General features: G+C 36.3%; 1 protein-coding gene and 1 pseudogene across 1 annotated transcript; both read left to right on the top strand.

Moving 5' to 3' along the window:
- The first annotated feature begins 973 nt into the window (after positions 1-973).
- LOC132550595 (uncharacterized) lies at positions 974-26,878 on the top strand (annotated as a pseudogene).
- A 10,023-nt stretch (positions 26,879-36,901) lies between these two features.
- On the top strand, positions 36,902-59,475 carry LOC132550596 (uncharacterized). The gene is made up of 3 exons (XM_060214686.1): positions 36,902-36,968; positions 41,335-41,425; positions 59,177-59,475. Exons 1-3 carry the CDS (start codon positions 36,936-36,938, stop codon positions 59,473-59,475), a joined length of 423 nt encoding a protein of 140 aa, XP_060070669.1. The 5' UTR covers positions 36,902-36,935.
- The last annotated feature ends 12,614 nt before the right edge of the window (positions 59,476-72,089 follow it).

The raw sequence follows: 72,089 nt of genomic DNA on the forward strand, positions 1-72,089 counted from the left end.
TTATAAATCTATACGGTTTAAAACAGCTCATAAAAGAAGCGACAAGAATAACCGAAAACACCAAATCATTAATTGATCATATTTTGAGTAATGTTCCAGAAAAAGTCTGTCAATCTGGAGTGATCCCTATTGGTTTAAGTGATCACTTCCTCACCTTTTGCACAAGAAAAATTAGAAAGTCTACTTTTAACGAACATAATAACATAAAACAAAGATCTACTAAATGCTATGATAAAGATGCTTTCAAGCAATTACTAATTAATGCAAATTGGGAACATTTCTTTCACGCAAAAGATGTTAACGAATGTTGGAAAGAGTTTCATTCTATCTTCTCCAACATATTAAACAAAGTAGCACCATTCAAAGAAGTTCGTTTGAAAAAAAAACGAAACCTTGGATAACAAATAAAATCTTAGAAAACATTAAATTGCGAGATAAGATAAGAAAATCTTTTTAAAAGTTTGGCAAAGAAGAAGATTTAAACATGTACAAAAAACTCCGAAATCGTGTTCAAACATTATGTAAAATAGCTAGATCCGAATTTTTCAACAAGAAAGTTTAAGAGAATAAAAATAATTCAAAAGAACTATGGAGACAATTCAAACTAATGGGCTATCAACAAAATGCCAAATCAAACTCTAATATAGTTCTGAAAGTAAACGGTGAAATGTGCCATGATAATAATCAAACAGCAAATCATTTTAATCAGTTTTTCTCAAATGTAGCTGCCTCTTTAGTTGAAAGGTTGCCCCCGGGAACGGGAAGGTTCGTTGCTTCATCAGACACGGTGAAATCATTTTACAGAAAGAGAAGCGGTAACAAATTTCATTTAAAACATGTTGATGAAAATTTTGTATTAAAAGAATTATTTAAATCAAACACATCCAAGAGCACAGGACTGGATGGATTACCAGCTAGGTTTCTTAAAGATGCTGCCTCAATCAATAAAATCCATCTCACCTTTCTGATCAACATGTCTATTTCGGAGGGTGTTGTTCCCGATGAATTAAAAACAGCTAAGGTTAAACCACTTTATAAGAAGAAAGATAGACTAAATGCTGAAAACTATCGTCCTGTTAGTATTCTAAGTATTGTATCTAAAATTCTAGAACGTGCTGTATATAGCCAGTTAGAGACATTCCTAGTCAGAAATAACTTACTGTATGAATTCCAGTCAGGTCAGGATTCAGAAGCAAATACTCAACAGATACGTGTTTAATACATCTGATTGATCATATTAAGTCTCAGAATGCTAAAGGTCTTTTTACACGTATGATTTTACTTGATTTGCAGAAAGCATTTGATACGGTAGACCATAAAATTTTATGTGACAAACTCTCTGTTCTTGGTGTAAAATCGCTAGACTGGTTTCAGTCTTATCTCACTGGAAGGAAACAAATTGTGAATGTAAACTTAACAGTTTCAGAGTCTTGTAACATAGGTTGCGGTGTACCCCAAGGCAGTTTGCTAGGGCCTTTACTATTTCTGATATATGTAATGTGTGTATTAATCCAAGCTGCAAGATAATATTGTACGCTGACGACTCTGCAATATTATTCTCCCATAGAGACCCAGCAGTTATTTCTCAAACTTTGTCTTTGATGTTGAAGTCCTGTCAAGATTGGTTAGTAGATAACAAACTTTCATTGCATTTAGGTAAAACAGAAAGCATTATATTTGGTCCAAAAAGGAAATTAGATCCAGTGGCAAAAAATTCGAATTTTAAAATTGTGTGTAATAATCATGTAATTGAAGTCAAAAGATGTGTGAAATATCTTGGCATAGACATCAACGATTCATTATCGGGTGGAAAAATTGTAGATTCAATTGTCAAAAAGGTCAACCAACGTCTCAATTTTTTGTATAGAAATGAACAGTGTTTATCTTTTAGGTCAAGAAAAACTCTATGTTCTTCTTTGATTTTATGTCACTTTGACTACGCATGTACTAGTTGGTACGAAGGTTTATCGAAAAAACTTAAAAAGGAATTTACAAGTAGCACAAAACAAAGTAATTAGATTTATTTTGAATGTTCACAATAGGTACAGTCTGACACATAATGATTTTCTTCGGGTAAACATGCTTGATGTTGTTTCAAGAGTAAGTCAGCTCAGAATGAATCATATGTTTAATATTTTCCATGAAAAAGCTCCGAATTATATGTTTGCATCTTTTGAAAAAAATCCACGACTGCAAAATACTCGTTCAACATATAATTTTACTCTGCCAATGATTCATGGAGCTGAATATACATCATTTTGTTTTGTCGGAGCTAAAGAATGGAATCTACTTCCAGAAAATACAAAAACAATACCCAAAAAAGATTCAAATCTCAAGTAAAACGTCACTTTCAAGACAAAATGAAAGAGAAACATAACAGTGATTATATTTACTATTGAGACAGATAATGTTTTTTATCTACATTTTGAAGGACCCCAACGGAAATAAGCGTATATTATTACGCTTTTTGGGTTATCCTTGGATAGATTTGTTTAACATATCAGCTGTCTTTATTGTGATTTAATGTTCCGGTGTTGCATGTTTTATTCATGTCAATTTTTCACCTTATGTACTATGTAACATGTATTTTATTTATCATACTTTGCATACATTTTGTGCAAATCTTTCCTGAATAAATTTATTATTATTATTATATTATAAGATTGGTGACGTCATAAGATTGGTGACGTCATAAGATTGGTGATATTATAAGATTTGGCATACAACACTGAAATAGATTCCGATATAGAATGTAAATCATTTATTGAATCCTTACACTGCTATGACCAGATTTTCATTCTTTTTGGTTTTTTCGACTATGTCACAAGTCTTTCCGTGGTGCGACACTTTGTGGACAAGATCAAGATATTAGTATGATCCTTTGACGTACATTTAACTAATCTCGAGGTCGCATAAAGGCATATTGAAAAGGTTTTGAGGATTATATGTCGCTCCTTTGTAATCTTCAAAAGGAGCGTATCAGCTGTAATTGGCGTTTTTTCCATTCATTTTGTCACGACATGTGTCAGGGGCGCAGAAAGTGACTGAGCCTATTGTTATACCGACTAAGCCATAACATTTCTGACTGAGACCATCGCTCTATTGAATGAGCCTATCGCTCTAATGAATGAGCACAACGCTCTTCTGTTTGAAAGTATCGCTGTACTGAGTGAATTTATCATTCTGTTGATCGAGCCAAATCGCTCTACTGATTGAGACTGTCGCTATGCTGACTGAGCCTATCACTCGACTGACTGAGCCAAGCGCTCTACTGATTGAGCATATCGTTCTGCTAACTAAGCCTTTTGCTATACTGAATGAGTCCATCGTTCTACTGACTGAGCCTATCGCTGTACTAACTTAGCCATCGCTTCACTGTCTGAGCCAATCGTTCTTCTGACTGAACCTATCGCTGTGCTGACTGACCATATCGCTCTTCTGATTTAGTCCATCGCTTCACTTTCTGAGCCAATCGTTCTTCTGACTGAACCTATCGCTGTGCTGACTGAACCTATCGCTGTGCTGACTGACCATATCGATGTACTGACTGAGCCTATAGCTGTGCTGACTGAACCTATCGCTGTGCTGACTGAACCTATCGCTGTACTGACTGAGCATATCGCTCTTCTGATTTAGTCCATCACTTCACTTTCTGAGCCAATCGTTCTTCTGAGGCTATCATTGTACTGACTGAGCATATCGCTATACTGACTGAGCCTATCGCTCTTCTGACTTAGTCCATCGCTTCACTGTCTTAGCCTATCGCTGTACTGGCAGAGCCTATCGCTCTACGGATTCAGTATATCGCTCTGCTAAATGTGCATGTTACTATACTGAATGAGCATGTCGCTCTACTTACTTTGTCTTATCACTATGTTGAAATAGCCTATCGCATGATTAGTGTTGATGATGATAAGTGGCGAAACACGCAAAATACACACTATGTATCAAGAGTTTCTATCAACACTGGGCCATATTGCTCATGTGCGCAAAAAACCAACTCATCTTTCATCACAAGCTATAGTATTCGTGTTCCTCACGTTTTTATTCACATCATCTCATAGGGAAAGACATTAACCCTAACGTTGAACCTCGCACTGATGAAAGAGAAATGTTGACTTTCCAGCTGCCATCAGGATCAAATGAAATCATCAACGATCGTTTGGAGACATTACATATGCTATGACAGTAGGAGTCTTCTGTTACTCTGCGTTTCTCCTTTCTGGATGATGCAGATTGTAAAGCCTGAACTTGTAGAAAATGAACACAATTATCTTTCTAATTGTCCATCCTCTATTGGCACTGGTATTTACACTCCAAACCACGAGGATCCACTGCTGTTATTCTGGGTAAAAATGAAGACTGATATATCATGGAAACAGTGTTCAATCGTTTTTAAAGATAGCAATTTCCAGTACATCGAAAACATTTCATTTTATAGTAAAACATTAGAAAAAGTAATTGTTCCTTTCTTCCTTTGTTCCTTGGACGTAAACATCTTACAAGAGAAAATATTTTGGAACACAGCACTGTTTTCTCAGAATCATTTCTCTGCTAGGTTATAAGAGGTGTCCCCAGCACCCAGGCATCCACTCTCCTATTTAGATACTGCGTATCAATGTCTACCCCTACTACATGAACTTGCGTTTTTGATCCATCAGCTGACGAGCAAAACTGTTAACAGTCCGCTATCCTAGCTTGATTTACTAAATCCCTGCTCACCACAACACTGCTAAAGCCGCTGTTCCTAAGTACCGTGCCAAACTGTTTACCAACACAGCCTCTCGCTATCGGCACCACGTTACATGATTCACTTAGATAAGGAGGTCGTTTGTCCGCAGATAATGAATCCAATACCCTGCTGCTGCGATCCTTCCCTCTTCTTTTGCTACTTCCTATAGGAAGTCATCTAGTTCTACCTCTAGTCTTCATTTACACTACTCCTCTGGATCAGCCTCGTCCACAGCAGCAGCAATTCCTGATGCCTTCTTACCACGACACCCATACGACAAATGTCCTGGTTGAGGCATAACATTTCCTACCCTTGGATTGCACGGCTGGTTTTCCATGACTGCGGGTTAACGTTCTGATGTGGTTTGATGTCTCCTTGTTAAGGGTTTCTAGAGGTCATCAAGTTGCCGCTTCTACTACTTCTGGCATCGGCAAATTGGTCCGCTAGCTTGAAGAGTGAAGGGATTATTTCTTTCAAGACTTTGAGTGCCTGTCATAACCATATATAACCTAATCCCTGAAAATAAGGTCCTTCAAACCATCATATGTCTTGTCGGTCTTGGTCATCTCATTCCATCATTCGAAATAGTTGTCTAGCCTTAAAGAGAACCGCACAAATGCCTCCAATCTCTGGTCTTGATGAACGGAATGCCTGCCTAAATCCTTCCTCTGTTTTCTCAAAGTAGAATCTTCTTCAGTTCATTAAAGTCATTGGCCTGTTCCGCTAGAAGCAGCGTGTCTCTCCCTGAAGTACCGCACTTCAGTTCGCTCCCCAATTAGTCAGGTTGCAGTTCTGAACTGTAGCATATTTCTCAAATCACTGCAAATACGAATCCATATTGTCCTTTCTCTTCTTAAACTGAGGAAGTTAAGGACCATGATGACGTGTTCGATCTCGGACGGGTGGCGTTACCTCTGAATGCTAAAATTCATTATAAATTAGTTGCTCTCTTCGTACTTCCTTCTTCTTTCTCCAAGAACAAGCTGACTTGTTCTTACAGCATTTCTTTCTGAAAATGCCTATCCTTCTCCCTCTTCTATCCCTCCTGACACTCCTGGCATGTTCTCATTCATTCCTAGCCTTGTACTTCGCTCACAAAACTGTGTAACTCTGATCCCTGCAAGCCCATTTCTTTTCCCATCGACATGAACTCCTCCCGTGTCGCCATGCTGCTAGATGAATTAAGGCAATACAAAAATAAACAAGAAAGACAGTAAGCATAAAAAAGGAAGCTTTCATAGCCCTACATAAAATATGCACCCTTTCAAAATATATCAAGATATGTATAATATTTACAGTCTATAATTGTTTTCTTCCAGTGGGATTGACATGCAGTCAGTGTACATCAAACACAAAATGTAAAGTAACTTCCACCACCTGTAAGGTGGTACTTTTGAACTACTGGATAATGAGGCTATATATCTGACCCCGTTAGATCTGGTGTGTATTGACAGGTCTGTAATCTTTTCCTCAAACCCACGGTCGAAACTGATGAAAGACAGAAAATGATCTCAGATGTCCGAAAAATTGACGAAACCTTATTATACCGATCACACTTACATTTCCCCCATGCGTTTCCATACTTTCATAGTTTGAACAATCTTAGATTTGGTATGACAGTCTGTGATTTACTCCACATGGAACTTGGTCGAACTCGTTTGTTTGTGTACTGACTGAGTTCTACATGTGTCGCATTATGAGTTGTTTAGACAGTTCTTGTACGGGATTGAGCTGTCTCTCACGATAAGAAATGAGATAGGTAGAAAGGAAACATATTTGAACAGCAGCCTAAAGTTCTACATGTGTCGCCTTATTTTTAGTGAGTTCTCGTACGGGATTGAGCCGTCCCTCACGGTTAGGAACGAGACTAGTGGAATACAATCCTATTTGAACAATAGCCAAAAGTTCTACATGTGTCGCCTTATATTTAGTGAGTTCTCGTACGGGATTGAGCCGTCTCTCACGATTAGGAACGAGAAAGGTGGAATACAATCTTATTTGAACAGTAGCCTAAAGCTCTACATGTGTCGCCTTATGTTCAGTGAGATCTCGTACGGGATTGAGCCGTCCCTCACGGTTAGGAACGAGACTAGTGGAATACAATCCTATTTGAACAATAGCCAAAAGTTCTACATGTGTCGCCTTATATTTAGTGAGTTCTCGTACGGAATTGAGCTGTCTCTCACGATTAGGAACGAGACAGGTGGAATACAATCTTATTTGAACAGCAGTCTAAGTTCTATATGTGTCGCCTTATGTTTAGTGAGTTCTCGTACGGAATTTAGCCGTCTCTCACGATTAGGAACGAGATAGGTGGAATGCAATATTATTGAACAGTAGTCTGAAGTTCTACATGTGTCGCCTTATGTTAAGTGAGTTCTCGTACGCGATTGAGCCGTCTCTCACGATTACGAACGAGACAGGTTTAATACAATTCTATTTGAACAGTAGTCTGAAGCTCTATATGTGTCGCCTTATGTTAAGTGAGTTCTCGTACGCGATTGAGCCGTCTCTCACGATTAGGAACGAGACAGGTTTAATACAATCTTATTTGAACGGTAATCTAAAGTTCTACATGTGCTGCTTCATGAGTTGTTAAATGAGTTCTCGTACGGGATTTAACCGTCTCTCATGATTAGGAACGAGACAAGTGGAAAACAATCTTATTTGAACTGTAGCCTGAAGCTTATTTGAACAGTAGTCTAAAGTTCTATATGTGTCGTCTTATGAGTTGTTAAGTGAGTTTTCCCAAACAAATTGCATTAACATTTTGTTCAAAATATACACAGCATTGTGAAAGAAATCTAGAGTGTAAGATTTGGAACAGTTATTTCATGCTCAATCAATTTTTAATTTTGCCAAAAAGTAGAGGAGTATATCTGACAAACATGAACTCTGAAAAACTGAAAAACCGCAGATTCACGCATGGCATATATCATCATGAACTTCATTACAATTTCTTGAAATACAGTAACTCTTCTCGAGCCTTTAAATGGCAGCTTTACCGGTTCTCAACTTTTTCTGAAATTTTCACTGTATGCACTTCAGCTAATGAGCCAAATTATCTGATGAAAATATTCGGTGTACTAAGTACGGATATAGCTATTTTTATTTCAAGAAAACTTTTTTATCATTTTTTCAAGTTCGAGATTGTCAATTTTTATTAATTAACAATATTTATATTTATTTTTGACATGGAAACTTGCAGCAGGATCTACTTACTCAATACTGGCATGCTATGACTTTGTGAACCATTGCTTCAACTGATGTTTTGAGGAAATACTGACCCCTGTCGAACCCAAACCAAACTGACTAAAATTGAAATATTAATATTTTGGCTTAGATATGATACCTTTACCGGTTCTCGATTTTCTTGATTAGATATTCTTGATATAAAGGTCCAAATAATATATGATGATTTTTGGTGTACTCAAACTTGAAATACATGCTTCAGTTCTTTAAAATATTGTCTTAGCCGAAAAATGTGAACAAATGTGAAAAAAAGAAACTTTCTAAATTTTGTAATTGTATGTTTTTGTTATATTTTGCGATATTTTGATACCTATTCACCGCCATAATGTCTGATTGATGCATCTATCATTTGGTAATGTACACTGTGGTTTTAATATTTTCTCTGAACCTTGTCATACTCCTATGGTTACGACACTAAGTGGGTCGACGCGCAGGCCTGATGGACCTTTTGACTTTTTTAATCCTATCTCATGGGTAGTCACTCAAGGTGCTACAAGCACAGTTTTGTTAACGCACAACGCGCCAAAATCTTCGTGCGCACACACGCACGATACAGTATCGTGCGCAGAACAGTGAGATAGGATCGCACATTTTGCATGATAACAGGAACATTAAAACTGATCAGTGATTATAAAAGTCATTTTTAATTTGACCGTTTTCGAAATAAAACTGGACCTACATTGATCTTATCGGTGTCTTCTCACTAAGCCAACATTTTGATATTTTGGGTATACAGGTAAGGTATTTTGTTCGCCGGGTGAGACCAGGTGTGAAAGGTAGAACAATAGGAGATAATAACAGGTAAGGCTATAGACTGCTTCATAAAACTTCCTACTTTCAAGAGAAAAATAACTCTGGATATTTAAGAATTACATGCATTTTTATTTCACATTAAATGCATTTACAGTATTAACTTACTTATATAACCTATATATAAGAAACATAGCTATTTTTGAATTATGGAAAAACATAGGAATATAAGAAAATTCACCTATAACTACTATTTTTCAACTATTTCAATTATTTATGAATATACACTTATATAGACACATAAAGTAGCAACCCACCCAAGCCAAGACGAAATGGTAACACCCATCCAAGCGTTGATGTCTTCTTTCATCACATCCATGTTTTAATTAATATGAGTTACAATAACACTAGTATAGTATGTAAATATTAAGGTACACAATTGCCATTATTTCACGAACTGGGACTATCAAATGATAAAACAACATTTAAGCAGTTAATGTTAACTATATCTAATTATATTTAACAATTCTACCAATCCTGTAAGTGATGAACAGAAGACACAGCAACATCTAATAGGATATTATATATTTTAGAATTACTCTTAGCACGGAATAGATGTTTTTACGTTTTCATGAAGAAAACAAATTTATTAAAACACTTGTAAATATATTTCTTATTGATATCATAATTTAACCTCTTGAGATTAAGATTTTAGAATATATTACATAATGCATGTAGATTTTAGTACATATATATTAAGGAATTGCAGCAAACATTTAAGACTTAAATATAATTTCCTACATAACTTTATTTAAATCTTTATTTTATAAATCATATTCAACTTGTCGTTTTTATATTTTCTGTCAAGGAAAGTAGGAACAGACTATAGCTGAAAATTACTCAGGTGTAAAGTTTGACATGTTGGCCAGGAAGTACAGGTAAATGTTGGCAGGTCCGGATCGGTACCGACTTGGTCGCCCGTGTAACTCACACATCTCTTAAAATTTACCTGAACAGATATGTTCTGTTTACCAAATGAAAATGAGAGTAATACAGAGGTAGTGAACAGACCATTTCCTTTCTGACGGTATGAGGATTTAAATGATTCATTGCGGTGATATAAAGAGACGTTCGTTAATGTTTACATATATAATGCATATGTAATGAGGTTTTTTAATGTAAAACCAATTTTCATGATGTAATACTTACCATAACTTTAGTATGCAAATACAGTACCTACACCCATCTTTGTATCCCAACAACAAAAGATTCAAAAGAAAAACAATCCCGCCCTCCCTACGATCCATGAGCCATCACGGCAGGAACGCAGAGTGATCTCCCTTCCTCTAATAACCTTTATGGCGTAAACCCCACAGAGGGGCAGCCAGGCAGATAAGGAAGAGGGGAGGATAGGGTGGGACTCCATAAAGTTATGGTAAGTATTACATCATGAAAATTGGTTTTACATTAAAAAACCTCATTTTCATTTCAGTAATAATTACCATAACTTTAGTATGCGAATTCGTCTTACCGTAGTGGTGACTAGAAGCCAGGCAGCCCCTTCAGCACAACCAAAGTAGTAGGGAGGGAGAACAGAGTGCTAAATTGAAGGAAGGGACCTCTCTGTGAAAGAGCAGGTGTACCCACATGCCGCCGTACGGAAAGACATGGCCCGGGGCTAACGAGGAGGCCCAGCCACTGACTATGCCACCACCAAAGGTCCCAATGAATACAGGCCTTCTGAATGGGAAGCTAGGGATCACAGATAAAAATCTGTTAAGGTATCCCTGCCCTGCCAGAATACTGCAGACATGACCTCCTGAAAGGAGGACTCATTGAGAGAAGGGCCCAGGATGAAGCAAGGGCCCTGACCTCGTGAGACCGCGCTTTCGCTCTCGCCCGAGCCAGACCATCAAAAATGCTCGTAAGCATACTAAATCACCTGGCAAACCCACCTGGAAACCGACTGGGAGGAGATATCTCGTTGCCCCTGTTTAATGGGCAAAACAGACGGGATCGAGAGCCCCGCCCCCCCTGGTTTTATCAAAATAAAACCTAAGAGCCCGACAAGGACAAAGCAACCTATCTCGCTCCTCCGAGCTAGTCACAGCCAGGATCCTGATGGGATCGTGCGAGAACCCCGGAACCTGATTCTTCGCTAAAAACAACTCTATTCATAGCAAAGCCTCTGATTAGGGCAGAAAGAGAGGAGGACTAACCTATCTCCTTCCTGCCATAACAAGCAAGAACTCTGGCAATAGCTGTACGATAGCCAGCAATAGTGCCAGGTGGCAGATAGCGGTACCTAAACAGGGAGATTAGGAAGTCCGCAATCAAATGCAGAGGCTTCGAATGAATAAGCTTCCTTGCCGACACACCAATCACAGAAGATCATCCAACGTGACTGGTAGACGGCAGAAGAGGAAGCCCTGATTGATTGCTCAATGCAATCTGACACCTCTTGAGAAAAGCCTGCCTTGGCGTGGCTTCCAGAGATAGCCTCAGCGCGTGAAGGTGGAGAATCTCTGGTCAAGAGTGTGTCGTTCTGGGCCAAGGCTGGCGAAGGAGATTCGGTCTGGTGGGGAGAGCCAAGGGCTCCTCCACCAGAAACGACAAGAGCTCCTGAAACCAAGCTTGCCTCGGCCACAGAGGGGCTCTCAGAAGTAAGGAGCAGTGATGCTCACAGAACTTCTGTAGAACCCTGCCCACCAGGTTGAAGGGAGGGAATGCATATGCATACGTCCCTTCCTATTCCAGAGAAAGGGCGTCCACAGCCCACGCCTTACGGTCTGGGACCGGGGAGACGAAGGTTAGCAGCTGGTTGTTCAGGGAAGTGGCAAACAGGTCTATAATAGGTCTGTCCCACGCCTGACAATTCCCCTTGAAAATCAAGGGACACAGCTGCCATTCCGTCAACACCGGCTGGTGGCGCCTGGAGAGTGGCCACCAACACACTCAGCCTGCCAGAAAGATGCTTGACCGCTATGGTCAACTGCATGTCCTGGCAGAGAAGATGGATGTGGATGGAGAGGGCACACAGGACATGAGACCTGGTGGCCCCTGTCTCTCCAGATACGCGACAACTGTTGTCGGTAGCCACACTTTGGACTGCAGGATACCCCTAAAGGACTGCAGAGCCAAATGAACAGTCTCATCTCGAGTACACTGATGTGCTCCGAGAGTTGTTCGCCAGACCACTCCCCCAAGCGGCATTGGCCATCGAGGTAAGCTCACATTCCTGTCATAAACGCGTCCATGAACAGGATCATAGAGGGGATAGGCTTGGTCAGAGGTACCCCGTGGAAAACGTTCTCCTGAATGGTCCACCAGCAAAAGAACTCCCTGACCGACTGGGTAAGCGGGATCCAGGCCTCCTGGATGACGGAACCCAGTCAGACAGGAGGAACATCTGGAGAGGTCCGATGTGAATCCTCCCTAGGGGGACCACATATGCCAAGGAGTTGAGATACCCCAGAAAACTGAGGAACCAATGTACCTGGACAAGCGACCAAGTGATGAAAGTCAGAGCCAGAGCCCTGACCTTCTCAAACTTCTCCAGAGGTGGAAGGGCTAAGCCCCGAACCATGTCAAAATGGTTCCCCAGGAAGAAGAGGTCCTAATATGAAGGAATCTCTGACTTCTCTCTGGAAGGAATGAAGCCGACTCTGAGCAAGAGTTTCAGGACCAGACGAGTGTCCTTCACTAACGATTCCCACACCAAGAGGCATGAGGGAGTCGTCGAAATAGATGTGGACGTCTATTCTGCATGAGTGAAGGAAACACCAGCAGCAACTTGGTGAACACCAAAGGAGCTGTCGTGAGCCCCAAGGGCATCTCTGCCTTGGCAGCATGGTCCCTACTTCCTCCTGGAGCACCCGTGCCCTTTCTGAATCCCCGGGAGGAGGAAAGAAACAAAAACGGCCAGGAGGCGAGGGACGAATCCTGAAGAAGGGGAATACCTAGACCCTCCCTGACCACCGACAAAAGCCCAAGCGTCCTCTGTAATATCCTGCCACTAGGAAAGGAAAGCAGAGAGACGTCCACCCACAGGGAGTTCCGGATGGGGCAGATCGAGCCCCTGCCAGACCAGAGAATCGTCTGCCCAACCGGAGCCTGAGCCTGCAGGAGAAGGACATGAGCCCGGGAAAGGAGAACCAACGTCCACCCGGCCATACCCTTCGCCTTTCGCGGCCAAGAAGCAGAAATAGTCAGGAACCCTTCTTCTTGCCCCCAGGAGGTTTCTTACCCTTCCTACCCTTCCCCTTGTTGCCGTTGAAGTGAGGTTGGGACTTGGGCTGTGCAGAAAACTGAGCAGCCGAAGACTTCGCCTTCTTCTTAGGAGGCACTGACCCCTGCGAGGCACTGGCCTTCTCAGCCTGAAACCTCTTCACCATAAGTGCTGAGGCGACCGAGTCCTCCTTCATATCCTTCTGAACCCAAGGAAGAGCTCCCCTGAACAGGGTAGAGCCCTAGAAGGGGGCATTCAACAAGCGGAAACGGTAGGGTTACTGGACTGGGCGGAATTTCAGAACTGAAAACTGCCTAGCCAACACGGCATTGACGAGCAGAGAACCTGCAAGACTGCCGTGTCCTGTATGTCGGCTGTTCTGTCTCGGATAACCGACACTCAGGCAAATCGGATACCCTGTATAGACAAACTGTCAGGAAGTCTATGTATGACAGAACTTGGATGGAGAGGTGCAACATTCTCTCCATCCTGTGGTGCTCTTTGGGATCGAGCACCACCTGGTCCACTGATTTGCCGGGCCAGGCAGCCAGCTGTCTCAACTCCAGCTGTGCTGGTTGAGAGGCCAGCTGCCCATCATGTGTGGCATAGTCGGAAGCTGAAGCCTCTGACAATTCACCAACACTGAGCTGCAGACCGACAAACCCGGGAGCACGGGTAGAGAAGGAGTCCTTCTCTAAAACCGGAGCCCGGGCCGTGGCCAGAACCGAAGACATGATATTGCCTTCTGGCAGAGACCGATCTGAGCGAACGGAAGCCCGAGGAGCCACCAGGGAACCCAGAAGGATGGTGGATTCAGGCGCCGACGATGCTGAGGCGGTGGGCAAACCTCCGCCCTGAGAATCCGGGAGATGTTGGCCCGGAGGACCCGCATCCCAGAAAGCACATGCTGAGCCTCGGCTTCAGCAGTCTCAGGGCCATCTTCCCCTTGTAAACCCTCTTGGCCCAGGAGAAAGATGAATGACATCGTCTTCCTCTGCCGAGCCCGCACCCTCGATGTCCATCTCCTCCTCAATAGAGACCGAAGTCCCCTTGGGAGGAACAGGGGCCGCCAGAGGAGCCATCTCCGCAGAGGGGAACTCCTCTTTATGGCATTTGGACGCAGCGCGACCAACAGCTGTAGCTGTAGGCTTGGGTCGGAGACCCGAAGCCGACTCCTGGGAACAGGAGACCGACGGGTCCGCGCTGGAGGCGGAAGTCCTTAAGGTCTGGCAAACCTTTATAGGACCGGCCAACAAGGCCCCCGAAGTAGCAGAACATTGGGGGGATTCCGCACTGCTATAACATCTCCTAGAGGAGAGACCAGCCCCTATGGGTTCCACGAGTGAAGACCCATGGGGTAAAAACCCAAACCCCTGAGGGAATGGGAACGGTCCAGCGGGCCGGGAGTGACCCCAGAACTGGCCAAGATGGCCTGAATTTGGGGCTGGACATCCTGTCCAAAGGACCAGGATGAACCGCCACTCCCACCAGGTGGAAACCCAGACATGTACGGGCTAAGCCCGTAACTGCTGAGTAACTGTTGGTACCCAAAACCATCCGCAGGTTGGCCTGGGCGACCCAGGAATAAGTGCCCGCAGGCACCCCTACTCCCTGAGCCCTGGGGAAAGGGAGACCGGAAACCGGACTCCTGGCCTGAAGCCCCAAACCCTTGGAGGAAAACCCCCTGGGAAACCCTGCACTGGGAAATCTGGATTGGGACGGAAGTCCCAGAGCCAGAAGCCTGTGAGGGTGGGAAAACAGACCCCGCGCTGACACCAGGATTAGTGAACTCAAGTGTCACTAATCCCCGTAGCCACAGACAATCCTGACAAAAAGTCTGTGGCCCCTGAACCTATACCCGAAGGCACATTTCCGGAGTCAAAGCGGCCCCCACCAACGACGCCACCTGGCGTGCCGAGGTCCCTGAAGGAATCAGAGACCTCGACCGGAAGTCCCTTTCCGACGGTAACACCGCCGCCTATCGAGAGCTACCGGCCAATTCGACCCTTGACTGCGCCGAGTCAGGGTCGGGCTGCCCCCCCCCCCCTACTCCAGGACGCACCTGGACAGGGGGAGCCACCCCCTGCTGAAGGGCGGAGCTCGGTGGAACGAGAGCACCTCCAGCAGGAACGCTCTGGTTCAGAACTTCAGGAGGGAGGTCTTAAAAAGCTTACTTCCCTTACCGGAAGAAGAGGACGAATCCCTCTTCCGGCGGAAAGTTAGCTGGAAAGGCATGGGAGCCTAAGCAGCAGACTCCATGTGCAAACAAAGTTCACATAGTGAGGTCTGGCTGCAATGTCGGCAAATGGGACAGGTATCATGGGGTTCCCATTATCTATAGAAATAGGAACATCCATGCGCTGACCCTCGACGTAAACCCGGCACCTTTATCCAGCATCGAAACAATAAAAAATTGTAACAATGAAAACAAGGATAAAAAGTTTTCTAACAATCAAAAAACTACGAACGAGATCATAAAACCTACCGTACGCAGCAAGATTGTACTGCAAAAAAAAAGAAAACGGTCGTACAAAACGGCCGACAAAGCAGCAAGAAAACAAATTCCAACTTCACGAAATCCGAGCAACGAGACAAGTAGTCACGAACTCGAATACGTGGAGGAAAAAACGGCCGGAAATACGGTCAAAATAAACAAATGACAATACTTAATTTCACAATATAAGTTGGGAGATGGGTTTATAGACTACTAATAGAGTAACAATATACTCAAACGACAATGGCAGTACGAAGAGAAGGAGTAAGAAAAGCACTTAGCTCAGACACCTCCGCATTCGTCGGCAGCCATAAAGGTAAGAGGAAGGGAGATCACTCTGCGTTCCTGCCGTGATGGCTCATGGATCGTAGGGAGGGCGGGATTGTTTTTCTTTTGAATCTTTTGTTGTTGGGATGCAAAGATGGGTGTAGGTACTGTATTTGCATACTAAAGTTATGGTAATTATTACTGAAATGAAATCTGGTCACGCGTGGCTATTTGTAAACAAAACACTTAAAATTACGAGTGTATCTAACTATTCAGAGTATGTTTTTATTCTATATCTGATATATTCGCAAGTGTCCAATCTATATATTAATGGCTTAATTAGGATATATACTATATGTATTCTTAAACCCTATCCAACATTTATTTAAAAGTCAGTTCTAAATGTATATCAACCACGATAGAATAGCACATTTGTGTGAAAGAACCGCATAATGTGCACATAAATGTCGAATGGTTATTTCGTCCAATTTTCCTATCGTGCAGAAATCGTGTAGACATCGTACGCACATCGCACGCCATGTAACGTTGTGCCATCCACGAGCTGTACCACCGACTTTTACTCATTGTTCCTGAAAGAGGTCCTTTACGTTTTATGACTTTAAAGAACTGCATTAATACAATTCTTACAGCAAGAAGTGAATATGAAAGTATGCTCTCAAATTCAACAGTAGTTTCAATTCTAAAACAGCTCTTCTTTTGCTAAATCCACATGCTTTAAAAGTTTAGGTTTACATTATATTCTTACTTTGAAAATGTTCTTAGGATTAATTTAAATTAAGTTTGGGTCTAGGTATACACAGTCTTTGTCTGTTTGTTTAAATTTTTCCGATGTTTACAGGTCTATTTTTGTTATTTCACCTTACAGTGTCGACACCTTTATAAGAAATGATTGTTCTGTGCTTGCATGATTTATTTGATCGTTTAAATGCCCTTCATGGTTTATATATTTGAGGCGCCAGCGTTTTGTCATCAATAACCTTACAGTGTCGACACCTTTATAAGAAATGATTGTTCTGTGCTTGCATGATTTGATCGTTTAAATGCCCTTCATGGTTTATATATTTGAGGCGCCAGCGTTTTGTCATCAATAACCTTACAGTGTCGACACCTTTTATAAGAAATGATTGTTCTGTGCTTGCATGATTTATTTTATCGTTTAAATGCCCTTCATGGTTTTATGTTTGAGGCGCCACCGTTTTGTCATCAATAACCTTACAGTGTCGACACCTTTATAAGAAATGATTGTTCTGTGCTTGCATGATTTGATCGTTTAAATGCCCTTCATGGTTTATATATTTGAGGCGCCAGCGTTTTGTCATCAATAACCTTACAGTGTCGACACCTTTATAAGAAATGATTGTTCTGTGCTTGCATGATTTATTTGATCGTTTAAATGCCCTTCATGGTTTATATATTTGAGGCGCCAGCGTTTTGTCATCAATAACCTTACAGTGTCGACACCTTTATAAGAAATGATTGTTCTGTGCTTGCATGATTTGATCGTTTAAATGCCCCTCCTGGTTTATATATTTGAGGCGCCAGCGTTTTGTCATCAATAACCTTACAGTGTCGACACCTTTATAAGAAATGATTGTTCTGTGCTTGCATGATTTGATCGTTTAAATGCCCCTCCTGGTTTATATATTTGAGGCGCCAGCGTTTTGTCATCAATAACATATCGTTATATGTATGTCTATTATATATCTTGTGAAAAAATGGAGAATAAATGATAAAACAAATCATTTATATATATTGAATATCTGTTTAAACATATTTTTCTGTAGTAGGTTTTATTTTATTTCTACATAATAGTCTACTTATCTCTTTTTTAAGGTTTTAATTTAAGATTTATATATATATATACCGTGTAATACAGTTTTTTCCGCGAATCAAATATTTGTTGATATTCATTTTTTTACCTTAATAAGACAAAATTTTGTATGGATATTTTTTTCCGACATTTCGATAACTCTACATTAATTCATTCTTTTGATTACAGTCATAGATAAATTCCTCCCCTTCCTTATACCATAACTTATCATAGATAGCTTTGATCAACTTTCTCTATTACACTGTATCGGATTGACTTTGTATACATTTACTTGTAAGATTTGTATATTTTACCATTCCTCTAAGATTTCTCTCTTAATAACATCTTACAGTTTTGTATACATTTACTTGTAGTAAGATTTGTATATTATACCGTTCCTCTAAGATTTCTCTCTAAATTACATCTTACAGTTTTGTATACGTTTACTTGTAAGATTTGTATATTGTACCATTCCTCTAAGATTTCTCTCTTAATAACATCTAACAGTTTTGTATACGTATACTTGTAGTAAGATTTGTATATTATACAGTTCCTCTAAGATTTCTCTCTAAATTACATCTTACAGTTTTGCATACGTATACTTGTAGTAAGATTTGTATATTATACAGTTCCTCTAAGATTTCTCTCTTAATAACATCTTACAGTTTTGTATACGTTTACTTGTAAGATTTGTATATTTTACCATTCCTCTAAGATTTCTCTCTTAATAACATCTTACAGTTTTGTATACATTTACTTGTAAGATTTGTATATTTTACCATTCCTATAAGATTTCTCTCTTAATAACATCTTACAGTTTTGTATACGTTTACTTGTAAGATTTGTATATTTTACCATTCCTATAAGATTTCTCTCTTAATAACATCTTACAGTTTTGTATACGTTTACTAGTGTAAGATTTGTATATTTTACCATTCCTATAAGATTTCTCTCTTAATAACATCTTACAGTTTTGTATACATTTACGTGTAGGATTCGTATATTTTACCATTCCTCTAAGATTTCTCTCTAAATTACATCTTACAATTTTGTATACGTTTTATACTTACTTGTAAGATTTGTATATTTTACCATTCCTATAAGATTTCTCTCTTAATAACATCTTACAGTTTTGTATACGTTTACTTGTAAGATTTGTATATTTTACCATTCCTCTAAGATTTCTCTCTAAATTACATCTTACAGTTTTGTATACGTATACTTGTAGTAAGATTTGTATATTGTACCATTCCTCTAAGATTTCTCTCTAAATTACATCTTACAGTTTTGTATACGTATACTTGTAGTAAGATTTGTATATTTTACCATTCCTCTAAGATTTCTCTCTTAATAACATCTTACAGTTTTGTATACGTTTACTTGTAAGATTTGTATATTTTACCATTCCTCTAAGTTTTCACTCTAAATTACATCGGACAGTTTTTGACACTTCTTACATGTATGTAATGTTTATGTTGTGCAGTGTTCCTAATTCTGTGTCGACTCTGTATGCATTATGTGGTATATGAAAGTAAATGCAATCACGGTAAAATTGTAACATACCTGTGCAGGTAAATATTACCACGGTAAAATTGTAACATACCTGTGCAGGTAAATATTACCACGGTAAAACTGTAACATTCACATGAAGGTATATACACCCACAGTAAAACTGTAACATACCTGTGCAGGTAAATATTACTACGGTAAAATTGTAAAATACCTATGCAGGTAAATATTACCACAGTAAAACTGTAACATACCTGTGCAGGTAAATATTACCACGGTAAAACTGTAACATACCTATGCAGGTAAATATTACCACGGTAAAATTGTAACATTCACATGAAGGTATATACACCCACAGTAAAACTGTAACATACCTGTGCAGGTAAATATTACTACGGTAAAATTGTAAAATACCTATGCAGGTAAATATTACCACAGTAAAACTGTAACATTCACATGAAGGTATATACACCCACAGTAAAACTGTAACATACCTGTGCAGGTAAATATTACTACGGTAAAATTGTAAAATACCTATGCAGGTAAATATTACCACAGTAAAACTGTAACATACCTGTGCAGGTAAATATTACCACGGTAAAACTGTAACATACCTATGCAGGTAAATATTACCACGGTAAAATTGTAACATACATGTGCAAGTACATATAACCACGGTAATTGTTTTACATTCCCGTGAAGGTATTTACACCCATAGTAAAACTGTAACATACCTGTGTATAGATGCCAGACAATATGTTTCCGATTCAGTTTTTTTTTTTTTTTTTTTTAATGTTTTAATTTTATTTCATTCCGTATGAAACAGCATATATACAAATAATACCATTTAGATTTACACAAGATGGCGGAGGACATTAGCCATAACCAATAAGATTAAGACACAAAATTCATAAGTATGCATAGATATCAAGCAAATTTCAAACAGAGCGGTGTTCTGAAGCACAAGTACTCGAAAGTTTCCTTTTTTACAAATGTAAATGTATAGATAAATTAAGAAACACTCAATTGCTAAAAATATCTCGAATAGCATAAGTAAAAAAATAATTCAAGTATTTAATAATTCCTTTCCGTTCTTTTTGTCGTAGCATGAATCAAAAACCTGCCAGAATTCCTGAGAGTTTTTACATTTTAAGACCACTTATTGATGTATATATACATACTTTGTGTTAACCTGTATCTAGTACATGTATATGTTCTGTACCTGCAATATATAGATTATGCCTAAACAATGCCAAATCTTAACTTCATTTTATACGAACTTATCAGTATGTGAAGATGTGATAATACAATTTGTTTACCCAATGCTTTGGTTGTCAACACATATTCATATAGCTTCCATACCAGTACTGTTTTGTTTTTATTTTGTATCATGATTCAGGTTAACTTTTATGTACATATCCAGTGTTTAGCTCCTGTACCTAAGACATTGTTACAGAAATTTGACAGCTTACCTGCAGCAATCTGCAAATACCATGTGTACACCACCCAACTCCCAAGAATACATCAGGTGTGTTAGAACATGCTCACAATCTACAGTGATATACCTATTATAAATGAATGTCAGCTCGACATCATCATTCTTCAAAGATGTGGGGCTATTTGTATCTTGAATACCTATTATAAATGAATGTCAGCTCGACATCATCATTCTTCAAAGATGTGGGGCTATTTGTATCTTGAATACCTATTATAAATGAATGTCGGCTCGACATCATCATTCTTCAAAGATGTAGGGCTATTTGTATCTTGAATACCTATTATAAATGTATATCAGCACGACATCATCGTTCTTCAAAGATGTGGGGCTATTTGTATCTTGAATACCTATTATAAATGAATGTCGGCTCGACATCATCATTCTTCAAAGATGTAGGGTTATTTGTATCTTGAATACCTATTATAAATGAATGTCAGCTCGACATCATCATTCTTCAAAGTGATGTATCATTTTGCAAAGATACAACAATATTTATTCACATGAACGCATTGGGTGTATGTGAATACATTCTCCCTGAATGAAATCTTGTACTAAGTAAATAAAGTACATTTCTTGTTATCATAGAATAATAACAGTGTGTGCGAGAGGGCTTGTGTTGTCAGTAATTGTAATCAGCAAGTCTTTGTAGGAGATAACCTTCCATTGAAACTTCAAGTGCTGGTTTTGCTATAGGCTCAGTTTAGGTCCCCCTTCTTTGTATCACTTGAAGTAACCAGTAACATTGAAAGTCCTTCTAAATTATTTGACGACGACACCTCCTCGCACCTCACGCACTCTGGAACTTCGATTTCAACTACTAAAACAAAATTCTTTGAAAGCTAAAGACTTATTTTCCATATTACTTCATACATTTTAAGGCGTATGGGATAACATTCCCCAGTAATTTCTGTGTAATAAGATTTGGCCTTAGCACATGCGTCACAGGTATGTGGTATGCATCAACGGTAGAAATACACAGATTTGTAACTGGATTTGAATCATCATACTTTCAAACGATTGACCGATTATCTGATACATCGTAAAGAAAGATTTAGTGTAAAATATAAGGCATGCTTTTTTCGTTAATATTTTTAGACTAAACAATCGAAATGCATATTCTTTTTTTCACTATATCTGCAATTCAACTTATATTTGAAGACAGATCATGGGTAGACTATTCTTCTTTTTGATCACTTAAATGGATAAATTTATAAATAGTATATATATGTTAGACATAAAATTATGTTCATTTCGTTATGCTTTAGTTTACCGATTTTATAGCCAAGCACAATGTATTTTTCAAAGATGTCGAAAGTCCCATGTCTTCCATAATGTCTTTCATTGCGTTCAAAAACCTATGTACATACTATAACGTAATGTTCTTAATCTTCTACTTCACCACATACATTACGAAGGTTATTCCCCTATATTTCCTATTTATGGAGGTGGTATTTACTTGCAATAATGCACTGCATCTATTTCAACTTAAACACTTTGTTCTTATTTTCTTCTATCATATCAAATAGAAGGTTGAAAGTAAATTCAAACGTCTGTGAGCCATCTATGCTATATCTCCAAACAATATGATGGTATAAATGTTGACTGTACTGCCTCAAGCTTTTGTTTTGATGTATATCTAATGACATATATGTTCTGGATTTAGGATTGTATACATCTGTAGTCTTTACCTATAAACTGTGTCTATTATAACCTCGTAACTGATGTCGGTGCTCCTTTTGCTTCTTGTTCATAGACATTTTATGTCGTTTTTAATTCGTTTGCTTCTTCTGTTTCAGCTACTGAACTATTATTTCTGTTGTTTATTTCTTGAAGACATTCTTCAAGTTGTGCTACTTCCGATTTTTCTCTTTTCAAATTCTATGTACTATATCTTAGTATTCCTTTTTTTTTTTTTTTTTTGTCAACACTTTACAGTAATTCCATATTGGTCTATTGTTCTTTTTTATTTTTTTTGCAATCATTACAGTATTGTTGTACTTACTGAATGCAATTATTTATGTTTGATCTTATAATCTGTATCGTTCAACATGTTGTGATTAATTATGCAGTTTGATTCTTACTTTTTCTATCACAAATATTTAAGGCCCCATTGAAGTCTCCTCCTACTATGTTCGTTCCTGTATCGTTTTTGTGTCATCTGCTAGAGGTGACATATAGGTACATGTTGTATCGTTGTTGTGTCACCTGTTTAAGGTGACATATAGGTACATGTTGTATCGTTGTTGTGTCACCTGCTACTATACTAATATGTCGTCGTTCACACAAAGATTTTTTTCGCAGTAACTTCAGTTCACTTTGACCGATCGAGCTCAAACTTTATACAGCGTTTTCTAATTGAAAGCGCTTGCTTAGGAGTGCATTGCAGATCCAAAGATCAAAGTTCAAGGCCACTTTTGCTGTAAATAGATAACGTCAGTTCCTTTTGGTCGAGCAAGCTCAAACTTCATACAGTGCTTCCTTACCAAAAGTGCTTGCTTGGGATTGCTTTTCAGGTCCAATGGCAAAAGTTCAGGTTCGCCGTTACTTTAAATTGGAATGTTATTGATAACATTGTTTAAAAGACTCAAGAATCTATGTACAGTCTGTAAATTGTGTTAACTAGTAGTCCTCAGATGAGTCCTCACAATAACAAATGCTGAATACCTTATCATTCACGTGTAAGTTCATATCCCTGGTTTATGAATTTTCAATGGAATAACAGCAAGTCTGATGCAAAGTTTCCATTTTGCTTTAATTTGTACTATAAAAACTCGTATCAAAATACAATGCATGTTCTGCCTTTTTTCTTTCTTTTTTCTGTTTTTTCTTTTTTTTAATACCCCCTAGAATAAACAAAATCAAGACCACAAAATGTTTTTTTAACACAACATGACATGTAGTTTGATTACAGTGTTGTCTGGTTAAGACCAAAAAACGTTTTTTTAACACAACACGACCTGTAGTTTGATTACAGTGTTGTCTGGTTAAGACCACAAAATGTTTTTTTAACACAACATGACATGTAGTTTGATTACAGTGTTGTCTGGTTGAGACCACAAAATGTTTTTTAACACAACATGACATGTAGTTTGATTACAGTGTTGTCTGGTTGAGACCACAAAATGTTTTTTTAACACAACATGACATGTAGTTTGATTCCAGTGCTGTCTGGTTAAGACCACAAAATGGTTTTTTTTAACACAAAATGACATTTAGTTTGATTACAGTGTTGTCTGGTTAAGACCACAAAATGTTTTTTTAACACAACATGACATGTAGTTTGATTACAGTGTTGTCTGGTTAAGACCACAAAATGTTTTTTTAACACAACATGACATGTAGTTTGATTACAGTGTTGTCTGGTTAAGACCACAAAATGTTTTTTTAACACAACATGACATGTAGTTTGATTACAGTGTTGTCTGGTTAAGACCACAAAATGTTTTTTTAACACAACATGACATGTAGTTTGATTACAGTGTTGTTTGGTTAAGATTTGCAGATATCAATAGGAATATTGATTTTATTCATTTAAAAAGAACTTACGCTATTTCCAAACTTTTTACTCTCTATCACAGAAACTGTAAGATCAGATGATGTACTACAAATAACATTTATTTCCTTGGTTTTACATCTATTTTAACATGTATAGCAAATACTCATCTTAACATTACAAATATTGATACATATAGACTGTACATGGAAATGAGTGTAAATCAACATGTTTTATATCTTTAACTATCTTTTAAAAAGTAAGAATTACAATAAAATTATTATATTGTATTAATAAGGAAAATCTATCGGCGGTATTCAGTTCCTGTCAACACTAAACATCTTATCTGCAAGCTTACTCATCACATCCCAAACAAATGGTCAAACTATATGCATAGAAAAAATACAATAAATATCTACGGCTATTGTTCCATAAAACTCATCTCTAGAAACCTTGCTGGGCATGCGACACATCCACTTCCGTGAAATTCTTTAATATCATTTAATGAAGATTTGAAAAGAAAAAGATTTTTTGTAGCTTATTTAGAACGCAGATATTTACAACTGCTAGTGTTTTGTCTTCTACTTCGAGTACTACGAGTTTGCAATTAACTCCTGTCACGACATTTCGGTGTGTCAAAACCGATTTTCGTCGGATTTATGAGTTTGTCTAGTGTCTCTACTTGTTGAATGTCATCCTTTTCATCTTGTCGTTCCAATTTATTTGTGCGTTGTGTCGTTGACTTCTCCATTGTGTTTTCTAAAGGTTTTTTCGTCCTGCAGCTCACCTTCTGATCAGTGTAACCCGCATCCTCAGTTTTCTTTAGGTTTGAGGAGTCTTGCATTTTGTGTCCAGATTCGTTGCAATAGAAAAATATCCGTTGCGATGGGCCTTCTGTAAGTTGTTCAGTAAAATAGCCTGAAATAACTTTACAAAGCTACTTCAACAAAGATACAAAAATAGAAATTGGTTCTTTTACAGATTTTGTAAACAATATTGACAGTTTTGTTGATGAGAAAACGTTTCTATTCAAAACTACTTTTCAGCAAGCTGTTGGTGAAGAATATTCCTTAATTTCAGAAAATACGTATTGAACTATACACGTGTACGAGTTAGCTCCCTTATGTCGTTTTCCGGTAAATATGATGTTAACGTTACATGTTGTAAACAACATGGGTTTACGTATGAAATGTTTATGTGTGTGTCTTATTGGGATTTACAACAGTGTTAAAGTTGTGTATGGGCTTAAATCAGTTATTTGATTTAGTGCGCTGATGATCCTAATGATCCAGATCAACCCTCTTCTTTCTGCCACCATCCAGCTGTAATATCATTTGAAGGAGACATGCAATTCAATTCTTACATAAGATTAAACAAAGGTAACATTTGAGAATTTTGTCGTAATTTTGTTGGATAACTTTGGAAATGGACTATTTTCTTAATCTTTGAATCTTCTCTGTAACGTTTTCGTTTGTTTACACAGGGACACTTCGCTACGTGTGGATATGATGTAAGACCACTCACTAGTGTATTTGGTGCTGGGGTCAGCGGCGTTGACATTACCTCATTGAATCAAAGCTGCGCAAACGCACTGAGACAGGAAGCGTATATGTACAGGTTCCTGTTGTTCCGTGACCAGGATTTATCATGGCAAGAACAGATCAAGTTCACAAATCTGCTGGGTCCAGCTTTTCGAGAAACAAGTTCACCGAGACGGCCATCCCATTCCAAGACTCCAGATCCGCGTATAGAGTTCTTTTCCAATGACCCCATGGAAGGTATTCCTGGACAGGGAGTTGAAGGATGGCACATTGACGGAAACAGTGTTCATGCTCCACATCACTTTACTCTTATATATTGCGTCAACGCTACCAGTAATGGACCAACTCTTATAGTACCACTCCGGGAGATCGTCGATATGTTTACACCGGAAGAAAGAGCCTATCTGGAAAACATTGTATTCGTCAGTGGATATAATGAAAGTATTAACATGCCTCTTATGTACAAACACCCTGTTACCAATGACGACACAATCGTTATCGCTCTCAACCGACTATCAGGTCAATATATAGAAATGCAAGATGGCCGAAATGTTACGTTATCCAAAGAGCAGACGCAACTGATTCAAGACATATTAATGGCAAAGATACTAGGTTCAAATCTGATTTACGCTCATCAGTATAAGTCAAGGGACTTGTTGCTACTTAATAATCCGTCGGTGGCACTTGTTGCCGGACCCGGCACACAGAATCCAGTAGAAGTGGCAGGTGTTCGACTCATTCATCGGTCCACCGTCCGCAGCGATCGTCCACCCAATAAAGTGTCTAGTATCAAGTACGAATGCGCTCAGCATTAACCATTCGAGGAAGGATATTGTTTATTTTCACTCAAGGATTCCGTATTTTATCCCCGGTACGGCGTTTTTGACACTAGGGATGCTGCTATACAGAGGTGCAAGAACGTCAATAAGAATGCAGACCTTGCTGTTCTGCTTAACTAAAAATGGAACGATATTGCTGAGATAATCATACGGCGCTCTGGTGTCCCTCACTGGTTATATGGAACGAATCCTAGCGGCGAGGACGTGTTTCGGGGGAAAGCAAAAAGTGAGTTTACAAACTGGCACACTGGACAGCCTAATGACCACGATGGACCTAAAGTGTGTTTGATCATAGGGCCATTTGGAACATGGCTTGATCTGGCGTGTGCGCCAAAAACCCAGTCTGGGGCTGATCCTGGTCCTGTGATAACTTGGGAAGACGGTTTCAGACGGAAGTTCAACGTATATCCGTTATGTGGCGTCCTTCACAAATACTCTCGTTAAACCAGACGCTTATTGTCAGCACATCGCTCGCCAACAGAGACTCTATTTAAAGTCTGTGATGTGATTTAACAAAATTAAAACGATGTTTATGAGAAATCTGGTAAACAATATCGTTGGCCGGTAGTACACACACACTCTTTTCCGAAATAATATAATATTTTCCTTTCCCTTTTCATTCTTCTTAAAATGATTAAGTATATAGACACGATGGTTTGAAGCTGTTTAACAGGAAACAGGTTGAAGTTATATAGGCAACCGCTATTTCTAATTTACATGTATGACTAGTCATTGTGGTAAATAGACTGTAGACTGGAAACAATCTATAAAACGACAAGCACTTCGTTTACAAAGAGAAAATAAATAAATGGCATTACTGAAAAATGATGTGTGCATATATTTACACTATATCTACAGGTACACCTGTACCATATACACGCAGTACAGTGAGATCTATGTATACCTATACTGTGATTATTATTATCTCTGTCTAGATATATTTACACTATGTTTACATGTACACATGTAAATATACTGTGATGTAGGAGATATTTTACACTATATCTACATGTATACGTGTACCTATACTGTAATGTAGGAGATATATTTACACTATATCTACATGTACACCTGTACCTATACTGTGATGTAGATATATTTACACTATATCTACATGTACACCTGTACCTATACTGTAATGTAGGAGATATTTTTACACTATATCTACATGTACACCTGTACCTATATTGTGATGTAGTAGACATATTTACATTATATCTACATGTACACCTGTACCTATACTGTAATGTAGATATATTTACACTATATCTACATGTACACCTGTACCTATACTGTGATGGAGGAGATATATTTACAATATGATTACATGTACACCTGTACCTATACTGTGATGTAGGAGATATATTTACACTATGTCTACATGTACACATGTACATATACTGTGATGTAGGAGATATTTTACACTATATCTACATGTACACGTGTACCTATACTGTGATGTAGATATATTTACACTATATCTACATGTACACCGGTACCTATACTGTGATTATACTGTGATGTAGATATATTTACACTATATCTACATGTACACCTGTACCTATACTGTGATGTACTGTGATGTAGATATATTTACACTATATCTACATGTACACCTGTACCTATACTGTGATGTAGATATATTTACACTATATCTACATGTACACCTGTACCTATACTGTGATGTAGATATATTTACACTATATCTACACGTACACCGGTACCTATACTGTGATGTAGATATATTTACACTATATCTACATATACACCTGTACCTATACTGTGATGTAGATATATTTACACTATATCTACATGTACACCTCTACCTATACTGTGATGTAGATATATTTACACTATATCTACATGTACACCTGTACCTATACTGTGATGTAGATATATTTACACTATGTCTACATGTACACCTGTACCTATACTGTGATGTAGGAGATATTTTTACACTATATCTACATGTACACCTCTACCTATACTGTGATGTAGATATATTTACACTATATCTACATGTACACCTGTACCTATACTGTGATGTAGGAGATATATTTACACTATATCTACATGTACACCTGTACCTATACTGTGATGTAGGAGACATATTTACAGTATATCTACATGTACACCTGTACCTATACTGTGATGTAGATATATTTACACTATGTTTACATGTACACCGGTACCTATACTGTGATGTAGATATATTTACACTATATCTACATGTACACCTGTACCTATACTGTGATGTAGATATATTTACACTATATCTACATGTACATGTACTATACTGTGATGTAGATATATTTACACTATATACATGTACACGTGTACCTATACTGTGATGTAGATATTTTTACACTATATCTACATGTACACCTCTACCTATACTGTGATGTAGATATATTTACACTATATCTACATGTACACCTGTACCTATACTGTGATGTAGATATATCTACATTATATCTACATGTACACCTGTACCTATACTGTGATGTAGTGATATTTTTACACTATATCTACATGTACACCTGTACCTATACTGTGATGTCTATACTGTGATGTAGATATTTTTACACTATATCTACATGTACACCTGTACCTATACTGTGATGTAGATATATTTACACTATATCTACATGTACACCGGTACCTATACTGTGATGTAGATATATTTACACTATATCTACATGTACACCTGTATCTATACTATAATGTAGGAGATATATTTACACTATATCTACATGTACCCCTCTACCTATACTGTGATGTAGATATATTTACAATATATCTACATGTACACCTGTACCTATACTGTGATGTAGATATATTTACACTATGTTTACATGTACACCGGTACCTATACTGTGATGTAGATATATTTACACTATATCTACATGTACACCTGTACCTATACTGTGATGTAGATATATTTACACTATATCTACATGTACACCTGTACCTATACTGTGATGTAGATATATTTACACTATATCTACATGTACACCTGTACCTATACTGTGATGTAGATATATTTACACTATGTCTACATGTACACCTGTACCTATACTGTGATGTAGATATATTTACACTATATCTACATGTACACGTGTACCTATACTGTGATGTAGACATATTTACACTATGTCTACATGTACACCTATACCTATACTGTGATGTAGATATATTTACACTATGTCTACAGGTACACCTGTACCTATACTGTGATATAGATATATTTACACTATGTCTACATGTACATCTGTACCTATACTGTGATGTAGGAGATATGTTTACACTATATCTACATGTACACCTCTACCTATACTGTGATGTAGATATATTTACACTATATCTACATGTACACCTGTACCTATACTGTGATGTAGATATTTTTACACTATATCTACATGTACACCTGTACCTATACTGTGATGTAGATATATTTACACTATATCTACATGTACACCTGTACCTATACTGTGATGTAGATATATTTACACTGTGTTTACATGTACACCGGTACCTATACTGTGATATAGATATTTTTACACTATATCTACATGTACACCTGTACCTATACTGTGATGTAGATATATTTACACTATATCTACATGTACACCTGTACCTATACTGTGATGTAGGAGATATATTTACACTATATCTACATGTACACCTGTACCTATACTGTGATGTAGATATATTTACACTATATCTACATGTACACCTGTACCTATACTGTGATGTAGATATATTTACACTATGTTTAAATGTACACCTGTACCTATACTGTGATGCAGGAGATATATTAACACTATGTCTACATGTACACAAGTACCTATACTGTGATGTAGGAGATATTTTACACTATATCTACATGTACACGTGTACCTATACTATGATGTAGATATATTTACACTATATCTACATGTACACCGGTACCTATACTGTGATGTAGATATATTTACCTATACTGTACATGTATGTAGATATATTTACACTATATCTACATGTACACCTGTACCTATACTGTGATGTAGATATATTTACACTATATCTACATGTACACCTGTACCTATACTGTGATGTAGATATATTTACACTATGTCTACATGTACACCTGTACCTATACTGTGATGTAGGAGATATTTTTACACTATATCTACATGTACACCTGTACCTATACTGTGATGTAGATATATTTACACTATGTCTACATGTACACCTGTACCTATACTGTGATGTAGATATATTTACACTATATCTACATGTACACCTGTACCTATACTGTGATGTAGATATATTTACACTATATCTACATGTACACCTGTACCTATACTGTGATGTAGGAGATATATTTACACTATATCTACATGTACACCTGTACCTATACTGTGATGTAGGAGATATATTTACACTATATCTACATGTACACCTGTACCTATCTACATGTACACACCTGTACCTATACTGTGATGTAGGAGATATATTTACACTATATCTACATGTACTATACTGTACCTATACATGTGACTGTGATGTAGGTACCTATAGATATTTTTACACTATATCTACATGTACACGTGTACCTATACTGTGATGTAGACATATTGCCACTATGTTTACATTTACACCTATACCTATACTGTGATGTAGATATATTTACACTATTTCTACATGTACACCTGTACCTATACTGTGATGTAGATATATTTACACTATGTCTACATGTACACCTGTACCTATACTGTGATGTAGATATATTTACACTATATCTACATGTACACCGGTACCTATACTGTGATGTAGATATTTTTACACTATATCTACATGTACACCTGTACCTATACTGTGATGTAGATATATTTACACAATATCTACATGTACACCTGTACCTAAACTGTGATGTAGTGATATTTTTACACTATATCTACATGTACACGTGTACCTATACTGTGATGTAGATATATTTACACTATATCTACATGTACACCGGTACCTATACTGTGATGTAGATATATTTACACTATATCTACATGTACACCTGTACCTATACTGTGATGTAGGAGATATTTTACACTATATCTACATGTACACGTGTACCTATACTGTGATGTAGATATATTTACACTATATCTACATGTACACCGGTACCTATACTGTGATGTAGATATTTTTACACTATATCTACATGTACACCTGTACCTATACTGTGATGTAGATATATTTACACTATATCTACATGTACACCTGTACCTATACTGTGATGTAGATATATTTACACTATATCTACATGTACACCTCTACCTATACTGTGATGTAGATATATTTACACTATATCTACATGTACACCTGTACCTATACTGTAATGTAGGAGATATTTACACTATGTCTACATGTACATATACTGTGATGTAGGAGATATTATACACTATATCTACATGTACACGTGTACCTATACTGTGATGTAGTTATATTTACACTATGTTTACATGTACACCTGTACCTACACTGTGATGTAGATATATTTACACTATGTTTACATGTACACCTGTACCTACACTGTGATGTAGATATATTTACACTATATCTACATGTACACCTGTACCTATACTGTGATGTAGATATATTTACACTATATCTACATGTACACCTGTACCTATACTGTGATGTAGGAGATATATTTACACTATATCTACATGTACACCTGTACCTATACTGTGATGTAGATATATTTACACTATATCTACATGTACACCTGTACCTATACTGTGATGTAGGAGATATATTTACACTATATCTACATGTACACCTGTACCTATACTGTGATGTAGATATATTTACACTATATCTACATGTACACCTGTACCTATACTGTGATGTAGATATATTTACACTATATCTACATGTACACCTGTACCTATACTGTGATGTAGATATATTTACACTATATCTACATGTACACCTGTATCTATACTGTAATGTAGGAGATATATTTACACTATATCTACATGTACACCTGTACCTATACTGTGATGTAGATATATTTACACTATATCTACATGTACACCTGTACCTATACTGTGATGTAGATATATTTACACTATGTCTACATGTACACCTGTACCTATACTGTGATGTACTGTGATGTAGATATATTTACACTATATCTACATGTACACCTGTACCTATACTGTGATGTAGATATATTTACACTATATCTACATGTACACCTGTACCTATACTGTGATGTAGATATATTTACACTATATCTACATGTACACCTGTACCTATACTGTGATGTAGGAGATATTTTTACACTATATCTACATGTACACGTGTACCTATACTGTGATGTAGATATATTTACACTATATCTACATGTACACCTGTACCTATACTGTGATGTAGATATATATTTACACCTGTACCTATACTGTATGTAGATATATATCTACATGTACACCTGTACCTATACTGTGATGTAGATATTTTTACACTATATCTACATGTACACCTGTACCTATACTGTGATTTAGATATATCTACATTATATCTACATGTACACCTGTACCTATACTGTGATGTAGGAGATATATTTACACTATGATTACATGTACACCTGTACCTATACTGTGATGTAGGAGATATATTTACACTATGTCTACATGTACACAAGTACATATACTGTGATGTAGGAGATATTTTACACTATATCTACATGTACACGTGTACCTATACTGTGATGTAGATATATTTACACTATATCTACATGTACACCTGTACCTATACTGTGATGTAGATATATTTACACTATATCTACATGTACACCTGTACCTATACTGTGATGTAGATATATTTACACTATGTTTACATGTACACCGGTACCTATACTGTGATGTAGATATTTTTACACTATATCTACATGTACACCTGTACCTATACTGTGATTTAGATATATCTACATTATATCTACATGTACACCTGTACCTATACTGTGATGTAGTGATATTTTTACACTATATCTACATGTACACCTGTACCTATACTGTGATGTAGATATATTTACACTATGTTTACATGTACACCTGTACCTATACTGTGATGTAGATATATTTACACTATATCTACATGTACACCTGTACCTATACTGTGATGTAGGAGATATATTTACACTATATCTACATGTACACCTCTACCTATACTGTGATGTAGATATATTTACACTATATCTACATGTACACCTGTACCTATACTGTGATGTAGATATATTTACACTATGTTTACATGTACACCGGTACCTATACTGTGATGTAGATATTTTTACACTATATCTACATGTACACCTGTACCTATACTGTGATGTAGATATATTTACACTATATCTACATGTACACCTGTACCTATACTGTGATGTAGATATATTTACACTATATCTACATGTACACCTGTACCTATACTGTGATGTAGATATATTTACACTATATACTGTACCTATACTGTGATGTAGGAGATATATTTACACTATATCTACATGTACACCTGTACCTATACTGTGATGTAGGAGATATATTTACACTATATCTACATGTACACCTGTACCTATACTGTGATGTAGATATATTTACACTATATCTACATGTACACCTGTACCTATACTGTGATGTAGATATATTTACACTATATCTACATGTACACCTGTACCTATACTGTGATGTAGATATATTTACACTATATCTACATGTACACCTGTACCTATACTGTGATGTAGGAGATATATTTACACTATATCTACATGTACACCTGTACCTATACTGTGATGTAGGAGATATATTTACACTATATCTACATGTACACCTGTACCTATACTGTGATGTAGGAGATATATTTACACTATATCTACATGTACACCTGTACCTATACTGTGATGTAGGAGATATATTTACACTATATTTACATGTACACCTGTACCTATACTGTGATGTAGGAGATATTTTTACACTATATCTACATGTACACCTGTACCTATACTGTGATGTAGATATATTTACACTATATCTACATGTACACCTGTACCTATACTGTGATGTAGGAGATATATTTATTTACACTATATCTACATGTACACCTGTACCTATACATAATATAGAAAGATTACCACCCCACGTTAGACACAAACAGTTTCTTCCTTTTTAGTGACATTGATGTATAAAGGTTCTTTACAGTGGGTTTCCTATCAAAGTCTGTTTACATAATCAAGCACATGGGTATTTATAAATACTACGTTAATACAAATATAAAACAATACGTATGACGTGTATGTAATTGAAAGAAATTCGTGTCTTATCTGTTTGATGTGCTCAACTATATCCCTTTTGAAATGTGTAAATCCTACAAACGTTTTTATCCTTGATCAGGTTATTATTTGATTCATGACTACAAATTGAAATGTACCAATTGACCCCGTGTAATTAAGTACCATAAACTCTGTAAAAAAATTATACATAAATATTAGGCTTCAAACCAAGTAATTTACTGGTCACCAGTGTATTGAAATAATATGTAACAATCTTGAATTAAACAAGCTGACATGTTCAGTTTTCTTTAATGTTGTCAATGTTTCGACAGAGTGTGGTATTTGTAGATTAGAAATAAAAACTAGTAAGACATGAATTTCTAATACTTCCATGAAGGTGAGATGTGAAAGAATTGTTCGTCAGAATAACGGATGAATAAGAGTTAAATCGATATATATTTAATCCAATGGCGAAGGGACCTACCACCATGTACACTGTATCATTCTAGGGGTAAACGACTCGGGTTAGTAAAGATATTTTCTCAAAATAAGCTTTAGTAGATGACCATTTAATGGCAATATCGAAAAGGAATTATTCTAGTAACCATCAGTATTAATGTTTTCAATTAAATGGTTAGTGATCAACAATACAATATCTACACAGAATCATGAAGACAAAAGATAACACTACATTAACTTGTGGATTGCAATAGAAGTCAGATTATACCCAATGCTTTCCCGCAAATAAAACTAGTCCTTTTGCGTTTCAAACGCATGAGAGACCATGAGGAATTTCACATTCCATTGTAGTTTGAGGTACATTTTTGTACAATGTATATGACAATACATGATTTGGTATATCTGTACATCTCTAATATAAATAATTATTATTCAAATGTAGGTAGAACACGTTGGGCACAAAAGTAGAAAACTTCCAAAAAAGTTTGACCTTTTACATTCGTTCCTTCCCCCAGGTGGCTTCTCGTGTTACGCCATTACACGACCGTCTCATAAACATCTCCTTGTGCTCTACACCTAGTTGTATAGACTTGTGACCCCGAGGATCGTGGAGATAGCGCGTTAATTAATAAGACTTGGTACCAAACAACTAATGCGTATTGTCATTGTCTATGGCTACCCGTAGATGTAGCAACAGTGGTACTTCTATCTGACGCCATTTCGACTTGTATTCATTTACACATCAATAAATACTGGGATCGTGAACGAAATATATATCATATATGTTGTTTTGTCTCATTGACAAATATACAGATATATTCTTATTGATGTTCTTTATATAGGGCTCATAAAAAGATGATGCGGAGAGTACCCAGTATGTCCGTGGAAGGGGCTGCTGCTGCTGCTGCTGAAAAAATGTAGAAAATGATAATGTAACGGACTATATTACAATCATTTTGCTTATCAACTTAGCGACGTGAAGACTTTCATATTTCAATTCAAAACATTATTCTCCACTTAATAACAAATCCCTGGGGTTTCAGTCGGGTTCAGTTTGAGATCTATTAATCTAATTTTCAGTAGAATTGAGACTCAAACTTTAACTCTCGTTTGTAGAAAAAAATCTGTGTCATGATCGAGATAACTTTAGGTAATGACACGACACGAGATAAATTTGTGAATTAGTTAAAAATCATATTTTTTCTACATAACTAATCAAAGATAAGAAAAACTGTCGACCTCTTTAAACTAAAATCAAACAGCTTGGTACTGCTCTTACAAATGTTAATGCTATGGACGTTATACCTCTCGGTGGTTCAGAGGGTAACCCTATCCGGAAAGCTGATCCATGTATATCCTTATTTAAGATGTATACTTACTGATTATTTAAACATAAAACAACAGATTGTAAGATGATACACCAAAGAAATGACATTTAATTCTAACAGAGACCTTTTTATAGCAGTGAACACCAGTTTACAATATTGTACCGTGATATTTTAATGGTTTAAAGGTAGCCTTTTTTCTTTGGTAGATCATTTCCTACTAATTTCGAAAAAAACGATGTTAGCTGTACAGGGAAACTTGGATAATAGACTCACTAAGAGAAATGTGAGGAAATTGAATAAGAAGCGAACATCGACCCCAGAAGATGGAGGATCTGAGCAGAATTTGGGAGGAACGGCTGTGATACCTCCCATCAGTCCCAAACGATACAAAGTATACACATTTGATGGAATGGTGAGCAAACATGGCAGAAAACCTAACCAGGTAAGGTTTTCTTTTAACATAATTTTAACTCTTCAGCAACTTTTTTAAAACTGTGTGTGTTTTATAATATTTACGGTTGGTACGTATTAGACATAATCTGATTTCAGCCGAATAAATATTGGTTAGCACATTGGAAGAATCTTAATATGTTTCAACAAGGCTTGGTCGATTTGTAAACATTCAAAACCATTAATACTCTTATCTAAAAGTGAGATGGGGGTTGAGGGAGGGGAGGGGGAGGGGGCGAGGGGGTTGGAGGAGGGCTACAACGTTTAATTTCGTTCTTTTCGTTCATTCCCCCATCCAATGACTAAACTCGATGAGATTTCATTATTCACTTTTTAAGGCATTGGTAGCTGAATTAGTTGAACTTCGAACTTAAATGTGGCAATAACTGTTTCGGGACCGGTTGCTGTTTCTAAGGAAGTTTAGATCACGGGCCGTCCTGTGCTGTGGGTGTCCTTAGGAATGATACTTTACAATGATTGCTTTTGGTAAAACGTGTGATGGGTCTCCTGCATGGTTTTCAGTGATGTGGCCACCGGCTTCTACAAGGAGACACGTCTTCTTGATAAATCCAGACGTTCGCGGGAAGATACACATAGCAATGAGCTATCAGAGCAATGGTTAGTCACGGATGTCGCAATAAACAAGGAATGAGGAGAGACAAATGCAATTACCTGGATTTGAACGCGGAACAACCAAACTGTTGATAGCTTTAGCTCTTACCATTTCATTGTCTCAAATTGGTTACACAGGCCCATATCAGTTACAAGGCTATGCTATTAACATTATTGGCAAGAGAAATCTTCGCAGTCGACAGTGAATCTGCTTGACTGACGAGAACCAGTGTGGTATTTTTTGCATATGATAATTACGAACTGCTCGTAGCTTTGAGATATTAGAAGCCAAAGAACGTCTTTAAAAAATAAAGAAGAAAAAATATATTCATTCAGGCCTGTTAATGTTATCACTTATCACAATATCTTTGATGAATAAGAATAAAATCATTTGATCATATGTTCAATTAAATTTGATATATCACTTTTCATTGCCATATAGACAAAAACTCATTTATCATTAACATCGTCCGTTCTGCTCCCATTTTCATAACTTAAAAGTTTTTTTACGACTCTATAGAAACAAACATTTTATCTTTTATCAGTCTGTTCCGATGTTTAAATGACTTGTTATGACAGCCACCTATATTAGAACTTTTTAGTACAAACCCATTTAGTATCTGATGTCAAGATCGGGGCTCCTGAATCTGTAGGTAGATAGCCTCACTTACTCGGAACTCATGAATCTGTAGGTAGATAACCTCACTTACTCGGAACTCTTGAATCTGTAGGTAGATAGACTCACTTACTCAGAACTCCTGAATCTGTAGGTAGATAGTCTCGCTTACTCGAAACCCTTGAATATGTAGGTAAATAGCCTCACTTACTCGAAACTCTTGAATCTGTAGGTAGATAGCCTCACTTACTCGGTATATTATGGGGTTTATTCTGTTACGGGTAAAACACTAGTATATACTCTTGAAACAACGGGTAATATCTGAAGAATGTGTCATCTGCACAAGCTTTCATGGAAGCAACAGAAACTGAAAAAATGTTTTCATGTTTAAAAACTCTCGAATATCTAACACGTTCTATTTATAACAGTGTAAAGTTTTGCCGATACTTGTTACATACCTAAGATGTCTTCAATTTTAACCCCACACACTATGAAGCTGAAATTCGCGAGTGATACATTTTGGTTTGGTGTTGTCCGTTCATCCGTCATTTTGACTAGACATATTTGTTCTCTCTCTCATTTTTTCAATCGATATCTATCAAATACTGTAAGTTTAATGAGAATGACATGATATTTTTCGTTGTCGAAGGCATTTCAATTAGGAAATTATTGTTTTTTAAGTTTTGTATTTATTTCGATACAGTAAAGTATGTATCCTAGGCGTGGTTGAGAATGTACACTTGTTTCTTTTTTCGTTGAAGAGTAAATGCTACCTTTAACATTTCATGTGATGATGAGACATGACAAAGGGATTTTACATATACGGTATCATGGGTTTCCTTAATGAATAACTTTATATACAAATGATTAGGTAGAAGATTTGGTGATTCATTTACAGATATTGTCTACATAGCTTGATAATGAAATACAAAAACACACATTTACTGATATATTGAAATCGTCTTCTATCGCAAAACAATTTCAAAAGTTTTCATTCTTCGTATAAGGCTATTACACCATCAAATAAATAACGATTTAAAATCTTGTGAAAATATTCAAGTTAATCAGATAACTGTCATACAAAGAGAAATAATTCCGGAATGTTGTACAGGAAAGGGATTATTTTTCAATTACGACAAACACATATCTCCCGGCGGTCAACGAACCAGTAACATTGAAAGCACAAAGGATTAAACAAGAGAAAATAAACTTTTCTTAATTTGTGGGATTTATTTTCGTTTAATTTATTTTGCCGAATAACACACATCTTTACAAAACATACTGATAGATATCAAATAAGGTCCACAAGTGTGATTAAATGGTCGAAGTGATGGATCGTGGAGTGATTTGTGAATGTTGATGTCAAAAAGAAGTGTTACAGGTACGCTATCGTGGGTATATATGTTTACATATGGTTACTTATTTTTGTAGTACATGACTGATTTATTTTTTAAACATATTTTATTATCAGTATAAGATAAATGGATCAGAGACAAGTTCTAGCAACTTATGAACTCTTCTCCATAAATGAAATTACAAGTAATTAACATACTGCACGTGACACATATTTATACTATAGATATGGAGATATGTAATTCTTAGACGTACAATTGTAAGTTTAAATCATTTTGTCAAATGGAGGAAAAGATGAGATTATAGGATAGAAAGAAAAGAAGGGAAAAGGAGATAGTATAGATGTTATATCAATTCTATATCAATTCAAATAATTAAATAACTAAAGAAACTAAATGACTTAGAATCAATAACACACAATCTCCATAAACGCTCCACTTAAGTACATATAGACCTTCATAACGGCTTAACATGGAATCGTTATCAATTTCATTTCTTATATTTACATTTTCATACGGCATGCCCATATTTAGATTCAAAATATATACATGTATTTACTTAAAAGACAATAGTTTTCCTGTAAAATGTGATACTTTATACATACTTTTCCATAAGAAAACAAAAGAAGGTTTAAACATTTACATGTAACTTTTAAAATTCCAGATAATGAAAGAAGCCCTGCTTAGATTTCATTTATTTATTTTGTGTATTTGTAAACTTTCTATATGAAATTTGTGTCTGTATATTACTAACTTAGAGAGCGAAAATGATTGTAACCCTTGGAATATCAAGGACGGTTACATGTCATTAAAACATACATGATCCCCGAATATCAAACAATCTATGTATGTGTACTATTGTTACCAGTTCTCGGCCACACATTATTACCCTACATTTAAATTTGGAGTGTAGGACTGTTGTACATCAGTAAGTACTGGAAAGGTTCCAAAATCATATCAAATTTCACTGATGTAACTATTCAAAGTCTGAAATATCTGTATTGGTCGAGATCCAATCTACAAAATGTGTATCCAGTTCTGACACCCTTATGTGACAATAAAGTTTTATCAAAATATGTTTTTTATATATGTCGATGTTTTCTTTTCTGGAAAAAACAAAGGAAAATCACTTGAATCCTTTTAATCTACAAATGTATTATGATTTTATCATTGCTTTTTAATCTTTAGATCAAGTATGTTTCACATTTTCGACATTATTATTAATCAGGGTTGATTAGTTTATGTACAGAAATGTATTGATTAGTTTGTAATCTTTTCCTATAGTTTTGGAAAGAACTGAAGTTCCACTTGCATTTATGTCTTTGACTTCCTTTCGATTTATTATATTGATTTTTGCAGCAACTGAACCAAGTGAAAATTCGGACGTAAAACTGCATTAATCATATCATTACATTATGATATTATGTTATATTCATTTCTTCTTTGAGGCACAAGGAAAACAATTGAATCGATTTTTCGGGCCGGATGTCGGGGAACAATTCAATCCTCGGTTATCTAAGCGAAAGACGAGATTGCTAACCACTGCGCCATTCTCCCGACCAATCAAATATTGTCGTGTGTCGATAGAACATGTGTGTTTCATCATTCTGAAAATGATTGGCATGGACTGATATCGCAGTTTTTCACAAATCTCTCATTTAAGTAAACATGTGTTCATGCATTAACTTTGTCGTGAAAAACAACCACAAAAGAGAGAGTTGCTTCCCCTCGTTAAGACAACTGATGAGCAGTGCTGACCTGAGTTTTGTTTTCCACAGCTCGACGTCACGGGTAGTAGCGAGCAGTCCAAGGCGCACAAACCGCGCCAGAAACACGGCCCTGGGTCTGACGGGTCATCTACAAGCTCAGGTAAGTTTACACCTGTAATCAGTATTTATACCTACTACACCTGTAGGTCTCTATAGGTGTTTACAAGGACGTGCTCCGTTCTACAAATGTACCACCAGACACAATCTAAAGAATATTTCATGCAAAATAGTGCACATGAAATCAAAACCGAAAAAGGGTAAGTGTAAAGCTTTCGATTGATACCAGTATCGTTCTGCTTTTGTTCATCAATTATCTGTCTGATTGTGACGATCTTTCACACTCTTTTTTCATTCATAAATTTTACAGATAATGGTCGATACTGTTGTAAAAGATTTACTATCTTTGAATGTCTTAACAGTTATTTTATCACCCAGAATTTGTAAAGATATTTTATTGAATTGCGTTATCGTTTATCGGTTGTAAGGGTGTAGCGGTAAATCGGGGTTCCTTTATCGATGACAGATTGGTTTGATATGGATTAAAGCCAATTCATAAGGAACGAGTTAGAGGCACTGATCCGAACAATTTAATTGGCTTTGTTAATGAACCTATCTACCATGTTTAATTTTAATCACTTGAATTATAATTAAAACACAATAGTAAACCAGTTAAACAGTTGATATGTGATATGTTCAACTCCGTGTAGGTAAAGTACATTTAGACTGACACCAGACTGTCTATTATAAAATGTCAATACATCGACAGCCTTAATAAAATCAATCATAATAATTTTGGAATAATCATAAGGTTTTTAAACGTGTTTCATTTGCCATCTTTTTACATTTCTTGTAGACAAATACACTTCTCATCGACGCGTATTTACCAGGCCAGCATTGCGATAAAACTTGACAACACTTTAATTCATATTATTTCATCACAAGATAACAAGTCATGGCACTTACAAGTTATTTTCAATAGATTGCAAACAATCAATCAAACACATATACTACTTCATTAGATACAAAATGTCTGCCGTTTCCGTCGGCTGAGGAGCTGAGTTGTAAATCCAAACAGAATGCGTTTGAAAATGGATTACAGTAAAAGTCAGGGATGTGGCTACAGGGAGATGCTTCAGGAAGCAGGTATTCGATTAACTCTGGTGAACTCGATTAAATAGATATGTCCGTTTTTTCCAAAATTACGCCATATCAATAGGCGGAAACCTTTTTAAAATGTGCTTTATGTAGGTATATATTACGTAGGAATATTTTACATGTGTCTTTAAATAACACGGTTTGTCATGAAGGCATTTAAAACCACTAAACAGTGCGGTAGTTGGGCTATCTGAAATGACAAATTACATCATGATTTCATTAAAATCTTACACTATCAAACTCACAGTTTATTCGTATTTTAAAAACATGTTAATAGTAAATACATGCTAATTTTGTACGTTAAACGATTACATAGTCAAGGTATTGGGCCGGAATTTCGAACATCAAAGCCGTGTTTTCAATTACATCGAACACAACAGATTTTGATTTTAAATAGGTACAACTTTTACCTCAAATTTACATTTTTCGTAATAACAGGGTATTGAAATCTGATCAATTGGGAAAAAAGCAAGTGAAGACGTCCAAAGAACTTATAAGTTATTAAAATTTCATCAGAAAAGTAATGTCCTTGACTAAACTGCAGTAGAGGATAATTTCAAAAGACAAAGAATAGCTGCTGAGAAATGATTTCGGAAAGGAAAGACAGAAAAAAATAAAGGACGAAATTATCTATGAACTCGACTTTATGTAAGCGACATCCATGGCACATAGTTTCTCCAATGTATTCTGCTTTATGAAAAATCCATTAATTATGCTATGCTAGATTAATTGGTTTTTAAAGTTCAACAACTTCAGTCACAATATTATAACATTCAAAATGCATTTCACGTCGGAATTTGAAATCAGTAATAAGCTGTATGGAGGTCCGATTACAATCTCCTGAATGTAAATACGCCCCAGGAATATAAAAAATCTGGCCGTTCATTAATAACTGTGGTGTGATAAGAAGTTGAAGTATAACCCTGTCCCGGAGTATGTACCAAACGGTATTAAAAGAATGTACCTCGTGAAAATAAAATCGATCTTTTAAAGTTTAAAAAGGAAGAAAATATGTTGCATTTGTGTTTCAATTTCAGCAACTTTTTATGTATTTACTGGCTTATATCTGTATATGTATTTACGCTATTTTAGGACCAAACCTTCCGGTAACTACATGTAAATGGGATATTCAACACTCCCGGTAACTACATGTAAATGTAATATTCAACACTCCCGGTAACTACATGTAAATGGGATATTCAACACTCCCGGTAACTACATGTAAATGTGATATTCAACACTCCCGGTAACTACATGTAAATGGAATATTCAACACTCCCGGTAACTACATGTAAATGGGATATTTAACACTCCCGGTAACTACATGTAAATGTAATATTCAACACTCCCGGTAACTACATGTAAATGGGATATTTAACACTCCCGGTAACTACATGTAAATGTAATATTCAACACTCCCGGTAACTACATGTGAATGGGATATTCAACACTCCCGGTAACTACATGTAAATGTGATATTCAACACTCCCGGTAACTACATGTAAATGGAATATTCAACACTCCCGGTAACTACATGTAAATGGAATATTCAACACTCCCGGTAACTACATGTAAATGTAATATTCAACACTCCCGGTAACTACATGTAAATGGGATATTCAACACTCCCGGTAACTACATGTAAATGTGATATTCAACACTCCCGGTAACTACATGTAAATGGAATATTCAACACTCCCGGTAACTACATGTAAATGTAATATTCAACACTCCCGGTAACTACATGTAAATGGAATATTCAACACTCCCGGTAACCACATGTAAATGTGATATTCAACACTCCCGGTAACTACATGTAAATGGGATATTCAACACTCCCGTTAACTACATGTAAATGTGATATTCAACACTCCCGGTAACTACATGTACATGTGATATTCAACACTCCCGGTAACTACATGTAAATATAATATTCTTAAACACTCATGGGTTCGCTTTACCAAAAAATCCTAAGAATTACACTTTCGTCAAATGCTCATTTATGAAAGCACATTTATGATATGCAATCATGTGTGTATATGTGTGTGATGTAAAATATACCGAAACGTGTAAAACGTTTTCGTGAAGAATGTTTACGCCAACAATATTCATACGTAATTGTATATTTTTGTGTAGAGTATTTTTATGTAAAATACTTAGCTGTGAATGTTAACGTGCAAAATATTTATGAGTAGAATTAGCATGTACCTCGTTTTTTCTTAATCTTAAAAAATGTTTACGGGTAGAGTAGAAAGTGTATATGTAGGATGTAAACAAGTAGAATGTTTACGTGTAGAGTAGAAAGTGTACATGTAGGATGTAAAGAAGTAGAATGTTTACGTGTAGAGTAGATTGTTTACGTGTAGAGTAGAATTTGTACACGTAGGATGTAAACGAGTAGAATGTTTACGTGTAGAGTAGAATTTGTACATGTAGGATGTAAACGAGTAGAATGTTTACGTGTAGAGTAGAATGTTTACGTGTAGAGTAGAATGCGTACACGTAGGATGTAAACGAGTAGAATGTTACGTGTAGAGTAGAATTTGTACATGTAGGATGTAAACGAGTAGAATGTTTACGTGTAGAGTAGAAAGTGTACATGTAGGATGTAAAGAAGTAGAATGTTTACGTGTAGAGTAGATTGTTTACGTGTAGAGTAGAATGCGTACACGGAGGATGTAAACGAGAAGAATGTTTACATGTAGAATGTAAACGAGTAGAATGTTTACATGTAGGATGTAAAAGAGAAGAATGTTTACGTGAAGAGTAGAATGTTTACATGTAGGATGTAAACGAGAAGAATGTTTACATGTAGAATGTAAACGAGTAGAATGTTTACATGTAGGATGTAAACGAGTAGAATGTTTACGTGAAGAGTAGAATGTTTACATGTAGAGTAGAATGTTTACATGTAGAATGTAAACGAGTAGAATGTTTACATGTAGGATGTACACGAGAAGAATGTTTACATGAAGAGTAGAATGTTTACATGTAGGATGTAAACGAGTAGAATGTTTACATGTAGGATGTACACGAGAAGAATGTTTACGTGTAGAGTAGAATGTTTACATGTAGGATGTAAACGAGTAGAATGTTTACATGAAGAGTAGAATGTTTACATGTAGAATGTAAACGAGTAGAATGTTTACGTGTAGGATGTACACGAGAAGAATGTTTACGTGTAGAGTAGAATGTTTACATGTAGGATGTAAACGAGTAGAATGTTTTCGTGAAGAGTAGAATGTTTACATGTAGGATGTAACCGAGAAGAATGTTTACATGTAGGATGTAAACGAGTAGAATGTTTAAGTGTAGAGTAGAATTTGTACATGTAGGATGTAAACGAGTAGAATGTTTACGTGCAGAGTAGAATGTTTACGTGAAGAGTAGAATGCGTACATGTATGATGTAAACGAGTAGAATGTTTACGTGTAAAGTAGAATTTGTACATGTAGGATGTAAACGAGTAGAATGTTTACGTGCAGAGTAGAATGTTTACATGTAGGATGTAAACGAGTAGATTGTTTACGTGTAGAGTAGAATGTGTACACGTAGGATGTAAACGAGTAGAATGTTTACGTGTAGAGTAGAATTTGTACATGTAGGATGTAAACAAGTAGAATGTTTACGTGTAGAGTAGAATTTGTACATTTAGGATGTAACCGAGTAGAATGTTTACGTGTAGAGTAGAATTTGTACATGTAGGATGTAAACAAGTAGAATGTTTACGTGTAGAGTAGAATGTTTACATATAGGATGTAAACGAGTAGAATGTTTACGTGTAGAGTAGAATGTTTACATATAGGATGTAAACGAGTAGAATGTTTACGTGTAGAGTAGAATGTTTACATATAGGATGTAAACGAGTAGAATGTTTACGTGCAGAGTAGAATGTTTACATGTAGGATGTAAAAGAGTAGATTGTTTACGTGCAGAGTAGAATGTTTACGTGTAGAGTAGAATTTGTACATGTAGGATGTAAAAGAGTAGATTGTTTACGTGCAGAATTTGAAATATATAATGTTTACGTGTACGACGTTTAAGTATGGAATGTATAACTGTATAATGTTTACGTGTAAAATGTTACTTGTGTAATGTGAAAAATGTTTATGTGTGATATATTTACGTGTAGGATGTTTACATGTAAAATGTTTACCTGTAGAATATTAAAGCGTAGGATGTTTACCTGTAAAATGTTTACCTGTAGAATATTAAAGCGTAGGATGTTTACCTGTAAAATGTTTACCTGTAGAATATTTAAGCGTTGGATATTTACCTGTAAAATGTTTACCTGTAAAATATTAACGTGTAGGATGTTTAAGTGTGAACTGTTTACGTGTAGAATATTGACGTGTAGGATGTTAATCTGTTAAAGTGTTTACCTGCAGAATATGAAGTGTAGGATGTTTACATGTAAAATGTTTACCTGTAGAATATCAACGTGTGGGATGTTTACATGTACGATGTTGACGTGTTTATGTTTGAATGAGTATATGTGATTTATGCGCATGTGAACTGTTTTGGTAACATTTTAATTCCATATTTTAAAGTTTGAATACATGAATACTCATTTTCTAACGAAATTGTGGGTTACATTATTACATTGTCTTATAAAATTCCTTTTTAATTAATTTCCTTGATATTTATGGCACATTAAAAGTGGCAGAATTAATCACTATCTGTATTACATTAGTGATAGGTACATGACTAAACCTGATTTTGGGATTCTCCATTAGGTCTGAAACAGTATTCTTGTTTACGGGATCAAGATCCCGCTAGAGAGTAAGTTAAGGGTCATTTCAGTAACGTCGCATTGTAACAAACTGGACAACATCACCTGGCGAATGGAATTTCGGCGTGAGCTTCACGCATTTCTTTAATTAAGCTACAGATCATGATTCTAAATTGAACATACAATACAGGATCAATACTACCTTAAATAACTGATATTTATACGGTATCACACAGTGTATCCTCACTTCCCTTTATCTTATATTCTGCCGTAATGATGTCTATTTTCCTATTGTTAATTTTTTTTTATTTTTGTGATTCTCCACAGTTATATTAGAGTTCTTCTGGTCTCATCAATTCCTATTGTCTTCGTGTCTTGTCAATTCCTACTGTATTCGAGTCTTGTCAATTCCTACTGTCTACGTGTCTTGACAATACCTACTGTCTTCGTGTCTTGTCAGTCTTTAATGTCTTTGTGTCTTGTCAATTCCTACTGTTTTGGTGTCATGTCAATTCCTACTGTCTTCGTGTCTTGACAATACCTACTGTCTTCGTGTATTGTCAGTTTTTAATGTCTTCGTGTCTTGTCAATTCCTACGGCCTTCGTGTATTATCAATTCCTACTGTCTTCGTGTATCATCAATTCCTACTGTCTTCGTGACTTGTCAATTCCTACTGTATTCGTGTCTTGTCAATTCCTACTGTCTTCGTGTCTTATCAATTCCTACTGTCTTCGTGTCTTGACAATACCTACTGTTTTCGTGTCTTGTCAGTTTCTAATGTCTTCGTGTCTTGTCAATTCTGTATTCGTGTCTTATCAATTCCTACTGTCTTCGTGTCTTGTCAATTCCTATTGTATTCGTGTCTTGTCAGTTCCTACTGTCTTCGTGTCTTGACAATAACTACTGTATTCGTGTCTTGTCAGTTTTTAATGTCTTCGTGTCTTGTCAATTCCTACTGTATTCGTGTCTTGTCAATTCCTACTGTCTTCGTGTCTTGACAATACCTACTGTCTTCGTGTCTTGTCAGTTTTTAATGTCTTCGTGTCTTGTCAGTTCCTACGGTCTTCGTGTCTTGTCAATTCCTACTGTTTTCGTGTCTTGTTGATTCCGATTTTCTTCGTGTCTTGTCAATTCCTACGGCCTTCGTGTATTATCAATTCCTACTGTCTTCGTGTATCATCAATTCCTACTGTCTTCGTGACTTGTCAATTCCTACTGTATTCGTGTCTTGTCAATTCCTACTGTCTTCGTGTCTTATCAATTCCTACTGTCTTCGTGTCTTGACAATACCTACTGTTTTCGTGTCTTGTCAGTTTCTAATGTCTTCGTGTCTTGTCAATTCCTACTGTATTCGTGTCTTATCAATTCCTACTGTCTTCGTGTCTTGTCAATTCCTATTGTATTCGTGTCTTGTCAGTTCCTACTGTCTTCGTGTCTTGACAATAACTACTGTATTCGTGTCTTGTCAGTTTTTAATGTCTTCGTGTCTTGTCAATTCCTACTGTATTCGTGTCTTGTCAATTCCTACTGTCTTCGTGTCTTGACAATACCTACTGTCTTCGTGTCTTGTCAGTTTTTAATGTCTTCGTGTCTTGTCAGTTCCTACTGTCTTCGTGTCTTGTCAATTCCTACTGTTTTCGTGTCTTGTTAATTCCTATTTTCTTCGTGTCTTGTCAATTCTTACTGTCTTTGTGTCTTGTCAATTCCTATTGTCTTCCTGTCTTGACAATATCTACTGTCTTCGTTTCTTGTCAGTTTTTAATGTCTCCGTGTTTTGTTAATTCCTACTGTCTTCGTGTCTTGTCAGTTTTTAATGTCTTCGTGTCTTGTCAGTTCCTACGGTCTTCGTGTCTTGTCAATTCCTACAGTTTTCGTGTCTTGTTAATTCCTATTTTCTTCGTGTCTTGTCAATTCCTACGGCCTTCGTGTATTATCAATTCCTACTGTCTTCGTGTATCATCAATTCCTACTGTCTTCGTGACTTGTCAATTCCTACTGTATTCGTGTCTTGTCAATTCCTACTGTCTTCGTGTCTTATCAATTCCTACTGTCTTCGTGTCTTGACAATACCTACTGTTTTCGTGTCTTGTCAGTTTCTAATGTCTTCGTGTCTTGTCAATTCCTACTGTATTCGTGTCTTATCAATTCCTACTGTCTTCGTGTCTTGTCAATTCCTATTGTATTCGTGTCTTGTCAGTTCCTACTGTCTTCGTGTCTTGACAATAACTACTGTATTCGTGTCTTGTCAGTTTTTAATGTCTTCGTGTCTTGTCAATTCCTACTGTATTCGTGTCTTGTCAATTCCTACTGTCTTCGTGTCTTGACAATACCTACTGTCTTCGTGTCTTGTCAGTTTTTAATGTCTTCGTGTCTTGTCAGTTCCTACGGTCTTCGTGTCTTGTCAATTCCTACTGTTTTCGTGTCTTGATAATTCCTATTTTCTTCGTGTCTTGTCAATTCTTACTGTCTTTGTGTCTTGTCAATTCCTATTGTCTTCCTGTCTTGACAATATCTACTGTCTTCGTTTCTTGTCAGTTTTTAATGTCTCCGTGTTTTGTTAATTCCTACTGTCTTCGTGTCTTGTCAATTCATACTGTCTTCGTGTCTTGTCATTTCCTACTGTTTTCTTGTATTGTCAATTCCTACTATCTTCATGTTTTGTCAATTTCTAATGTGTTCGTGTTTTGTCAATTCCTACTGTCTTTGTGTCTCATCAATTCCTACTGTCTTCGTGTCTAGTCAATTCCTACTGTATTCGTGTCTTATCAATTCCTACTGACTTCGTGTCTTGACAATACCTACTGTCTTCGTGTCTTGTCAGTTTTTAATGTCTTCGTGTCTTGACAATATCTACTGTCTTCGTTTCTTGTCAGATTTTAATGTCTTCGTGTTTTGTTAATTCCTACTGTCTTCCTGTGTTGTCAATTCCTACTGTCTTCGTGTCTTGTCAATTCCTATTGTCTTCGTGTCTTGTCAATTCATACTGTCTTCGTGTCTTGTCAATTCCTACTGTCTTCTTGTATTGTCAATTCCTACTATCTTCATGTTTTGTCAATTTCTACTGTCTTCGTGTTTTGTCAATTCCTACTGTCTTCGTGTCTCATCAATTCCTACTGTCTTCGTGTCTTGTCAATTCCTTCTGTATTCGTGTCTTATCAATTCCTACTGTCTTCGTGTCTTGACAATACCTACTGTCTTCGTGTCTTGTCAGTTTTTAATGTTTTCGTGTCTTGACAATATCTACTGTCTTCGTTTCTTGTCAGTTTTTAATATCTTCGTGTTTTGTTAATTCCTATTGTCTTCCTGTGTTGTAAATTCCTACTGTCTTCGTGTCTTGTCAATTCTTATTGTCTTCGTGTCTAGTCAATTCATACTGTCTTCGTGTCTTGTCATTTCCTACTGTCTTCTCGTATTGTCAATTCCTACTATCTTCATGTTTTGTCAATTTCTACTGTCTTCGTGTTTTGTTAATTCCTACTGTCTTCGTGTCTCATCAATTCCTACTGTCTTGGTGTCTAGTCAATTCCTACTGTATTCGTGTCTTGTCATTTCCTACTGTCTTGGTGTCTTGTCAATTCCTACTGTATTCGTGTCTTGTCATTTCCTACTGTCTTTGTGTCTTATCAATTACTACTGTCTTCGTGTCTTGACAATACCTACTGTCTTCGTTTCTTGTCAGTCTTGTATTGTCAATTCCTACTATCTTCATGTTTTTTGTCAATTCCTACTGTCTTCCTGTCTTGTCAATTCTTATTGTCTTCGTGTCTTGTCAATTCATACTGTCTTCGTGTCTTGTCATTTCCTACTATCTTCGTGTCTTATCAATTCCTACTGTATTCGTGTCTTGACAATACCTACTATCTTCGTGTCTTGTCAGTTTTTAATGTCTTCGTGTCTTGTCAATAACTACTGTTTTGGTGTCTTGACAATACCTACTGTCTTCGTGTCTTGTCAGTTTTTAATGTCTTCGTGTCATCTCAATTCCTATTGTCTTCATGTCTTGTCAATTTCTACTGTCTTTGTGTCTTGTCAATATCTGTTGTCTTCGTGTCTTGTCAATTCCTACTGTCTACGTATCTTGACAATTCCTACCGTATTCGAGTCTTGTCAGTCTTTAATGTCTTTGTGTCTTGTCAATTCCTACTGTTTTGGTGTCATGTCAATTCCTACTGTCTACGTATCTTGACAATTCCTACCGTATTCGAGTCTTGTCAGTTTTTAATGTCTCCGTGTCTTGTCAATTCCTATTGTCTTCGTGTCATCTCAATTCCTACTGTCTTCATGTCTTGTCAATTTCTACTGTCTTCGTGTCTTGTCAATATCTGTTGTCTTCGTGTCTTGTCAATTCCTACTGTCTATGTTTCTTGACAATTCCTACCGTATTCGTGTCTTGTCAGTCTTCAATGTCTTTGTGTCATGTCAATTCCTACTGTTTTGGTGTCATGTCAATTCCTACTTTCTTCGTGTCTTGTCAGTTTTTAATGTCTCCGTGTCTTGTCAATTCCTACTGTCCTCGAGTCATGTCAATTCCTACTGTCTTCGTGTGTTGACATTACCTACTGTCTTCGTGTCTTGTCAGTTTTTAATGTCTTCGTGTCTTGTAAATTCCTATTTTCTTCGTTTCTTGTCAGTTTTTAATGTCTTCGTGTTTTGTTATTTCCTACTGTCTTCGTGTCTTGTCAATTCCTATTGTCTTCGTGTCTTGTCAATTCCTACTGTCCTCGTGTCATGTCAATTCCTACTGTCTTCGTGTGTTGACATTACCTACTGTCTTCGTGTCTTGTCAGTTTTTAATGTCTTCGTGTCTTGTCAATAACTACTGTTTTGGTGTCATGACAATTCCTACTGTCTTCGTGTCTTGTCAATTCATATTGTCTTCGTGTCATGTCAATTCCTACTGTCTTCGTGTCTTTACAATACCTACTGTCATCGTGTCTTATCAATTCCTATTGTCTTCAAGTCTTTTCAATTCATACTGTCTTCGTGTCTTGTCATTTCATACTGTGTTCTTGTATTGTCAATTCCTACTATCTTCATGTCTTGTCAATTTCTACTGTCTTTGTGTCTTGTCAATATCTGTTGTCTTCGCGTCTTGTCAATTCCTACTGTCTACGTATCTTGACAATTCCTACCGTATTCGTGTCTTGTCAGTCTTCAGTGTCTTTATGTCTTGTCAATTCCTACTGTTTTGGTGTCATGTCAATTCCTACTGTCTTCGTGTCTTGTCAGTTTTTAATGTCTCCGTGTCTTGTCAATTCCTATTGTCTTCGTGTCATGTCAATTCCTACTGTCTTCGCGTCTTGTCAATTCCTACTGTCTACGTATCTTGACAATTCCTACCGTATTCGTGTCTTGTCAGTCTTTAATGTCTTTGTGTCTTGTCAATTCCTACTGTTTTGGTGTCATGTCAATTCATACTGTCTTCGTGTCTTGTCAGTTTTTAATGTCTCCGTGTCTTGTCAATTCCTATTGTCTTCGTGTCATGTCAATTCCTACTGTCTTCGTGTCTTGACAATACCTACTGTCTTCGTGTCTTGTCAATTCCTACTGTCTTCGTGTCTTGTCAGTTTTTAATGTCTCCGTGTCTTGTCAATTCCTACTGTCCTCGTGTCATGTCAATTCCTACTGTCTTCGTGTCTTGACATTACCTACTGTCTTCGTGTCTTGTCAGTTTTTATTTCTTCGTGTCTTGTCAATTCCTACGGTCTTCGTGTCTTATTAATTCCTATTTTCTTCGTGTCTTTTCAATTCCTATTGTCTTCGTGTCTTGTCAATTCCTACTGTCTTCCTGTCTTGACAATATCTACTGTCTTCGTTTCTTGTCAGTTTTTAATGTCTTCGTGTTTTGTTATTTCCTGCTGTCTTCGTGTCTTGTCAATTCCTATTGTCTTCATGTCTTGTCAATTCATACTGTCTTCGTGTCTTGTCATTTCCTACTGTCTTCTTGTATTGTCAATTCCTGCTATCTTCATGTTTTGTCAATTTCTACTGTCTTCGTGTTTTGTCAATTCCTACTGTCTTCGTGTCTCATCAATTCCTACTGTCTTCGTGTCTTGTCAATTCCTACTGTATTCGTGTCTTGTCATTTCCTACTGTCTTGGTGTCTTATAAATTACTACTGTCTTCGTGTCTTGACAATACCTACTGTCTTCGTTTCTTGTCAGTTTTTAATGTCTTCGTGTCTTGTCATTTCCTACTGTCTTCTTGTATTGTCAATTCCTACTATCTTCATGTTTTGTCAATTCCTACTGTCTTCGTGTCTTGTCAATTCTTACTGTATTCGTGTCTTGTCAATTTCTATTGTCTTCAAGTCTTGGCAATTCATACTGTCTTCGTGTTTTGTTATTTCCTACTGTCTTCGTGTCTTGTCAATTCCTACTGTATTCGTGATTTGTCATTTCCTACTGTCTTCGTGTTTTGTTATTTCCTACTGTCTTCATGTTTTGTCAATTTCTACTGTCTTCGTGTTTTGTTAATTCCTACTGTCTTCGTGTCTCATCAATTCCTACTGTCTTCGTGTCTAGTCATTTCCTACTGTCTTGGTGTCTTATCAATTACTACTGTCTTCGTGTCTTGACAATACCTATTGTCTTCAAGTCTTGTCAATTCATACTGTCTTCGTGTCTTGTCAGTTTTTAATATCTCCTTGTCTTGTCAATTCCTATTGTCTTCGTGTCTTGACAATACCTACTGTCTTCGTGTCTTGTCATTTCATGCTGTCTTCTTGTATTGTCAATTCCTACTATCCTCATGTCTTGTCAATTTCTACTGTCTTCGTGTCTTGTCAATATCTGTTGTCTTCGTGTCTTGTCAATTCCTACTGTCTACGTATCTTGACAATTCCTTCCGTATTCGTGTCTTGTCAGTCTTTAATGTCTTTGTGTCTTGTCAATTCCTACTGTTTTGGTGTCATGTCGATTCCTACTGTCTTCGTGTCTTGTCAGTTTTTAATGTCTCCGTGTCTTGTCAATTCCTACTGTCCTCGTGTCATGTCAATTCCTACTGTCTTCGTGTGTTGACATTACCTACTGTCTTCGTGTCTTGTCAGTTTTTAATGTCTTCGTGTCTTGTCAATTCCTACTGTCTTCGTGTCTTGTTAATTCCTATTTTCTTCGTATCTTGTCAATTCTTACTGTCTTCGTGTCTTGTCAATTCCTACTGTCTTCCTGTCTTGTCAATTTCTACTGTCTTCGTGTCTTGTCAATATCTGTTGTCTTCGTGTCTTGTCAATTCCTACTGTCTACGTATCTTGACAATTCCTTCCGTATTCGTTTCTTGTCAGTTTTTAATGTCTTCGTGTTTTGTTATTTCCTACTGTCTTCGTGTCTTGTCAATTCCTATTGTCTTCGTGTCTTGTCAATTCATACTGTCTTCGTGTCTTGTCATTTACTACTGTCTTCTTGTATTGTCAATTCCTACTATCTTCAGGTTTTGTCAATTTCTACTGTCTTCGTGTTTTGTTAATTCCTACTGTCTTCGTGTCTCATCAATTCCTACTGTCTTCGTGTCTTGTCAATTCCTACTGTATTCGTGTCTTGTCATTTCCTACTGTCTTGGTGTCTTATCAATTACTACTGTCTTCGTGTCTTGACAATACCTATTGTCGTCGTGTCTTGTCAATTCATACTGTCTTCGTGTCTTGTCATTTCCTACTGTCTTCATGTCTTATCAATTCCTACTGTCTTCGTGTCTTGTCAATTTCTATTATCTTCAAGTCTTGGCAATTCATACTGTCTTCGTGTCTTGTCAGTTTTTAATGTCTCCGTGTCTTGTCAATTCCTACTGTCCTCGTGTCATGTCAATTCCTACTGTCTTCGTGTGTTGACATTACCTACTGTCTTCGTGTCTTGTCAGTTTTTAATGTCTTCGTGTCTTGTCAATTCTTACTGTCTTCGTGTCTTGTCAATTCCTATTGTCTTCCTGTCTTGACAATATCTACTGTCTTCGTTTCTTGTCAGTTTTTAATGTCTTCGTGTTTTGTTATTTCCTACTGTCTTCGTGTCTTGTCAATTCCTATTGTCTCCGTGTCTTGTCAATTCCTATTGTCTTCGTGTCATGTCAATTCCTACTGTCTTCGTGTCTTTACAATACCTGCTGTCTTCGTGTCTTTTCAATTCCTATTGTCTTCAAGTCTTGTCAATTCATACTGTCTTCGTGTCTTGTCAGTTTTTAATGTCTTCGTGTCTTGTCAATTCTTACTGTCTTCGTGTCTTGTCAATTCCTATTGTCTTCCTGTCTTGACAATATCTATGTCTTCGTGTCTTGTCTTCGTTTCTTGTCAGTTTTTAATGTCTTCGTGTTTTGTTATTTCCTACTGTCTTCGTGTCTTGTCAATTCCTATTGTCTCCGTGTCTTGTCAATTCCTATTGTCTTCGTGGCATGTCAATTCCTACTGTCTTCGTGTCTTTACAATACCTGCTGTCTTCGTGTCTTTTCAATTCCTATTGTCTTCAAGTCTTGTCAATTCATACTGTCTTCGTGTCTTGTCATTTCATACTGTCTTCTTGTATTGTCAATTCCTACTATCTTCATGTCTTGTCAATTTCTACTGTCTTTGTGTCTTGTCAATATCTGTTGTCTTCGCGTCTTGTCAATTCCTACTGTCTTCGTGTCTTGTCAATTCCTACTGTCTTCGTGTCTTGTCAATATCTGTTGTCTTTGTGTCTTGTCAATTCCTACTGTTTTGGTGTCATGTCAATTCCTACTGTCTTCGTGTCTTGTCAGTTTTTAATGTCTCCGTGTCTTGTCAATTCCTATTGTCTTCGTGTCATGTCAATTCCTACTGTCTTCGTGTCTTGACAATACCTACTGTCTTCGTGTCTTGTCAATTCCTACTGTCTTCGTGTCTTGTCAGTTTTTAATGTCTCCGTGTCTTGTCAATTCCTACTGTCCTCGTGTCATGTCAATTCCTACTGTCTTCGTGTCTTGACATTACCTACTGTCTTCGTGTCTTGTCAGTTTTTGATTTCTTCGTGTCTTGTCAATTCCTACGGTCTTCGTGTCTTATTAATTCCTATTTTCTTCGTGTCTTTTCAACTCCTATTGTCTTCGTGTCTTGTCCATTCCTACTGTCTTCCTGTCTTGACAATATCTACTGTCTTCGTTTCTTGTCAGTTTTTAATGTCTTCGTGTTTTGTTATTTCCTGCTGTCTTCGTGTCTTGTCAATTCCTATTGTCTTTATGTCTTGTCAATTCATACTGTCTTCGTGTCTTGTCATTTCCTACTGTCTTCTTGTATTGTCAATTCCTACTATCTTCATGTTTTGTCAATTTCTACTGTCTTCGTGTTTTGTCAATTCCTACTGTCTTCGTGTCTCATCAATTCCTACTGTCTTCGTGTCTTGTCAATTCCTACTGTATTCGTGTCTTGTCATTTCCTACTGTCTTGGTGTCTTATCAATTACTACTGTCTTCGTGTCTTGACAATACCTACTGTCTTCGTTTCTTGTCAGTTTTTAATGTCTTCGTGTCTTGTCATTTCCTACTGTCTTCTTGTATTGTCAATTCCTACTATCTTCATGTTTTGTCAATTCCTACTGTCTTCGTGTCTTGTCAATTCTTATTTTCTTCGTGTCTTGTCAATTCCTACTGTATTCGTGTCTTGTCAGTTTTTAATGTCTTCGTGTCTTGTCAATTACTACTGTTTTGGTGTCATGTCAATTCCTACTGTTTTCGTGTCTGGTCAATTCCTGTTGTCTTCAAGTCTTGTCAATTCATACTGTCTTCGTGTCTTGTCATTTCATACTGTCTTCTTGTATTGTCAATTCCTACTATCTTCATGTCTTGTCAATTTCTACTGTCTTCGTGTCTTGTCAATATCTGTTGTCTTTGTGTCTTGTCAATTCCTACTGTCTACGTATCTTGACAATTCCTACCGTATTCGTGTCTTGTCAGTCTTTAATGTCTTTGTGTCTTGTCAATTCCTACTGTTTTGGTGTCATGTCAATTCCTACTGTCTTCGTGTCTTGTCAGTTTTTAATGTCTCCGTGTCTTGTTAATTCCTACTGTCTTCGTGTCTTGTCCAGTTCCAGCTTTTTTCTTGTTTTAACAGTTACTAAAGATTTCGTGTCTCGTCAGTTCCAACTGTGTCCGTTTCTCAACAGTTCATAAGGACTTTGTATCTCTTCAGTTGCTACTGACTTTGTGTTTCGTCCGTTCCTACTGTTTTCCTGTTTCGTCAGTTTCTACTAACTTCTTGTCTCTCCTATTTCTAATGTCTTAGTGTTCCAACTGTCTTTGAGTCACATCAGTTCCTGCTGTTAGTTTTTGTGTCACCTGAGATTTTTTTAATTACTTATTTTTTGTGTCTCCTTACTACCTGATGATTGATTTGTTTTTAGTGACACCTGTTTCCTAATTGTGACACTCTAAAGATGTACATAAGACATCTTTGTAATTTGTGGAGATGAGGGAATATCTATTATCACCCTTTTACAAGATGTATTACCAAACAGGAAATAAAAGCAGTTGGACGCAATTGGTCCAGTGAACTGAGATTTTTTTCCATGTGATAATGGTTTTTTAACGATTCAGAATATTCAAAGATCAGTTGTAATGTCTAGTCTGCCCGACAGTGTCGTAATACATATACAGACGTTATCAACTTTGAGATCAATATATCACGCTTACAAAAATACGTAGCATTGGTCGCACATGAATGAAATACACCTCCAACTGAAGCTTATATCCCAGAGGACCGAATATGATGTCCTAATGTGTTTACCTGTTATCAAACAATGAGATAGATAAGAACGAAATGGCGATATGGTGTATAAGTGTGATTAACGATAATGTAGGATTAGTGGAGAGTCTGTTAATATACGCGCCTCTATCCCCACTGTTGTACACGCGTGCCGGTGTTTCTCGCCTTCCGACTCTATAAATACATACTTCTACCTTACTTCCATGCTTAATATGAGAAATCAAGGGTAGCACTGGCGTGTAAAACAGTTCGATGATGACGAAAAAAGCAACAAATCCAGGTAAAGTATTCAATGTCTGCCATTTATATCGGTTTGAGAGGAAAATACGTTCTGTATATTTTCATATCGGTCATGTTACATATTAATATTGATTTAATTTTGGCAGTGTTTTTATTTTAGCGACCTAAGCATTCAGTGGTAACAGAACAGAAAACAAATCTAGTTACACGGCATTCTGTGCGGTTAAATCTAGATTCAATCCTGACGTTCTATAACTTACAATTTAATTAATTTCATTATTATATCATAATTGCACAACACGTAAATATCTAAAGTGTCGAAAATATTCATACTGCGTGAATAAGTGATATGAAAAAATGAAGTGATATCTATCTATTTCCGTTTTTAAATCACCGGCTAGCTTTTACTGGTTTGTGCAACATATCTTTGTATATCGAACTTGTATGATAAAAAAAAAAAAAAACTTTTTTGTTTTTATCTGTTTCCGACCATTTTATAACCATGAAATTTAATTTTAGATTGACGCTGTCTTTGGGTTTAAAGGTCAATAAGTAGGATACTATTCTTATGATGATATTCTGTTACCAAATTATGTTAGAATTTAAGGATTTGTCATATCAAGCTTCTTCGATACTCCGGGGATTACGATCACTTTCACATTCTACAGACCAGACAGTAAACGTAACCGTTGAAATATCGAGGATGCATATTAAGAGCAAACTAGTTTTCTGTTTCATTCTAACAGAACATGACATATCAACTGTTCTTTAACTACAGGTATTACCAGTTATTCCTACATTTACAACTTTGAAACTTCCATCTTTCACACTTAAAAAGAAAGTTGTAGCTCGTATTTCGTGTTCTGTCGCAGGAAAGATTAATAATTGTTCTGTAGGATGAAGAATTCTATGCAATTACAACGAAAGACCTAGAGACGTGAAGGATAATAATCTGTTTCTATGGACATATCAGCATGCTTGTAGTATAAAGCTATATACACTGATATTATTTGTGTTACAGAGAAGATGTCTTGGGTGACATATGGCAGTCCGTTGTGGCACAAGGATAAGGTACCCACCTCAATCAAACCTCTCCCGGCCATCGATGTCCAGAAAAAGCTTGAAAAAGGATTTGTTAATGACGCCGTCAGCACGTTCATGTTCCACACTTCCAGGAAACGACCGATCATCCCGCCGTACAATGCAGAACAAGATAAGTACGCCCAGGCGTACTTCCAGTCTCCCATCGCAAAAGCCGTCTTGGAACGATCCATGGAACGAGTGCTGGTTGTCAAGGTAACGTGTTCCGCCTTCATCTAATTTAAAAGCAGAAAAAGGAAATCACCTGTTAACATAGAATAACCTGTAGGTAATTTTCATTTTACAACGTCATCCTATATATTCTCTCCGCTACAAAGTCCACCCTGAATCCTCCTCGATATTAGAAAAAATATGTGCATGTATTTTAAACTTTGAAGATTGTCACTGAAATTTGAAGTGGAACGATATTTTTTTTTATATCAAAGATTATGGAGAATAATTGCTTATTTCCATGTATATATTTATATATCAGTTTTGTATTAATTTAAACAAAGTAAGCCGTGTTAAAAAATTTCAGATAATTAATATTGTTTTATTATATTTGAATGATTGCAAGCCAAACCATTGCATTAATGATTGTTTAAAACGTAAGCAATGGAAAAAATAAATGTGTACAAAATGACAGTGTATTACGAATTAGTGAAACTGCAGCGTTTTCACGATATATCGGAGGATAATACAGGAGAATAATGGAAAATGGGCCTTATGACGGCGACGACCAGGACGTCTAACACAGATGTTATATCGAGGATTGGCTGTATTTAAACAGTAGACAATTCATTGGAAGTCTATCTTTATATACTAGGTATTTAGTTTGGTGCCAACACATGTTTGTAAAACGATTGAAAACCATAATGTTGTCACATTCAATTCTTTTATAAATATCGCAATTTATTCAAGTTGATATATCAAACTAAACATGTCTGTCATACAGACGTTTATTTGATTTCAAAAGCATTTAATGTCAAAACATATTGATCGTTGGGTTAGGATTTAATCCCTGTTGTATCCGGAGAATGTTTGATGTGTCTTAACAGTACTCGGACTTGAGGTGTAACAACATGGAGAATACTCCATCTCCTTATCACTACTGAAGTATACACACTTACAGTCAAACTTATTATAGAGCAAACAAGTATTTTAAGGTCAGGTATCTTTATAAAGATGCTGCTTGTAAACAAATGAACTGGAGCGAGTAACTGGTACCTTTAGACGGGTATAAAACTAATATTTATTGTATGGATGAAAAAAAATCGAAGTTTCATGTAGAAATGTATACAGTTGGTGTGTTTCAATACTGACAAAACATGCTAACAAGTCTTTGCATCGAGAGATTTTCTTTGATATAGTATGATTTAAAGGTGATCCAAGCCATTTTTAGGCTAAACATACTCAGTACGCATAGCCTATTGCGACGGCCTTTCAGACAAAATTTACCGATCCTGGCCTTCTCATTGACTGAAATATCGAAAAGAGTTAGAGCCCTCTAGCGGCAATTTTCTGCGTAAATAATGCCGCGATTTTTCAAATCGCTATTTTAAAAGCATAAAAAATTAGTTTATTTTTTTTAATAACAATAGGATTACTATATATTTTAAAAAAGAAGCACAGTGTGGTTGAACTATTGATAAATTTTTAACAATATGTAGTATGGAATTCTCGACATGACGTAAGCGTACAGAACACTGTACGTGAGAGTTGGCGCCATGATAAGAAGTTAGTCTGGGGTCTTGGTTTCAATTATCAATTAACAACACTTATAAACAAACAAAACTTCCAAACAGAACATCAATTTTGCTTTAATCCTTGTCGTTGTGGCAAGATCATCTTAATATAAACATCACTTTACCTCATTAGACGTCACAAAATTGGACTGTTCGTCCTACGCGCACAACCGCCGATATGACACTTTTTCAGGATTTTCACACCCACCTCATGACACTTTTTCAAGTTTTGAATATAAAAAGTTTGCGCTTCGTAGGCAAGGTACATTTGGTGCTCATGATTTATGAATGATATATTTTTAATACTGTACTGATCATGATGCTGACTTTGTTATAACTTATATTTTTTGTCTTTTAGTTTTATTTGATGAAGGTTGATTGTGCTGATTTCTCAATGTTTGTTAATGTGTATCAAAGTTCCTTGAAATGAAAATCTTCCTTCAAACAAAGCGCGTATTAAAAAAAACCCAAAATATTCATGTTTATAATTATCAGTTAACTAAAACGAAATATTTCCATAACATATTTATTCATTTAGCGTGTCATGGTGGCATTATCTAATGCATTGGAGATCAGAAATAGAAGTGAAAATATTGTAAATTTTGTACATATATGGAAGTCTGGTTTAATCTCATAGAACTATGCCTTCATAGACATAATTACTGGAAGAAAAGTCTAACCATGATACTTCAGTGAAGATAGGCATGTAAATACATTTAATGTAATTACTTACACTTTTATCTATCTGAAATGCTGTGTATACCTTATCTACTTTCCTCAACTACAAATATAATTATAATAAGTAAGGACTATTACTTTGCAATACATTCAAAATAAAGAAGTAGGTATAAAGTCCTTTCGATTTGTTTAAATCCTCATATTGATAGGATAGTAATTGCAACATCTTGGGTATTTCAAAGGTTTTATTTAGTCAATTTCATCATAGAGCTATTTATCATTTGGCTTGTTGGCGATAAATATATGGTTGTGCGTATTTTGTTATTTTTTTACCTATTTTGATTTATTCACATTATTGTCGTCAAATTTGAAATAAGACTTAAGATATAAAATCGCTTAAAATTAACAAAAATAGCCTCTGGTTCTCTTAGTAATTTTTGCATTCCAAAGTGTAGGAGTATGGGGAAAGTAATATAGCTTAGCGGTTATTTGTGAACATTTTTCAATACGTTTAGCCTCTCAGTACTTTCAGTACTTTGATTGTTTCTGTTATAGTAATTCTGACGCTGTTTTTGTGTACAGTTGATAAGTACTATAACCTATCTTCGCGGTATTTTACTTATATTAGCGGAAAATATGCAGCCAATATGATCAATCAATGACAAAAATTGAACTTTTATGCAGTTGGACGTTGATAGGTGAAATAACCTGGAGTTCGCTAGTTGACAAAGTTTGGCACACCACACGAAAAAATAACAGCTTTCTCAAGACAAACTCAAACTTCTAAAATTAATTTATTGCGGATCAAGATGTTCGCTTATACGTGTTTAACAAATGCTGATACTAAGTAATATAATGACATATTTTGGTGATACTTAATAAAGTTATGAAAGATGTATTAAGATTGTCAAAACATTTGACTTGATATAGGCCTAATACACAGACAAGCTGTCATATAAATACCCCCACTATTGTGATTGATGACAGAAACACGGACGTTAAGACCTATCAAGAGGTGTACAAACGACAGATAGTTACCCTTCATTTACAAATATTTACAAACATTTTCCATTAAGATAGCGATTAGTTCTCATCGACGTATTTTCTGAACACGAGTTTGGTCGGGTACCTACATATCCACTATGCATCTGTAGTCCCTTTAAAATCTTGTGACATATTTATTCAATTATACTTATTGTTTTCTCAATGAAAACGTTTTTCATAAGTAGTTTTGGTGTGTAAATCGCAAGAATTTGTTATTTGAAACGTCACGTTAAATTTCATTATAAAAATGGAAAGTGCATTTTCAAAAGGTCTTTGGAGTTGTCAGTAGCTTAAATGGAAATGACAGTGAATCGTAATTTGTAATATTGAATTTGATTGGTTATTCAGAGATAACATATTTCATTGTTCGTCAAATGATCGACAAAAAGATCCATTTTCAAAAATTATGTTGGGTTGTCGGTAATTAAGATTAAAATGATAGTGGAAGGTTAACTGTAACGTTGAATTTGATTGGTTCCTAAGAGACATCGTATTTCATTGATCGAACAGTTATTATACTACCTATGTGTTTAGATAACCATCAATAGTGCCGTTTGATTCTCAAAGAAGACTAGTCCGTATTTCTAGAGATCATTACAAATTTTACAGCTGAAGTACTTATATTTGATTATCATGCTGCGGATTTGGAAAAGTAATCAAGATATTTCATGTAACCAAGACAGCAATATCAAAGAATTGAAGAGGATTTATGGAGTTAAGCTTAGAGGACAATTGGAAGATTCTCTGAAGTGGTATAGGGTATTTAACTTCATTCGTTTGACCGGGAATAATTATACTCTAGATAATGAGATAACGGAGACTCATATTACGATTGATATGATCATGGACATCTAAATTTATATATGATACAGTAATAATATTTCTTGTTACTATTCTCTTCGGCATTTACTGGGTGTGTGTACTGTTGTATGTATGATTTTATAGCTATGTGTTAGACTTGTACTGGGTGTGTGTACTGTTGTATGTATGATTTTATAGCTATGTGTTAGACTTGTACTGGGTGTGTGTACTGTTGTATGTATGATTTTATAGCTATGTGTTAGACTTGTACTGGGTGTGTGTACTGTTGTATGTATGATTTTATAGCTATGTGTTAGACTTGTACTGGGTGTGTGTACTGTTGTATGTATGATTTTATAGCTATGTGTTAGACTAGTACTGGGTGTGTATACTGTTGTATGTATGATTTTATAGCTATGTGTTAGACTTGTACTGGGTGTGTGTACTGTTGTATGTATGATTTTATAGCTATGTGTTAGACTGGTACTGGGTGTGTATACTATGTGTTGTATGTATGATTTTATAGCTATGTGTTAGACTTGTACTGGGTGTGTGTACTGTTGTATGTATGATTTTATAGCTATGTGTTAGACTTGTACTGGGTGTGTATACTGTTGTATGATTTTATAGCTATGTGTTAGACTTGTACTGGGTGTGTGTACTGTTGTATGTATGATTTTATAGCTATGTGTTAGACTTGTACTGGGTGTGTGTACTGTTGTATGTATGATTTTATAGCTATGTGTTAGACTTGTACTGGGTGTGTGTATGATTTTATAGCTATGTGTTATGTGACTTGTACTGGGTGTGTGTACTGTTGTATGTATGATTTTATATGTGTTACTTGTACTGGGTGTGTGTGTTAGACTTGTACTGGGTGTGTGTACTGGTGTGTATACTGTTGTACTGGGTGTGTGTATGATTATTATAGCTATGTGTTATGATTTTATACTATGTGTTGTACTGGGTGTGTGTACTGTTGTATGTATGATTTTATAGCTATGTGTTAGACTTGTACTGGGTGTGTATACTGTTGTATGTATGATTTTATAGCTATGTGTTAGACTTGTACTGGGTGTGTATACTGTTGTATGTATGATTTTATAGCTATGTGTTAGACTTGTACTGGGTGTGTGTACTGTTGTATGTATGATGTGTTTATAGTGTATGTGTGATTTTATAGCTATGTGTGTGTACTGTTGTATGTATGATTTTATAGCTATGTGTTAGACTTGTACTGGGTGTGTGTACTGTTGTATGTATGATTTTATATCTATGTGTTAGACTTGTACTGGGTGTGTGTACTGTTGCATGATTGTATATCTATGTGTTAGACTTGTACTGGGTGTGTATACTGTTGTATGTATGATTTTATAGCTATGTGTTAGACTAGTGCTGGGTGTGTGTACTGTTGCATGTTGTATGTATGATTTGTATAGCTATGTGTTAGACTTGTACTGGGTGTGTATACTGTTGTATGTATGATTTTATAGCTATGTGTTAGACTAGTACTGTGTGTGTATACTGTTGTATGTATGATTTTATAGCTATGTGTTAGACTTGTACTGGGTGTGTGTACTGTTGTATGTATGATTTTATAGCTATGTGTTAGACTTGTACTGGGTGTGTGTACTGTTGTATGTATGATTTTATAGCTATGTGTTAAACTTGGTGTGTGTACTGTATGATTTTATAGCTATGTGTGTGTACTGGGTGTGTGTATGTATGATTTTATAGCTATGTGTTAGACTTGTACTGGGTGTGTGTACTGTTGTATGTATGATTTTATAGCTATGTGTTAGACTTGTACTGGGTGTGTGTACTGTTGTATGTATGATTTTATAGCTATGTGTTAGACTTGTACTGGGTGTGTGTACTGTTGTATGTATGATTTTATATCTATGTGTTAGACTTGTACTGGGTGTGTGTACTGTTGTATGTATGATTTTATAGCTATGTGTTAGACTTGTACTGGGTGTGTGTACTGTTGTATGTATGATTTTATAGCTATGTGTTAGACTTGGTGTGTACTGGGTGTGTGTACTGTTGTATGTATGATTTTATAGCTATGTGTTAGACTTGTACTGGGTGTGTGTACTGTTGTATGTATGATTTTATAGCTATGTGTTAGTCGAGTACTGGGTGTGTATACTGTATGATTTTATAGCTATGTGTTAGACTTGTACTGGGTGTGTGTACTGTTGTATGTATGATTTTATAGCTATGTGTTAGACTTGTACTGGGTGTGTGTACTGTTGTATGTATGATTTTATAGCTATGTGTTACTTGTACTGGTGTGTGACTATGGTGTGTGTATAGCTATGTGTTAGCTATGTGTTAGACTTGTACTGGGTGTGTACTGTTGTATATGATTTTATAGCTATGTGTTAGACTTGGTCTGGGTGTGTGTACTGTTGTATGATTTTATAGCTATGTGTTAGACTTTACTGGGTGTGTATAGCTATGATTTTATAGCTATGTGTTAGACTTGTACTGGGTGTGTATACTGTTGTATGTATGATTTTATAGCTATGTGTTAGACTTGTACTGGGTGTGTGTACTGTTGTATGTATGATTTTATAGCTATGTGTTAGACTTGTACTGGGTGTGTGTACTGTTGTATGTATGATTTTATAGCTATGTGTTAGACTTGTACTGGGTGTGTGTACTGTTGTATGTATGATTTTATAGCTATGTGTTAGACTTGTACTGGGTGTGTGTACTGTTGTATGTATGATTTTATAGCTATGTGTTAGACTTGTACTGGGTGTGTGTACTGTTGCATGATTGTATATCTATGTGTTAGACTTGTACTGGGTGTGTGTACTGTTGTATGTATGATTTTATAGCTATGTGTTAGACTTGTACTGGGTGTGTGTACTGTTGTATGTATGATTTTATAGCTATGTGTTAAACTTGTACTGGGTGTGTGTACTATTGTATGTATGATTTTATAGCTATGTGTTAGACTTGTACTGGGTGTGTGTACTGTTGTATGTATGATTTTATAGCTATGTGTTAGACTTGTACTGGGTGTGTGTACTGTTGTATGTATGATTTTATAGCTATGTGTTAGACTTGTACTGGGTGTGTGTACTGTTGTATGTATGATTTTATAGCTATGTGTTAGACTTGTACTGGGTGTGTATACTGTTGTATGTATGATTTTATAGCTATGTGTTAGACTAGTGCTGGGTGTGTGTACTGTTGCATGATTGTATAGCTATGTGTTAGACTTGTACTGGGTGTGTATACTGTTGTATGTATGATTTTATAGCTATGTGTTAGACTTGTACTGGGTGTGTATACTGTTGTATGTATGATTTTATAGCTATGTGTTAGACTTGTACTGGGTGTGTGTACTGTTGTATGTATGATTTTATAGCTATGTGTTAGACTTGTACTGGGTGTGTGTACTGTTGTATGTATGATTTTATAGCTATGTGTTAGACTTGTACTGGGTGTGTGTACTGTTGTATGTATGATTTTATAGCTATGTGTTAGACTTGTACTGGGTGTGTGTACTGTTGTATGTATGATTTTATAGCTATGTGTTAGACTTGTACTGGGTGTGTGTACTGTTGTATGTATATGTATGATTTTATAGCTATGTGTTAGACTTGTACTGGGTGTGTGTACTGTTGTATGTATGATTTTATAGCTATGTGTTAGACTTGTACTGGGTGTGTATACTGTTGTATGTATGATTTTATAGCTATGTGTTAGACTTGTACTGGGTGTGTATACTGTTGTATGTATGATTTTATAGCTATGTGTTAGACTTGTACTGGGTGTGTATACTGTTGTATGATTTTATAGCTATGTGTTAGACTTGTACTGGGTGTGTGTACTGTTGTATGTATGATTTTATAGCTATGTGTTAGACTTGTACTGGGTGTGTGTACTGTTGTATGTATGATTTTATAGCTATGTGTTAGACTTGTACTGGGTGTGTGTACTGGGTGTTAGACTTGTACTGGTATGTGTGTACTGTTGTATGATTTTATGGCTATGTGTTTGACTTGTACTGGGTGTGTGTACTGTTGTATGTATGATTTTATAGCTATGTGTTAGTACTGTGTGTGTACTGGCTATGTGCTTGTACTGGGTGTGTGTACTGTTGTATGATTTTATAGCTATGTGTTAGACTTGTACTGGGTGTGTGTACTGTTGTATGTATGATTTTATAGCTATGTGTTAGACTTGTACTGGGTGTGTGTACTGTTGTATGTATGATTTTATAGCTATGTGTTAGACTTGTACTGGGTGTGTGTACTGTTGTATGATTTTATAGCTATGTGTTTAGCTATGTGTGTGTACTTGTATGTATGATTTGGGTGTGTGTACTGTGGGTGTGTACTGTTGTATGATTTTATAGCTATGTGTTAGACTTGTACTGGGTGTGTGTACTGTTGTATGTATGATTTTATATCTATGTGTTAGACTTGTACTGGGTGTGTATACTGTTGTATGTATGATTTTATATCTATGTGATTTTATATCTATGTGTTAGACTTGTACTAGGTGTGTGTACCGTTGCATGATTGTATATCTATGTGTTAGACTTGTACTGGGTGTGTTGTTTTGATGAAGATTTATTATGTTATGGTAATATTTATTTTATATCCGATTTTCTTGTACGCGTTGTTATTTCACGTATACCTATGTATTATAAATGCTTTTAGTTATTTAATCGTTTGTTATTTTCATCATTTCTCATACACTCGACTCGATTATTTCAAATCACAAAATTAAAAAAAAACGTTGCGATGATTTATAAGGAGTAATGATTCTGGCTATCAACGATATTCACACAAACAACATTCTGAAACAACAAAGTAAATATCGACGTGTCAACAGAATCTTAATTCAAACTCAAAATCGATAACACTATGGCAAAATACGAAAAAAGAAATATTTACACGGCGACTCCTGAAAAAGTACAAGGTCAATTAGACCAGGTGTTCCGAAAAAGCAAGCGTCTTCTGTTTCATCGAACATGATAATAAACGAATTTTGCCATTTTTTTTTCAATAGAACTGAATTATTCATTGCACTACATAATGAAGAAGTTAAGTTTGTTTGTTTTCTTTTAATCAATGAATATAAGTGTTATATATATATATATATATTGGTTGATAAGATTGCAATACATCTTACATGAAACCAAAGACAAGTGTCAGATAAATAGCACACGCACGTTAACCTACTTTTACTGAACACTCACACACATTATACTGATATACATGTATTTTTTATTTATTTCCTTTCGCCTATTCTGCGATGTTGATTGGTATTGTTATTTGGTGTTTAAATCAGAAATGTTACAGAGTTATTACCATTTTTACAACATCGCATTAGTGTGGCAATCACCTCTTCTCTTATGTTTGTGTGTAATAGACCCTACTTCTTAGCTATTTTCTGTTTTATGAAAATCATCAGTGACAGTTATATTATTTATGGTAGAGTAATACCAATAATAGTAATAGAATATTTCTATACTGTATTTTTGCTTAATTTCGAACATTAAAGTAAAGGGAGACAACTCTACCGAGCGTACTACACCTCACATGATGTTATAATGTTGTTGACGACAAACAATTAGTGTATCTTACTGAATTAAAACAAAAAGATTTTGTAGTTTGTTTTATTTGCTATATGTAAATGTACCTGTACAGAATTCGTAGATTTATGTCAATTCAATAAAATCGTCTTTAGATAATTTAATTTACAGTATTTTTTTGTTTAATTTTTAACACATGTATATCGATATATTTTGTGCCTTAGTATTTCAAAGTTTAGAAAGTAATATAAAAAATAATGCATCAAAATGAGCTCTTTTATCCTTCTAGGACTAGTCAGTGATGCTTCAGTACATCATATGGTTGTCTCGTCCTTATATGACCCGTCAGCGATGCTATAACATACAGCGGTCTCGTCCTCCCAGGACTTGTCAGGTATTCTACATCATACGGCTGTCTCGTCCTTATATTTCATCTTCATCACCTGTACAATGATCTATAACATAAAGCGGTCTCGTCCTCCGAGGGCTCGTCAGTTATTCTACATCATCCTATCTCGTCTTTATAAAACCAGTTAATGACGCTACAGTATATCATGGAGCTGTTTCGTTCTTCTATGACTCGTCAGTGATGCTACATCATACAGCTGTTTCATCTTTCACTGACAATTCCTAGTGGAACGATACACCATTATGATGTGGCATCACTGACGACTCCTATAAAGACGAAACAACTGTATAATGTACTTTAGTAGATCTAGCTTTATGATGTTGCAGCACTGAAGATTCCTAGAAGGATGAGACAGTTGTATGACATAGCATCACTGATGAGTCCTAGAAAACGAAACAGCTGTATGATGTAGCATTACTGACAAGTCCTCGATGTGCGTAACAACTGTTTGGTGTATCATCACTGACGGGTCATAGACGGACGAAACAACTTATTATGTAACTTTCTACATCCTGCAGCTGTTTTGTCATTTTAAGACTCGTACTGCATCATACAGCAGTATCGTCCTTCTAGAACTCGTTACTGATGCTACATCATAAAGCTGTATCGTCCATCTAGGACTCGTTAGTGATGTTACATCATACAGCCGTATCGTTCCTCTAGAACTCGTCAGTGATACTACATTATACAAACGTATCGTCCTTCTAGAACTCGTCAGTGATGCTACATCATACAGCCGTATCGTCCCTCTAGAACTCGTCAGTGATGTTACATCATACAGCTGTTTCGTCCTTCTAGAACTCGTCAGTGATGCTACATCATACAGCCGTATCGTCCCTCTAGGACTCGTCAGTGATGCTATATCATACAGCCGTATCGTTCCTCTAGAACTCGTCAGTGATGCTATATCATACAGCCGTATCGTTCCTCTAGAACTCGTCAGTGATGCTATATCATACAGCCGTATCGTTCCTCTAGAAATCGTCAGTGATGCTATATCATACAGCTGTTTCGTCCTTCTAGAACTCGTCAGTGATGCTATATCATACAGCCGTATCGTTCCTCTAGAACTCGTCAGTGATGCTATATCATACAGCCGTATCGTTCCTCTAGAAATCGTCAGTGATGCTATATCATACAGCTGTTTCGTCCTTCTAGAACTCGTCAGTGATGCTACATCATACAGCCGTATCGTCCCTCTAGGACTCGTCAGTGATGCTATATCATACAGCCGTATCGTTCCTCTAGAATTCGTCAGTGATGCTATATCAAACAGCCGTATCGTTCCTCTAGAACTCGTCAGTGATGCTATATCATACAGCCGTATCGTTCCTCTAGAACTCGTCAGTGATGCTATATCATACAGCCGTATCGTTCCTCTAGAACTCGTCAGTGATGCTATATCATACAGCCGTATCGTTCCTCTAGAACTCGTCAGTGATGCTACATCATACAGCTGTTTCGTCCTTCTAGGACTCGTCAGTGATGCTATATCATACAGCTGTATCGTCCCTCTAGGACTCGTCAGTGACGCTACATCATACAGCTGTTGCGTCCCTCTAGGACTCGTCAGTGACGCTACATCATACAGCTGTATCGTCCCTCTAGGACTCGTCAGTGACGCTGCATCATACAGCTGTATCGTCCCTCTAGGACTCGTCAGTGACGCTGCATCATACAGCTGTATCGTCCCTCTAGGACTCGTCAGTGACGCTACATCATACAGCTGTTTCGTCCCTCTAGGACTCGTCAGTGATGTTACATCATACAGCTGTTTCGTCCTTCTAGAACTCGTCAGTGATGCTACATCATACAGCCGTTTCGTCCCTCTAGGACTCGTCAGTGATGCTACATCATACAGCCGTATCGTCCCTCTAGGACTCGTCAGTGATGCTACATCATACAGCTGTTTCGTCCTTCTAGGCCTCATCAGTGATGCTATATCATACAGCTGTATCGTCCCTGTAGAACTCGTCAGTCGAAATGTTTTCAGAACAATAAACAATAATTCAGCATTGTCTGCATACATTCACAGTTCTGTTGCTTTTGATTGATTCACTGTCTTTCTATTTTCTGCAATGACATTATACGTTTGGATTCAACTTGTAAATACAGGAATTAAACGCCCTACTTCTAAAAATTACATAAAAAGACATTCATTACATTCGAATGACCAAAAAACTCTTCAAAATGTCGTTATTTTAACTTAACACCAGCAAATAAAGAATCGAATACAACTCAAAACTTCAGTTAGGATTACGAAATTCATGTAAAAAATCTCTCTATTTTCTTATTACTTACTTAAATGCAATTTGTCTCTTATCCAGTGAATTATTCCATATTCCATTTAACAAATTTGATAAAGTAATCCAGTGACTTTGTTGTACACCAAAAGTTGATAAATGATACAGATTTGATTTCATTTAATGGCTTGTTTTGTAGCAATCTCTTAATCAGTCGCAAAGATTTTAGAGCCAACAGTAAGGTGTGAAATTCCTTCAATTACTCGAGATGTTTGAAGACGAGGACGCCATCGGTCAAATACTCCCTCTAACGTACTGGAAATGGCGCAGGTATTGAAAGAGGCATGGAACATCATCCCGGCTGACAACAT

The sequence above is a fragment of the Ylistrum balloti genome, unplaced genomic scaffold (genome assembly GCF_031769215.1).
Source record: "Ylistrum balloti isolate Yb309-2 unplaced genomic scaffold, AGI_CSIRO_Ybal_v1 Utg370132, whole genome shotgun sequence".
Lineage (NCBI taxonomy): Eukaryota > Metazoa > Mollusca > Bivalvia > Pectinida > Pectinidae > Ylistrum > Ylistrum balloti.

What these genes read in the sequence shown, in the direction of transcription:
- LOC132550596 (XM_060214686.1), top strand. Translation starts at nt 36,936, where the DNA reads ATGGTGAGCAAACATGGCAGAAAACCTAACCAG. An exon ending in ATGGCAGAAAACCTAACCAG is followed by an intron (nt 36,969 to 41,334) that starts GTAAGGTTTTCT and finishes TGTTTTCCACAG; the next exon opens with CTCGACGTCACGGGTAGTAG. An exon ending in CGGGTCATCTACAAGCTCAG is followed by an intron (nt 41,426 to 59,176) that starts GTAAGTTTACAC and finishes TTTGTGTTACAG; the next exon opens with AGAAGATGTCTTGGGTGACA.